Raw genomic sequence first — 72,089 nt, forward strand, 5'->3', positions numbered from 1 at the left:
TATTAAAAAACGCCATAACAGTTTTTTTTTGTATTATGTGCTTGCTCAAGAAAGGCATTCCCAGTTAAATGTTAGATGTTCAGTTGCAACTCAGGTAGCTCTTACTGTTACATTTTCAAGACAAAAATACTTGCTGCTTATAGACTTTTGTTGCTTATAATTTAATTTAGACAAAATGTAAATTTTTGCAGGTCACCAGACGGCACCACAATTTAAAATCTCCCATCTCTTTGGACATTTTTTTTAAGCAAAAGACACACATTGCAGTGAAAGCATTCATTCTTGAGAAGAGATGTTTTATGATTCAGCAGTTTTGAGCAAAGATGCCTAAACCATGGCCACCTTTGATTTGGCCTGCCATGCCATATTGCAAGAGTGAGTCACAAATAGAGAATTAAAAGAAAAGTTTAAACGTTTATAAATGTAGTAGAAAGTTTGCCCTCCTCTGATCTAAATCAGTGATTTTAATTATAACAAGTATGACCACTACGTGGCATTAGAGAGACTAGAGAGCGCTTTGTGTAGGATTGGAAACCTCGTGTTTTCTCGCGATACGTGATTGACTACTGCTGCAGAATTCAAACTAGCCGTTTGAAACAAAGTACGCGACCAAGAAAGCGGTTGGGGCAGTTCGTTCTTCAGAAATAGGGTTGCCATCGCCAACTTTTAAACCTTAAGGTAAAATTTTTTAGACATGTATTTTGTTATGTAGCTGTGAATTAAATGTGACATTATAAAACTTTCTTATTACCAGTGCCACGCGATGGTTTTGATCGAAGTTTGCAGTTAGCGCGACGTAACAAATTAATGCGATAACGCTAGTGACAAAAAAACAAACAAACATTAGATTATGTCTTCCTTTACTCACCCTCATGCTGTTCCTGACCTATTTGACATAATTTCTTAAATGAAAAACTAAAGGAGAATCACTGTTACTATGTGGACAAAGATGCAATGAAAGTGAATGGTGCCTGACAGGGCTGGACTGGGGCAAACATTTTAAAGAAACACACACACACACACACACACACACACACACACATATGAGAGAGACAAAAAGTGTACACATTCCTCTACGTTACACAGGTAAATGACCACATATATTCTCTCTGCTTTTAGATGTCAGCTCTAGAGGATGAGGTGAAAGTGTTGCGGCGCAAGGTGCAGGAAGGAGAAGAGGCTCTTCAGAGGGCTGGGCAGTATGGACTTCAACTCTTGGATGACAAAATGGATCTGCACAACAAATTGGAGGAACAACGGATTGAGATGTCCAATGTCATTGAGGTACTGACCCAGCGTTTGATGTCCACCGTATGATAATTGACAGTACTGTTTATCAGTTAATGATTCCTTAAATGTGCTAAAATATAACTTTTACAGTGTTCTCTAATTGCAGGCCCTGGAACAAGAGAAATACTCTTTACAAAGGGAAGCTGAGTTAAAGGCCCGGATGCTGGAGAGTCTGCGATCAGAATTTGATCTTGTCAAAAGCCAACAGAAACATCAAATGGAGCAGCAACAAACTCTGCTGGAGAGGAACCATGCACTTGAGCTCAGTGATTTAAAGAATAAGGTCAGTATATTTGCAGTATTCATCCTCAAAAGTAGCAGGTTTTATTTTCTTATAATATATAAAGCAGAAGTTGCCATTGGATTCATTCATCTTCAATGTTTTTAAATCATTAAAATTCAAGTATGTGACTTTTTTTATGTTAAAATAATTTCTCACAATTGGATAAAGGGGCGAGTGAGCGGGAAATCTGAAAACTATTTTAAATTTTACATTTGCCGACACTACTAGTAGCAAAAAACTTACACACTTTTTGGGCTAAAGCATAAATAAAAAGTAATATCTCATATCTTTCTTTGTAGTTGGAAAAAATTAAGACAGATTTAGAGGAGGCTCAACTTGCTGGGAAGCAGATGAGACACAAGTTGGACCAGCAGTCTGAAACACTAAACACCAAAACTGAAGAACTTCGTGTCCTTACAGAACGTGCACATGAAACAATGTCCTCAGAGATTCTTGAGCTGCAAATGCAGAATATGGATATGGAATCAGCAATGGTAAAGTACCTTCTTAAAAATCTTTATTATTAATGGAAGAACATGGTTTCATAGAAATTAGGAATGTCAGTGTGCACTTGGTGCTGAAGCATGACCTTGTGTTGCAGGCGACTCTGGGGCAGGAGCTTCAGGAGGCACGATACAAAGAAGAACAATTACATTTTGCCAACACCACCCTCCAAAGACAACTAGAAAGACTCACAGAAGAGAAGGAAGAGAGAGAGAAAGAGGCAGTGTCCTGCTACAATGCTTTGGAGGCATGTCTATAAGCATTTTCAAGTAAACATTTTAGGAAGAAAAAAAAATGTATTTACACCATGATAAAAAAAATACAGTAATATTATGAAATATTACAATTTAAAATAACTTTTTGTATTTTAATATATTTCAAAATGTAGTTTATTCCTGTGAAGGTCAAAGCTACGTTTTTCAGCAGCCTTTATTTCAGTCATTAGTGTCACATGATGGTTCAGAAATAATTTTTATATGTTAATTTGGTCCTGATTAATTTTTTTTTTTTACTGTTATCACAGTTGGTGGCAATTGTGCTGCTTGATATTTTTGTGGAAACTGATAATTTTTTTTTATTTTTATTTTTTTTTTATTTTAAGGATTGTTTGATAAATAGAAAGTTGGAAAAACATGGAATTCTGGTGCAGTGATAATCGTAATCAAGTCAAAGATCTTTTTTTTTAAAGATCTAAAAAAATTAATAAAATTACATTATTTGTTCTACTCAATGTAGAAAGCTCGTGAAGCCAACCAAGACCTTCAAATCCAGCTGGAACAGGTGTTGCAGCAGGCACAAGATCCAAACAGCAAAGGCAATTCTTTATTTTCTGAGGTACATCATTAAGCGTTACTTCTACTACTTGGCTTTATGATATTTATGTCTGCTAAGAGATTTCATTATAACTCAAGCTTAATTTTGAGAGCATCTGAATAACATTTTATAATACCTATGCAATACATTTTTTTGGTTAAAAAAGGCAGTAAACTAGTAAAATTACTATAAAACTGTTAATATATAGAAATGGTCATTACTAAATGTTTCATGAGGTAAAACTTAAATTCCTTCGTGCCATGACACAAAATATTTGGATTTGCACAGTTAGAAGACAAGAGAGCAGAGATGGAGCGGCAGCTGAACAGCATGAAACGGCAGCATGAGTCTCTACAAAAGCAGCACGTTCTCACTAAGCAACATATGCACCGCATGAAGGTAAATAATGTTTTATGAGAATTTTTTTACGCTTTAATAAAATTTTCTCACAAAATAGTTTTTCTTGTGTCTGCTGTTTTAGATGCAGATAGCCACACTTATGCAGCTCCAGGGCAACAGGGCCGACCCAGCACAGCTTGAACGATTGCAATTCATGTTATCTGAAAAGAACAATGAGATAGAAAGCCTGACAAATAAAATAAAACAAATAAATAAAAAAAATTACAGCATTACAAATAAAAAGTCCAACAAAAAAATCAAATATATTACAAACAACAAATAAAAATTCAACAACCAAATCAACCAACAGATGACTGTAAAAGACCAGCATCCACCTGCCCCCTTTAAAGAAGGCGAACTTATGGATGAGACTTATTACACAGACCTATTAAAAATGCAACTTTCGAATTCAAAGTAAGTGTTTTCTCATTAATTATACTTACTTTTCTCTATAACTCATAAAAACAAAAATCAAATATAATATTAAAGTAAATATGAAGAGAAACTGGAAACTGAAAGACGAGTTGTCCATGGCAAGAATGAAGGCTCTCTCTGAAAGTCAGAGAGTGTTGGAGTTGGAGAGGAAACTCTATGGCACAGAGCAAGCACTAAAACAAAGACACAGTGACAATATGAGGCTCCAAGTCAAGCTGGAAGAACTAAAGATGAAATATACACCTAATGGTATTTTTTTTCTCCATCTCTGAACTTTAGTTTTCTACATAAACCAGTTTGGTGTGTAACAAAGTGCAACAGTCAGGTTCCGAAAGTAAAAATTCCTTTCGTTTTCTCGAGAGGAGAATTGATTTTTAGCAATAACTTAAGAGACTTACTGACTTTGTTAAAAGTCTTTAAGAGTGACCTACTGTGATCTACAAGGATGTTAATCATTGGTATGATTATGCAAAGAACTTTGCTGGTTAGCTGGTTGATTTGGTTCATGAACTCTTTAATGAAGACTTTCCTATAAAAGATGTATAAGAAAGGCCACTGAAAAAGTGGGCGGGTACTTTTGCACTCTATTGGATAATTCATCTTTGTGCTGCAATTATATGCTGGTAATAAATGTACCATTATGTATTCAGAGGTGAACAAAGCACAAGTACAGAAACGCCGCCGGGAGAAGTTTCCTGTACCTGTTCCAGAGGAAAAATCAGCACCTAGCAAAGAGGAAACTGCAACCATGGACACTGAGCCAAGCAAGGGCTCTAGTGAAAATACAGAGGAAAAAAACATTAGTCATCCCGTTGAGAAGCCGGTTGTGATCCCCCTGCAGTCTGCACAACCCACAGAACCCAACCCGGTCATGTCCCGTGAAAACAAGTCTGTCCGAATCTCTGAGGATCCCCCAGTCTGCATTCCTGATGCGCCCAGGTCAGTGCCAACCTCTGCATGCCAACCCTTCTCCTTTCTGCTGCGCTGTGTCAACTTTACAGTCTTTGTCATCTTCCTCTTCCTGGGTTTTATGAAAACACTCACTCCTCGACCGTCACTTCCCGCTCTACCACTGCCTCTCAGGAACCCTGTAGCTCGAAGGAGCTTCTTTTGACATTTAATGACTACACTATGTGAAGATGAACTGTTAAAGGACTGTTAAAACATTGTGGAATGTAGCCTGATATTTGAGTAATATAAACTTCAACTGTCAGAACACTCCTACCACAACATTAAAATTTTAACTATCAAAAAAACAATCCACAATTAATTAAAAAAAAACTCATTTACACAAAATCAAAACAATTAAAAACAATTAACTTGATGCTGGTTTATGACATTTACATTTTAGCACTTTAGGTCTGTATTTTGAACCACCACAAACTGAATGATTTGCCTGTAGGTCTCCTGTAAGTGACTCCAATAGCAAGAATGAGGATCAAACTCATCAAAGCAGTGACGAGGAGGAGAACTGGAGAACTGAAAGGAAGAGGAAAAAGTACCAACAACCCACTCATGTTAACTCAGAAAAAACGATGGCAAACGAGTGTGCTCAACAGTAGTTTGGCTAACGTAAAATGTGAATCCTTTATCATTATTTTTCATAGTTAAAAAAAAGATATTGTGTGTGTATGTATTTTACAAGCACACAATTTACAAAACAATTTACCTCTATACATTTATACCTACAACATTCAAACAACCTCTTACTTTTAAACATTCATCTCAACTTTATAATATAGTTAAATATTTGAGCCTGTTTAAATAAAATAAAAATAAAAAACTGAACTAATCCAGCCTTAGTAATTCATTAACTTTTTGTTTTCAACTTGTGTACCTGTTATTTCTCAGTTTTATAACCGCTTACAAACATGCATGATTGTTTGAACAGTGTATAAGCCATTGTGTTATTGTATATTGAGTACAGTATTGCCATTTTATAATCATAAGTTCTGCTTCAGCAGTATTTGTGCAAATGGTTAGTTCATATAACCGTTAGTTATTACTATAGCCTTATTGTTGATTTAAAAAATAATTATTTGAGATCTTGGAAAAGGAAAAAATAAAGTTTTTGTAGGTCTTTGTTGCTTGTATAATCCACATATACGTAATTAAGAGGAAGTTAACATTACATGTATAGCCGTGTCCTATTTTAAAAACGTAATGTTAAAATGTATAAAATACATTTTATGTTTAATAATAAAAAGCGGTCAGTTCAACCTTTGATTGCGTCATGAAAAGGTGCATCTTTAGCCAATCATCGCGACTAGAAAGAATGACGTTTTTCGAAAACACACACTTGCAGTTGTCTGATTGGTTTACGTATTCTGTCAGGATGGACTGCGGAAATACACGTGGTTTCTAGTTGTTTCTTTCTGGTTGGTGGTGACGTTCAACTCATGCTTAAACAAAACATATTTTGATATTTTTACCGTCGAACGGGCAAATCCGAAATGAGTTGATTTAGTAACCTTGCATCGCCAACGTTTTTAGAATGGATTTTCCGTACAGCTGGTCTCTTGGGCATGGATGACGTGTGATTGTTTATCGAATTATTTTTCAGGATTTATCTGCGCGCATATTGCGATTTTTTTTTGTTTGTTTTTTCGTTCAAGATGATGACTAGACGTATAATGCAAAAGAAGTGGAGACTTGGATTGTCAATCGCCCTCTGGCTTGTCAGTGTTCATCTCATATGTGCCCACAATGAGAAGGTGAGATCTGCTGTTGCACATCTTAGTATTTCTTTTATTGCAACACTTTAATAACACTATCATTTTTGGCCACTCAGTCACCAACAGCCCTGTCTATCAAAGAAGGCTCTGATGATCATAGCAAGGGTGAAGAGACACTATTAGAGGAGGAGGATTCTGAAGATTTGGAGGTGTTTAGACCTACAGACAAGTGGCAAACTCTCAAACCAGGTGTGTTTATTCCCATGCTGACTGTTGTGTCCTTAAATAAATTGATGATTAACAGATCAATTCCTTATTTGTCTAATTCAATTTAGGTCAAGCAGTTCCAGCAGGCTCTCATGTCAGATTGAATCTTCAGACGGGCCAAAGAGAGGTCAAGATGGGAGAGGAAGAAGTTCTCAAATAAAATACATATATAAAAAAGTAAATCAATCTAACAATGTAGTAATCTAAAATAAATATGTGTATCACATAGCTTGTTATGCATAATTTTCCACTGTGGAGCAGGCAAGGGATGATGAACGTTCACAGCCCCTCATTCACAGCTGAGGAGTTGAAAGAGGCTTTGAAAAAGTTTAAAAAAGGAATTGATGATCCTGAGGACTCAAAACAAGTATGTTCATTTTATTGTATCACTAGCCATTTTCCTTTGTTATTTGAGATTTTTAATCAAGATGTTTGATTATAGGATGAGAGTGCAGTGAGGGCTCAATTTCGCCCCATTGAAGAGCTTAAAAAAGACATGGAGGCACTCGACATGCTTGTGGAAACAGATGTTCAAGTTATGAGGAGGCTTTTAAACCAATTTAATAATACCAACAGCACAACTGAGGAAAAGATCACAGCTCTTCTTGACTTGGAGTACCTTGTGCACCAGGTCAAGCCTTAATTATGATTATGAAACAAAATGTCTTTGAAATACAGTTCACTGTTTCTCAAAGTCATTGAATCCCTTTTATAGGTAGATAATGCCCAGAATTTGGTGTCCATGGGAGAAATGCAACTGGTTATAAAGGCTTTAAACAGTACAGACATTCATCTCAAGAAGAGTGCTGCGTTTGTTCTTGGATCTGCTGTTTCAAGGTAAGTGGTATCTCCTTAATCAAAACTGCTACTTACATGTGATTTAAAGTGTGGTCACATTTACTGTTGTTCAGTGAATTTTTGTGGGCAAAATCCAGAAATTTCATTAGAAATCCCTTCAATCATCATCTACATTTCCATACAAATCCATCAACGAAAGCACATACAAAATAACGCAATCCATTGTCATCTGCATTTTTCTAGTAATCCATCAGTGCAAGTTGAGGCAATAGAAGGCGGTGCGTTACAGAAACTGTTGACATTGCTTGCCACTAAGCGACCAACATCAGTAAAGAAAAAGGTATGACCAAGCAGAAACCTATGGCATTATGCTGTTATTATTTATTAATGTCGTTGAATGCATCATTAACTGTTGACATTCTGATTTAACACAGGTGTTATTTGCTGTGGCTTCACTCCTGCGTCACTTCCCATTTGCACAAAGTCACTTTTTGAAACTTGGTGGTGTGCAGGTGCTTAACGAACCGTTTCAAACACCAGGGACAGAACCCCTGCACGTGAGAATCATCACAGTTCTCTATGATATGATCACTGAAAAGGTTAATATTAGTTTACAAATTTAAACCTTGCTACGCCATTCAGAACAGCAGAACATTGGTAATAATAATAATAATAGAATTTCTGAAGGGTCATGTGACACTGAAAACTGGAGTAATGGCTGCTGAAAATTCAGCTTTGCCATCAAGAAATAAAATCTATATTAAAATGTTTCAAATATTATTTTAAAAATCTAATAATAACATAATAAACATTTACATTTTGAAAGGTAAAACATGTTTGAAATTGAAGTCAGTTTTTAATTTCACAATTTATACTGTATTTAATTTACTCAATGTTCAAAGTCACTTTGTGTTGTAGGAGTTGATATCACAGGTGGGAATGGACATTATACCAGATTCGTCTCATCAGGAACGTTTGCGACAGTATGCTGAAGTCTCCCTCCTGCCTGTGTTGGTGGAGCAGGGCTGGTGCAGCCTTGTGCCTGAGCTTTTAGTGTCACCTGAGCATGACTGCAGAGAGAAGGCTCTGCGCACTCTGCTTGCCATGATGGCTCAATGTCAGACTCAATATAAACAGAATCCCGCATTGACAGCCTCTCTTAGTGAACTGCAAATACAGTACCAAGAACTGGTGCTCACGGAGCAGGATGTAGGAGAGCAGGACGGTTATTTTGCGGAGATCCTGGCACTTGTGGACTCTATGGTGGTTAAAATGCGACAGGTATAAATTGGTACTGCTGCTGCTTTCTTGGAACACAGTGAACTAATAAAATAATTGAGTTGTTAATGATGGATTTGTCTGGTTGCTCCATTAAGACAGTGGCATGCAAATTAATTTCTTCACCATGCTATTAACAATTGAAAAAAGCCCTATAGATGAAGTATAATTTTAATAACAAATCAGAAAAAATAAACCAAACTTTTTACAGCTGTAGTGCTAGAATTTTTGATAATTTTCACATAATTAGACGAGCAAGTAATGATCATTTAAAATGTGTTCACCACAAATAAGGACAACTTCTAAACATATTTGCACTAAACATTTTAGAAGTGTTCACTTGTGGGACGTTTACACAGAAAACATCTTTATCAGGTTTCTACTGTATATTACGTTTTTATTTACTTTAAATCAGCTTTTTAACATTATAATTATAATCAGATGATTATAACATAAGGATAGTTTTATCACCCCCAATATTTTTTACTTTATGGCCCTCAAAAAATGTCTAAATTAAATGCATTTCAGAAAACAAAAACATTTATAACAGAAAATATATGTTCAAGTCAGTGTATGTATACATTGAATTGTTAATGTATTTTTGAATGATTGAAACAAAAAGAAATCAGATATTCACCCATATACTGAAAATATTATTTTAAGTATGTTTAGCTTTCTGAAGATTCTGTAGTTTTTTTTTTTTTTTTTTTTCTGGCCCAGAAAAATAAACAAATAAATAAATTCTTACTACAAAATCCTGCTGTTGTCCTTTTCAGGACAGAGCCGTAGTAATTATGTAGAAGGAAGAAAAAAATCCATTATAAATATGTTTTATTTGAAATTAAAGTTCTTATTTATTAATACAATAGAGCTCTTAAATGCTTAACTGTTTTATTGCCTGAAATTACATGTTGACAAAGCGATGTCTGAAAAAGTTCAAATAGCATATGTCATTATATGATACTGATTAATCATTAATCAGAGAAAATCATTAGTAGTTGCTGTAGTATCTAAATGGAAAGCCATTTTGGATGCCATAGATGTAACAGCAGTGATTTCAGGAGGTCTCACACACTCCTACGTGCTTCAGGCTGACATTCTTGTCACGATACCTAAACAGAGAAGACCGGTTAGAAGAGGTACAAATACTTTGAATTGCTGTCAAAAATGTTGACTATGCCTTGTGCTTTTTTAAATAATGATGTCCTCATCATGAAAACATGTTTACTAAACCTTGGGAGGTTTGTACGTAATTGATTTAAAACTGACATCTGGGCTTAGCCTGAGATTTCTCACATCTGTTGCATCAGCCTTCTCAAAATGTTGAATTAACATTGCACAAATGTTCAGCTCACTTACTTGTTCTCCCAGTGTAGCATGCACTCATTGGAGTATGTGACTCCATCATCTCCACACACTGGATTGTACTCACGAGTACATCCAAAATCAGGAACATTGTTGTCCTATTAAGAAGATACCAGAAAGATTACCAAAATAAAATCAAATATCATGACACTTTACCTCCATTTTACTTGATTATACGCTACAGTTTTGGGTCAGTAAATTTTAATTTTAAAGAAATTAAAAATTTTAAGCAAGGGAGCATTAAATTAAACATAAAAAGTGACAGTAAAAAAAACATTTATAATGTTACAAAAGATTTCTATTTTAAAATAAATGCTAAATTATAATCTTTAAAGAATCCTGAAAACAATGTGACAGTTTCCACAAAAACGTTTTTAAAATAAATAAATGTTTCTTGAGCACCAATTCAGCATGATTTCTGAAGGAACATGAGACACTAAATACTGGACTATGGCAATATTATGATTTCTACTGTATTTTTGTTCAAATAAATGTAAACTTGGTGAGCATAAAAGACATTTCAAAAACATTAAAAATCTGAAATAGTTACTGCAACATCTGGTAATTTTAAAATGACTGCTTTTACTTTAACTTACCTCGCTCTGTTGTGTTTCTGCCACTGTGGAAATAGTATTGAAAAAATGTATATTATTATGAGAAATAAACCAGTAAAGGCACTAGTTTTTCCCTGTTGAAATTCCAGACAAGACTAGATAAAAAAAAAAAAAAAAAAAAGTGGCTAAGCAAGTTTTGTACTTTCTATTTAACCTATTGTATGTTTCGCTTGAATAGCAGGTACTTTATGTATTTGTGCTCCTCTCTTTTTTTCCTTTCAACCTTTTGTTATCATATTTGTCATTTCAAAAACAATGAACGTCCTTGAGTTTAATGTTCTTGAGTGTATTTGCTTAGATTAAAGGGATATATTTTCCTTCAATACTTCAGGATAGGTTGTGGTCAGAGAATCAGGCTGGATAAAGGATAACTAACCCTATGTCAACATTTCATCTTTTGGATTCTGGCTTGTTTCTGTCCATATTTTCTCTTTCTTTAAAAAAAAAAAAACAGCAATAGTCTGGCTCACTAAGCAGTATCCCAGTTCTCATCAGTGTCACATGTCAGCTATCATGGATCTCTACAACATGGACCCATTCCAAAATATCACAAAATGGGTCCGTCTGGGACAGTGAATAATGGCTCTATAAAGAACAAAAGTTTCCTTTTCTGAGCTGTAACCTTATCAAGTGTGGATTTTCAGGAAAGCAAACGATGTAAAATTCACCATCCATATGTTAAAGAAACATTGTGTATCTCAAACATGACACTTATTATGACACATCAGTGTCACATGATGTTTGTTAAACAACAGTAGTAACCTGAGTAAGTATAAATCTGGATCTGGTTTTAATTAAGATAATTATTACACAATATTTACATTTCATTGTATTTATGTACCAAAAAAATGCCAATTTTGATACTTACCAGAGAGGTATATAGCTTTTAAGATTACCAACACTCCTACAAACACAATCGTCACTTTAGTCGAGAGAATTGAAACTCAGAAACTCTACATTTGTATCTTTGTATCCATAGTTATATAGCTATAAAACTAACAAGATTACCAACACTCCTCCCTCCCTCTCTTTGTTTTTGCCTACCCAGAAAGAACCTGACTGGTGACATTCATGCAATGGCCCAAAAACAATGACTAAGGGCATTTGGGACTAAGGTCATTTGTTTGTGGTTTTTAGATTAGAAAAGTATTCGTCAACAAAGTGCATCCTGCTTCTCACAATTTATCCTTACTTTTTAATAAATAGAAATAGCAAGAGAAAGCCGTACTTACAAGCATAAAGTCCCCCTTGTCCACGAGAGGAGCAAAGCTGGATAATCGGGTCTAAATAATGGTCTTTTTTTACAAACATGATGTCTAACTTCATCAAATCGCAAAATGCTTGTTGCAGAAAATAATGGCTCGTTACCTGTAATGGTTTACATGGTAAGTAAATGCCTCGTTTTCAAAATCTGCATGGGCTTCACATATGCAGTAATTTGCTTATTTGCTATATTTTGCTATCAGTTTGGGATGCTTTTGTTTTTTTTGAATGTGTTTTTTGTAGAGAGTTGTGGTAAGTAAAAAAAAAACAGATTAGACTAGGAAAAAAAACTATTATACAGCAATGATGAATTAAATTGATGAAAAATGACAGTAGAGACATTTATAATAAATGTATAGTAAATGCTAAATGTATATAAAATGCTATATTTCAAACTTATATTAATCAAATAATATTAAAAATATTATAAAAAATATTAACAACATTGATAATAAGAAGAAATGTTTCTTGAGGGCCAATTTAGAATGATTTCTGAAGAATATTGTGACACTGAAGATTGCAGTAATAAGTGCCTAAAATCAGCTTTGCCATCACAGGAATACATTTAAAAATAGATTTTAATAGAAATGTATTGCAATACTACTACTTTTTTTTTTTTTTTTTTTTAACGTTTTTACTGGCTTCACAGCCTCCTATCAGTTTGGGATGCTTTTGTCTTCTGAATGTTTTTTTTTTTTTTTTTTTTTTTCTTTTCTTATAGTGAGTTATGATAAGTAAATTTTATGTTGTCCATCTTGTCATGAAACATTCCATCAAGAGATTAGGTAATAACTCATCAGTTTGATGAGTAGTCAAACAGAACTAAAACTATAATTAAGAGTGACATGTGCAATAACTTGACTGAGAGAAACCTTCAAAGAGATATTTCATTCAAAATCATTTACTCACTCTTATGTTGTCGCAAACCTTTATGACTGCTTTCTCTTTGAAGACCATTATGAGTAACCATTATTACTTTAATGGAATATTTTGTTCCATACAAGAAAGCGAATGGTGACCGAGAATGTCATTCTGTCTTAAAATCTCGTTTTGTGTTCTGGAAGAAAGGCGGTCATACAGGGGTGAAAAATCATGAGGGTGAGCACATGACGACTAAATGCACTTTTCCGGTGAATTATGCTATACCTTATTATTGGCAGGATCTCACTAGGTGGCATCAGTGAACCATAAAGCGCAGGTCATCGACGCGCGTGACCGTGCACAGTCATCGCGAGACGTGTAAATATTGAACATATTAAATCTGTGCGAACTATTTATATGGTGACAGAGAAACAAATATAAAATAAATCCTGTGAGGAAATATCCCACAAATTGCTCTGATAAGATAACAGAAATGTAAGACCGTGACAGTTCAGTCATGTATTAATATTATGGTATGCAGACTACATTTTTAATAATTATGGTGTCATAGTCCTTGAGTATAAATATATAATCTTAATTTAAAAGAACATAAGTAGGGCACTGACTTCACAATAAACATCCCCAAATTCCCCTGCGCGTTCCCGAAGTCCCGCTGACGTCACGCGCGAACCCCTCCCCTGCCCGCGGCGGCGCGCTTTAGCGAGGTCTCGCTCCTCTCTTCAGATCAGCAGAATCTGTTCATCTCGAGACGGACAAGATGGCGAAGTGAGTGGGTTGCGCTTTGAAAAGAAAGCAGCGACTCACACAATTCCTTCAACGTTAAAACGTCGGTTGCCTTGATGTACAGTCGAATAAGCTGGAAAGCGCGTCTTTAAGAAGAAAAGTCGCCCCTCAAAGCGAGGTGATTTGAAGAGAGCGTCGAGGACACCGACTCCTCAGTGTCCTTTCAGGCTAAGCTGCTAGTCAGCTATTCGGGGAATTGCTCAAGAGAAAAAAAACGGCCTCAACCTCAGGGGAAATAGTGTTGCTTTTTACTTAAATGTCGAGACAACTATTCTCCTCTTGAAACCAATGTCCGTTATTATCCCAATTTCGTCGTTGTGAGTTGTTAAGGACACTGCTAGTGAGGAAGAGCCGCTTTTAGGCTAGCTAGCATTGTTTCTACTGGACTGAAGAAGAAAGAGAAAAACCTCACCCGTTCACACAGTTTCAGAGTACTTCTCGGATTTTAGGACATGGCCAGCAGCAGTGGCTCTAAAGCCGAGTTCATAGTCGGTGGGAAATACAAGCTCGTTCGGAAAATCGGATCTGGATCCTTTGGCGACATTTATTTGGCAATCAACATCACAAATGGAGAGGTAACGTTAAAGATGAAATGTGTGTTTAATTAATGTGCTGAATGACTGGGCTAAGACGATTGAGGGGTTTATACATAGGTCCAGCTCATCAGATCTGATAACCAGGACACTATTCGTATAGTCATCGAAAAATAGACGTTAGTTCACGCAGCCTTGAAAGTTTACTATATTGGAATATTTGTGTGACTTACGTGTTACTATTTGGGGGAGATCAATCAACGACGTTAATGCAAATTTGAATAGGAATAGATGTTAATCTAATATCCAGTATCTTTTTAACGATCTATATGTAACGCTAGCAGATAAATAATGATCTTAATTTTGAATATTTTCAGGAGGTAGCTGTGAAATTGGAATCACAGAAAGCCAGACACCCTCAACTTCTGTATGAAAGCAAGTTGTACAAAATTCTCCAGGGAGGAGTCGGAATCCCACACATCAGGTGAGTAACGTTACAGATGTCTGATTATTATACGGGAAATTATAATGGATTTTGACTAGATGGGGTAACGTTAGCTGGACTAGTTTGAGCTGGATTATAGATTAGCGTGAGATCGAAAGCAACGGGTCGAGTACAAAGTACACGTCAACTACGCGTAATACTTCTCTTAGTAGATCATCCATTTATTATATACATGTATGAGAATGTGATGATCTAATATATAACGTTATATATGATTTTACACTTATGGTAGAGTCGACATGCTAACTAGCCCGTTCCTTCATATGAGCTGCGTAAATGAACAGCGTTTTTAAACGTCTTTAAACACGTTACGTGTTCTCTATGATATAGTTTAAGGTACTGTAATGAATTGGGTTTGATCACAAAGTGTGTGTTTCTGTGTTGCTGAGTAATGAGCGAGTGGGAAATGGCCGCTGCTCTTTTGTTGTGTTTGTTCAACATGTCCTCCCTCTCGATCAGAAAATGGCGGATGAGGGAAAACAAGTTTCAGGGCCTAACGTTAGTGAGACTGCTGCTCTCTTCTCAAGGTGACTGAGCCATTCGAGCGCTGCTATTCGTGTCAAAACATCTTTAAAGAGGCGTTTGTTTTATTATATAATCTGTAATTGTATAGAAAGGCTAACTATTGACAAGGTAGCTTTCAATAACTGATTCTATATGCACATTTCAATAAAACGTAGTTGCTGTTTTGGTTTCACACGGAAAAGGTAGAGGTTGTCACGTATGTTTTTTGATTTGCATGTTATCATGGAATGTAAACGTCATACGTTTAACATTCTGATTGTAGAGTGGTCTACTGGTTAAAGTATTGGTGGTTAAATTAGAGTAAAGACTTGTATTTGCTAGTTACTTATGCTGTTATGTTTGTAGTGTCTTTAGAAAAATAGTTATTGATGTTGCGCAGTGCAGTATGTACCAATTTTAACCCTTATCCTGGGATATTTATTTGCCTTGGGTGGTGTGTGTGACTTTGTGTGAAAACCTAAACCATTTTTATCTAAAAGTTTCATGGTAATTTGATGTTAGAAGGTTGCAACCCCAAACATTTACATGCTATATTCATAGCAGAAATTAAAAATAAAAGCAATATTTCAAATGTTTGAGTTTAATTAACCTGATTATGTGATAGATAAGTCTTTATCTGCTTTCAGATTAATTTTTTTATGAACCTCCACTCTTGGCTGTATCTACTTGTAATACTTTGGTGTGTGTGTATATATTAGGGATGTGCGCGATGACTAATTTGACTGTCGTTTAAACTGAAGTTTTGTATCCGACTAGTCTTAATGCAAGAAACCCCCAAAAGTTGGTAAGAAAAAAAAAAAACGTTGTGCGTGCGTGTATATAATAGCCTACATTTGAAATACTTTATCTATGAATCACACTGACAAATCCCTCAATGATTTCCGCTAAAAATAGGTCACAATTATGCCATACCCTTTCTTGCCTTGCTTTATCATCTTTTAATTTAAGGCGGTCATTAAAAAAAATAAAATAGAGGAGAACGCACTCAATGTCAGCCGATGCTTATTTATTCAAATCAGCTGGGGAAGTTCAGAACAATGAAAAAATCAATCAATAGCCTGACAGAATTCTTCATCTTCATATTACGTTATTACGCCAAGATATTAAAACACATGATGAAAACAGTAGGAATTTTATCAAGGAATAGCATTAAAATGGCTTTTAAAAACATACTTCGTCATGTAGGCTATATAATCTAAAAACAAAACGAACAAAAAGAAAGAGCGGACCAGAGGCGATAAGGGTTTCCATCCAAAGTTGCAAATTTAACTTGTGCGCAAAATTGGAATATCACATAAAATATTTGCGAACAAGCACTGTTTCCATCCAACGTATCAAAGAGAACAAAATCGTCACTTCCTGTTTAACTGGCACTAAATATCAGTAAGAAAATGAGGAGAACTGAATATAATAATTTTCATATATGATAAATTACTTGCGCGTCAGAGCGAGCAGACGAAACACAATAAATGATGACATTACTTTCGGAGGCGGATGCATGCTGCTGTTTGGGAACGCAGTCGTGTAAGACATTGTACAGAAATACTTTGATGACAGACTTTGCTCAGGCATTTCAGAACAACCATAACAACATTTCAGATGCTGTGGAATGAGATCAGTCTGCTGCTAGTCAAGTTATCCCGCCTCATAGCGCAGTCAAATATCTTTTTTTATATGCGCTTTGAGGAGTTTATTCGCAAAATGCATTTCCATCTCCCATTATCTCCCAATTTCGGAAAGCGCCTGGACATTCACACAAAACTTTTTTCATTTTCTTCTAATTCAAAATAATCCCACACCTTGCTTGTCTTTTGCGTGGTCACTTTTGAGCTCGCCACAACTGACACGAAGAAAACTCATGGGAGACATGAGATAAAAATGTAGTTTACGTCCTGAAACACTTTTAAAAATGTTTTATTTTTCAAATGTTTTATTTTAAATTGTTATTTCAAATGTTTTAAATGTAACAATGGGAATTTGATAGTAACATAAAATGAGGTAATTTAAATAATCAAGTTTTTTTTTCTGTCGTGTAATCGACTGTTGTTTTCAGTGTCAACTAGTAGGAGCCGTACCCTTTAGTCGACTAGACCTGCACATCTCTAGTATGTGTTAAAAATTAACTTACTTTTTAACTTAACTTACTGCAGATGTAAAATCGATAAGAGAGATAAATTTTTTTTTTACGTATAATTCAGTGTTTCCCCAAAGGTCCAAAATATGCTTGTGGTAGTTACGACATGTGACAGACAACAAATAAAGGGATCTTTAACACTATTTTGATTAAGTGAAAATCAAGTTGTTTCTATTAATATGTTTACATTAACATTAAATGAATTGGCAATTATGAGTTGCATGACCAACTTGTGCCTAACCTGCATAGCGAAATGTTATGTCCTTGCGTGAGATTCCAGATTGCGTGTATTTTAGTTGAAATGCCTGGAATTTGCCTGCGAAATTTCACCAGACAGTGGTAAATGTGATGCGCCAAATTTCATCCAACATTTCAAACCAAATTGCTTGCTCTAAACAGTTTCTTTTCCTAAAGTCACCATAAATGCTTCTTTAGCAATGATTTTTATTGCTCATTAGTGGCTCATTTCATTGTAGGTCATAATATATATTTTAGTAAACTAATCCAGTTATTAGAAGGTTTTCCTAGGTTATATTAATATAAATAAGAAGGCCTTTGCCATCAATGAACTGCCATTACAGATAGCATTAGGGTGTCCATTTCTATGGCATCTCATGCTGACAGCAGCTTGGCTGATTAGAAATCTGAACTCTTAGACCATAGCTAGTTACTTAACCCTGTGCAGTTAAGAGTTGGGTAACCCCTGTCATGGATGGATGGATTTACCAAACACTTTAAGGACAAGTCCAGGTGCAGCCATTAGTTATAACTAAAAAGTATATCATATTAAACTCCTTTCTGAACTCAACTGCTTTTAAGCTAAGTGTAATTTAGGTTCTACACAATGACTGGATTGAATGCAGAAAAAACACGTTATTTACTACCTACTTGATGACCTTTTTTTGTGAAAAAAAACTGGTTGTGAATTTTTCATTGTGTGCCACTTTGGCTTGAACTTGTTTTTAGTGAATGAATTAAAGTTTCCAGTAAAAAAGGATGCATTAAAGTACTGGTTTCAGTTGCTGGTTACTAGAGCTGGGAAAACCTGCCATACAAGATCTCCCTCCCCCACACTCCCTGAAACCACTCACTGCCTTTGCTTATGAAAGAAAAGAGCTTTGTGTGCTCTTCAAAGTCTTTTATGTAAGCTCAATCACAGCAAATTGTCTACTCGCATTATTTAAAAATGTATATACTTTTACACCAACACCTCTGTGATTAAATACAAGGCAGTTTAATAAAGTTAACATGTTCAGGCAAACTGCACTGTTTTGTTCAGCATTCCCCTTAGTTTTGCTTTGAAAAGAGGAAATGAGTGTCCCACAAAGAGGCCTGTAGTTTCCGTAAGCAAGAGATTGCAGTTGATATGAACTTCTGTAAGCATTGTGAGTGTGAGTATGTTTGTAAAACGTGAGTTTTTTTTTTTTTTTTTTTTTTTTTGGATTGAATTCATGGTAGGCCTATACATTTACATTAGTTTAAAATGTTAACAACTTTGCGCTCTATTATTTTCTGACTCTCTGTGGTCATTAAACATCCCAGGATGTCCTTCGAAAAAGAATAGGAGTCTAACCTGGCCAAATTTGCCCTTTGGCCTCTGACCATCATGGCCTTCTAACAGTCCCCATATTCTGATTGACTTCATCACTCTGTCTCCTCTCCACCAATAAGCTGGTGTGTGGTGAGCGTTCTGGTGCACTATGTCTGCCTTCGCATCATCCAGGTGGATGCTGCACACTGGTGGTGGATGTAGAGATTCCCCCCTCACAATGTAAAGTGCTTTGAGTGCTTAGAAAACTATATAAATGAAAGGAATTATTCTTATTATTTCTGCTGGTGGTTTTGTATTCTAGGATGTCGCTAATAGGGAAGTGCGATATTGATAAAAAATCTCAATATTTTCTTGGAATTTATTGATAACAATAATTAGAGTATTTTGCTGAGTTTGTTATTGTGCTGGTACTTTAAGGACTGTGGACAGCAGACTCCTAAATTTTTTAATATTCTTCATATTCTGTGTGGTGGTCAGTTCACATGGATAGAAATTCGTATTTTCCAATAAGTTTAAATTAGTATTTACCTTTTAATGGGCCTTTTTACCTTCTATAAAGCCATTTTTTTTTAAAAGTGTGCTTCATCTTTTGAGTAAAATTCTTACATTAAATCAGTGAATTAGAATAAGACATTTTGATTGTTAGCAAGAAAATGAAATCGCTATCAATAAAATTCATCTTTGCATTGTAGAGGAAATAGAAGTTGCATCTGAATTGGCGTTTAGATGTATACTGTTTAGTGGAGATCATGAATGCTTAATCTGCAGTTACAAATGCGTGAATAATGTTTTGATATTAAACATAAAACATTGAATACTGTTATTCAAAATTATCTGAATAATAATAAAAAACTTTAAATGTGAAATTAAAACCACCAGTAGGTGGCAGCAAGTCACAGTCAATGCGACTGAACCGAATCATTTAAACAGTTGATTCATTCAGGAACGAAAACACCGTCAGCGTTTTTTTTTTTTTTAAACATTCAAGCATTGTAAACCATTTGCTTGCATTTGGAGCTTGCGTGCACTCATTCAAAGCGTGCACAGAAAGCCGCGTTTCGGACAATGCGCGTACACAGAATTGATTCCTCTTTCACGTATCCTTGCTTCTGAATGAACCCATACACACAAAAGTATCTCAGAATAATTGTCTCCGCAAGTATTCTCGTAAACACAGTCGGTTAGGTCTTAAGTGAACATATACAGTGGAGAAAGAAATCCATTAGTGTTCCATTAGTGCCACCTGCTGTCAGAGAGTGACATTTGCATCTCATTCACAAAGCTAAAATCAGATCATTCTGTTTTTGCTACAATTTTTTTAAATTATACAATATTTAGCATCTTTTTTGGATAGTAATTCAAATGGTTGCTTCTGATTTTAAATGGAGCACAGACAAAGCCTTTGTTTATATGAAAAGATTTCTTTTAGTTGTATAATTTTTTTTAATTGAATTGGGATTTGTTTTAAAATTTCAAGTTAGTTTTAACACTGCAGTTTCACAAAGAAATATGTAGCATTTTGGCTGAGAAATAATAAAAGGACACCTTTTCATTTAAAATTTGTCTTAAATCTCATTTTGTAAAAAATAAATGTATAAATAAATCGTAAGAGAATTGTATGGTGTAATCTGTATTGTGAATTTTTATATTGTATAAAATCGTTACACCTGTGCTACTAGTTTTTGCTGATCTTGCTGACTTGTCTACAGTAAAGTTCAGCCGATGTCTTTTTTTTTTTTCGGGCTAGTAAAATTAATTTTGGGCTACCAAAACCTGAAGAATGCCTTCCCGAAGGGCTACCAGGGATTTTCAATTATGATATTATTGCAGACGATGTGTATATATTGCACACCCCTAGTCACTAAGACTTACGCAATTGTCGAATTTACATGAAAAGGCCCAAAACTAAATATCCACAAAAGAGTTTCACTTTTTATATCAGCTTTTGCAATGGATGTGATTTGCTTCTGCAATATAACCGTCACAAGGATTAGGAGCCAGTTTGTGGTTCAAAATAAAATATGAACTAACAAACACAAATCTACTGCTGCACCTTTCTGGCACACATGAACACTAGTCTGCTGCTGCACCTTGTCTCCACAATACCTCTTTGTTTAGGAGACTTTCCAGCATGATGGTTGCTTGGCGACTGCTGTAGCAATGTGTTCACTAAATGTGCAACTCTTTTGAACCTCCACCTGCTAAGTTGTGTATCTGAGTCCTGGTTGTCGAAGTTGCAATATTTGTTAGAGCCACTTGGTTGATTTTGTACATAGCATAAACATACTCCATACCCCATACTCTACTTTTTTTTTTTTTTTTGGTCCTGAAGGGGGTCATCCGCTCTGGAAAAATGTCTAAAGTGGTTGGTTAAAGACAAGTCTAACACGGGTTATATAGTTGTTACTGCTGACTCTAAACGCAGTCATGTCATCAAGCTGGATATATTGGATGCCATTGCCGGCAGGGTGTGCCTTGTAACTCCGACACTTCCTTAACTGATAAGATTCATGCTTTAATGGCTCAATATAACTTAGGCAAGGCAAGTTTATTTATATAGCACATTTCATACACAATGGTGATTCAAAATGCTTTACATAAAAGAAAATAATAATAAAAAAAATAATCACAACAAACGGTTAGTCAATTATGCTCAATTTTAATAGATTTAATTCATCAATCATGTGATGCTGTTTTTCAGGTGGTATGGCCAAGAAAAGGACTATAATGTTCTAGTGATGGACCTGCTGGGGCCAAGTCTGGAGGATCTCTTTAACTTCTGTTCCCGCAGATTCACAATGAAAACTGTCCTAATGCTTGCAGATCAGGTAATGAATGGTTAATTCAGGCTTTTAATATCAAACATTGAATGGTCCCATGGCACCATCTTAACCTGGTTGTTTTGCTCCTACAGATGATCAGCAGAATCGAGTATGTGCACACAAAAAATTTCATCCACAGAGATATCAAGCCAGACAACTTTTTAATGGGTATTGGCCGTCACTGTAATAAGGTAAAACCACACCACTCCCCACTTTAAAAAGAGAATAAATTAAAAAATTTAAAAAAAGACATAAAAGTAACATACAGGATTCGAAGAATAAGACTGCAGATCACTGAGGTTTCCTGTTACATTGAGACTTTCTCATGGACAAACACTGGCTCGAGAACCTGTGATGGTTCTGTTTGATGTTGCTCTGCTGATTCGGGGTGGTTGAGTTCTACAAGAATGTTTGGTGGGTAATCAAAAGAGCAGATAATTAAACCCGCACTGAGTCCTTAGACACAATGTTTACAGCTTAACTTGGCAATGGTTTGAGAACACCTCACGGTTTGGCTGTGGACATATGTGGACATGGATTGTATGTCTTTCATTCCTCAAATGGAACTTGCATGATATGTGACTTGTGGTTGTGTTTTTTTATTTGTTTATTTTTTATTTCTCCCAAAGACCAATCAAACATCTAAGCACTTTTCAATCTCTCATATCCAACTATTCAAATGATTTGTATTTTGTTTCAGATAACTCATAATTTTGAGCCCCTTAATACAGACAACATTCAGAAAATCAAAAAAAACAAAAATTAAAGCACAATGTGCAAGCAAAATACAATGACTTACAAGTACAAGCTCTGATGGTCGTCTAACAGTTCAGATCAGTTTCCACTACAAATTCTGGTACTTTTTAGTACTTCAGTGAAGCCTGTATTACCATTTTTGGCAGTGCTGTCTGGAATAAATGTTTACCATTGTGTGTCTGTGTGAATGCCAGCCTCAAGCTTTAATTTTGATACATACACATGAAATTGTCACCTTTTTCACTAAAACTATGGAAGCACACGCTCTGCTTTTGAAGCTTACAACACAAAACCCACAAACAAAACAAAGTCAAAAATAACAATTAACTCAAACTCAGCCGACGGGAAGATCTGATTTAGCTATTGCTTTGCAAACACACTCTCATTTGGCGGGGAATCAAAAGGCCTGTTCTTTTGCATTATTCACTGCTCTCTGCTTACATCTCTCATACGATCACCACTCTTGATCCAGCCCCCAGCAAAACCTTTTTCAAGATTAACTATCTTAACTTGGCGAAAGAGTAAAGCATGTGGATCTCTTGAACAAGAATGGTGCAGACCAACAGGTGACATCAGTTCCACACAGGAGTCAGTCTAAAAATGGATGCAGTACAAAATCCATAGAAAAACCTAAATTCAATGACTAATATACTACATCAACTTAAAGTTCACATACTTTGTCAAGACATACATTCACCTCGCACAATACCCCAAGTCTGACATTCTCCTCGCACAATCCCCCACTCTTCTGTCACATTGCAGATAACCATACTCAGCTCCGCACCATTGTTAACTAATAGCTTGTTTTGTTGCTTTACCCTGGGCTGCTATATTGAAATCTCCAATGTCACTTCCACCGAAGTTGTCCCATCTTGTCTTTTGTAACTAAATCTGTTTTTGCAATAACATGCAGGTTAAGTCATGCACCTCTTGAACTGCATGCTTTTTTGTTTTTGTTCTGCAGAGCTTCATCCCTACCTGATTTGGCCTTTCCACACGCCAAAGTATTCTAGCCTCTTCCTTACTGTAGGTGGTCAAATGATATGTCAAATACGAAATGCAATATTTATTCTTCACAGGACTTTTAAAGGGGTGGCGCTGAGTTTTGGTTGGTTGCATTTGTTCTCAAAGCTTCTCACGCCTAATTTTAAAAACAAGTGCCCATTGTAGTGAATGGCCTTTAAAGTTTGCCCTTCTTAACGCTAGTTGTGCCGTTTGTCTCGTCCGCTTCGTGCTGAGGTGGGCTAAGCTGTTAAATACCATATGGCACAGCTATTGTTAAATCCTGTTAAATAGTGTTAAACAAATGTTTATGGATAAAGCCTTGGCAAAGTCAAAAAAGAGAATCAGGCTTTGGAACAATTAGTATAGATGAAATGAAGATCACTGGGTTGGGTGGCTAGAGGTGCCATGTACAGTTTGCCTCTATGGCTCGAGAACAGATGAGGCAAGTGGGCCCTGCATTATATGGTCTAAAAAAACAACAACTATCAGCTAGTATCTGATCCTGAGCTTATGGGAATACGTCTGCCATTAGCAGAGCCTCCTCTGAGTTTGAGCTAGGACGCTTGCTGGTGGATGAAGGATTGCCTTAGGCTTTCTCTTCCCCTCCCTCTGCTCCTCCTCGCGTTCTTTTTCTGAGCCTTGGTGTTGCCTGTCTGCGCTGGCCGTGTGCGGTTGTCAGCAATACTGTTTGATGCACTGCACCCTCTATTGTCTGTTCAGTGTTTAGAATCTCCAGTGGGGAAGAGGAAAAGAAGCTTGGCTGTTAGTTCTTCTCAGGACCCATCTTTCTCAGGATTAAACCAGGTCTGAAACCACAACCACCTCCTAATAATCGCCCAAAATTCTTTTAAACCATACACACATACTATTTTGGAGTTCTTTTTCCTATTTAATTTTGATTTTCAACAATAACCATTAACGTTTGTTGGCATTAAACCAGACACACATGCTAAACAGAACTAGAGATTTAACTCCTAATCCAGATTTAAACTATCCCTGAACAAGCTGCTGAATGACCTCAAACCTAGTCAGATCTAAAATGATTGTTCTCAGTCCTAGTCAGTTCTAAAATTATTCTTTCATAACATGATTTTCACTTGTCTTTTTTTTTTTTTTTTTTTTTTTTCTTGATTTTCGAAGCTAGAATTGGCATATTTGGTGTAAGAGAATTAACGGTTTTCTATTAAAAGAGTTATTGCAGTTAGAAAAAGCCTACTGTAATTTGTAATCAAGTACTTTTTGACAGAATAATTTGATTGGCCAAGTTTCACTGCATTGAGTGCTTGTTCTTGTTGCAGAACACATCTTTCAGTTTATCAGCAGCACTTTGTGGTACCAAAGCTTGTTTTCTTGAACTGGCAAACGTTGGAACATGCTATCAGAATGTTGCTAGCCTGCAACCAATTGCACAAGCCATGTGGAAATTGTGGCCTGGTATTAACAGGGTTGACCTTTTGAAAACTGGTCTTCAAAAATGATTGAATGTTCTTGTTGTCTTGATGTGCTCATCTTTATTTAAATGTGAAGTTTAGATAAAATTAGATATAACATTTGGTACTCAGCTCCTGGAGTCAAAGATTGTTGGCATCACAGCTATTTGTAGTCATCTTCAGAGCACTGTCAGGAAGTTAAAATGGCAAAATATTAAATGTATGCGTGGGTTTTTACACTGATGGCCAAGTACTTGCACCTCCGGCAATTTCAGAGGAGAATGGTTTGAAAATGTTTTTGAAAATGTTTAAATCAGTTTGGCCAGAAAACCACTTCTTATTTAATGCTTCCTCTTTATCGTTAAAGATTGTGGGTTCTTGATACTTTGCCCGGCTCACACTGAGCGAGTTTGGCCACGATTTGGTCCTCTGAGACAAATTTTGAAAATCCTAAAAGATTCCTATAATCCTAGGCTAAAATCTGTAGTCTTTGCTGGTTTGACATGTTCACCGATAGCCGATTAATGGCTGGTAAGGTCATATTTTACCTCTAACGAAATTCTGGCAGTGTCAGAAGATTTGGAGCACAGACCTGCAGTGTGACTTCTCCTACGACGAACGTCAAACTGTCTTCGTTTTTCAGGACAAGCCATGATCAGAATGAATGCTAGAGATTTCTTCTAACCGCATAAACTCCGGCACACTCATCTTCTGTTCATGGAATTCATATGATACGTTGCCTTTGCTATGATTAACACCAGTTGCGCCGCTGTTTTCATGTGGGTGTGTAGTGCTGCTTGCACTATTCTTCTTAAATACGCTGGTATTGCCGCCATTCATATACTTTAAATGATGGCCAACATTACAGCTCCATGTGCAGTGCAGCTCGCAGTCACTGAACGTATATGAGTTGATAATGTAGAACTTTTCTTGAAGAAAAGAATAGAAGTTTTCTTGCTCATACCCGCTTTTAACGTGTCTTGACTGTCGTACAGTCTGACATTAATGACAACTGAGATCCCACAGTGTGACCTGATCATGTTCGTACAGTCTGACAAGTACAATCCTAAAGGACTTTTAAAAATCGCGCAGTGTGAGCCCAGCTTAAACTGTTTTCCATTGCTGGGAGGTGCTCTTTGAGGCATCTTCGCTTAAGTGTGTTGTTTTCCAGGTTTTTAAACTTTTTATTTATTTATGTATTTTACACACAATTTAACAAGTTGCTGAATTGGGTATATCATAATAAATCAAAATTTGTTTCTAGTAAGATTTGGTTGTAGCACTTTCTTCTGACTTGACCTCTAATAGAAGTGGAACTGCATGGTTGGTGTAACTAATTGTCTTGACAAGAGGAAATATGTTTCAAATCCCTGGTTGAGCTAAGCAAACAGTGGCACGGCTGAGTGAATACTTTACAATATGGCTGCTGCCTCAGTGAAAAACCAGTTGGTTGAGGCTCTCTCGCTGGGCTGCGTCCTGTAGGTGTATGTGGGACAGGATCTGAGTGGCTTTCCACTAATGAGAATATTTCAGTCAATGACAGGCTCTTAAAGCTGACTCTTACATCTCTGCTTGGATAAATGGTGTGTTTCCTTTCCCAGTAAGCTTCATTTGCGTTGTAGACTCTGACCCCATCGCTTCATTGATTACAGCCGCTGATGTATTGTTTTTGTTCTGAGGTCCAGGTAATAGGTCAGACAGCTCACAGGAGGAAGTTGGAAGAAAATTAAAAAATGAATTTGTGAACTTGTAAAAATACACAAAAAAAAATTGTTTAAAGTCAGTTCTAAAAATGAAATGTCTGTGTTTGTGCTTCTCTTTTCAATTTATTTGTATAGTTGTTCCTCATCGACTTTGGTCTGGCCAAGAAATACCGAGACAACAGGACACGACAGCACATACCGTACAGAGAAGACAAAAATCTCACAGGCACAGCTCGCTATGCCAGCATCAACGCACACTTGGGCATCGAGCAGAGGTGACCACTTTGGCACAGAATATTTATGAAATTTTTGCTTGTGCTGCAATCGGTTACAAATTTTAGTCAAATTATTCTGATAATAGTATTTGTAATGGTTTAAAAGAAACTATTTTGACAAATAGAAGGTACAAAGGAAAAATATTTTTTTAGAAATGGAAATATTTTTGAAATGTATGAAATACCTATGTCGCTTTATTTAATGTATACTTGCAGAATAATTCATTTCTTTAAAAAAATCTTACTAAGCACTTAGCTCTCTGAAGTCTTTTACAATAACAAGCAGCATCATAAATTCATGATCGAGACATTTTGTGATCTTAAGTGATTGATGGACTGTGCTTGCTTGCCCCTTTACCAAAGGAGTGGCATGTCGTGTCAGCGAGTTAATTTAGGGATGGTTTACGCAATCACACCTGCTCCTATTCTATGCACTACTTTAGCGTTTTAGATTATTTTATTATTTAAGATCTGCCCTCAAACTTGTTTAAAAGCCTTCTTACTTGATTTTTAATCTTTTATTTCATCTTAACAGTCGTCGAGATGACATGGAGTCGCTAGGATACGTGCTGATGTACTTCAACAGAACCAGCCTGCCATGGCAGGGACTGAAGGTAAGAAGTACAGATAATGCAGGTGTTTATTTATAAAGCTGGATTTTAGATGGGATTGTGCAGCATGTGTGAGACAGGTTTGTTGAATGTACTTGTTTCTTAGACACTGATATATAGTTTTTAAGTGATATATTAAAGGTTCATTTTGAAAAGCATGCCAATAGCTTTTCTACACTGTGGTTTGAATGCAGGTTTTATTAAGTATGGATGTTGGCTGCCGTTATGTAATTACTGCAGAATACTGCTCAATGTCACTGGATATTTTCATCTTTCTTTCTTACTGTGGAGGGAAGAACCAAAAAAGAATAAAGTTAAAATTGCTAGGCAGCATGAAACAGGCCAACAGGTGGTGCCTAAAAAAGTGCTGTAAATCTTCTTTCAGCTGGGTTATTTATGGCCTCCAGCACTGTGGGATTGCACACTGATGGACAGCCAGTACCAGATCATAGTGTACAATGTTTTCATTTTTGCCCACAGGCTGCCACAAAGAAACAGAAGTATGAGAAGATTAGTGAGAAAAAGATGTCAACCCCTGTCGAGGTCTTGTGTAAGGTATGTGAAATTCTACATCCTCACAGCAAAGCTTTTCAAAAGTCTGCACTCATACATCGTATGCGTGTGCATGCTACAAAACCTCTGTTCAGTTTAGAGGTTGTGATGCTACAATTCTCAGGTTCCATGAAAATTGTCATCTACAGAACATTCAATACTGCTAAAAAGACTAACTGTATATCAAAATGACTAGAGATGCACCGATTGCCATTTTCTTGGCCGATTCCGATTTTTTTATTTTATTTTTTTTCTAAGTGTGACCTGTCTATGCCGATTTTTGCCGATTCCACTTTTCTTCCTTAAAACTGTAATTGACAGTGCTCTATGACTAGAAAAGAGATATAAATAACAATTAAAGGGGTCATGTGATGTTGCTAAAAAGAACATTATTTTGTGTATTTGGTATAATGAAATGTTTATGCGGTTTAAGGCTCAAAAAACACATTTTCCACATACTGTACAATATTGTTTCCCCTCTATACCCTGCCTTCGTGAAAAGTGTCATTTTTTTTTTACAAAGCTCATCTCTCTGAAAAGCGAGGTGTGCTCTGATTGGCCAGCTATCCAGTGCGTTGTGTTTTTACACGTTGCATTGCATCACGATGCGTAAACACAAAACCATGTCTGCATTTGTTATCGGAGACATCTGAATATTTGGGTTAAACAGTTCTGGAACAGTGTTGTAAATAAAACTTAACTACTGATTTCTAGTTGAGTCCTCTTTTGGAAGGCTAAACAAAGTATTTACATTTTCACAACAAAACAGTGTCATTGACATGACGCTGGTGGCAACAGCGAGAATCAAAGGTTATGCCTTTCTTTGAGTGAAAATTTGGGCGACATTATGCAAATCTTCCCACATCGTGACATAGACGTGGGGGTGTTTAAACGAGGCGTTTTAGGAACTTTTATAAAGAATATCTCTTTGTATTTGGGACTTTAGTCTTTGCAACTTTACAGATCTTCTTTATGCACCAAGAGTTTGTAACACTCCAAAGAAAAAGGAAAATTTGAAATCGTATCATATGACCCCTTTAACTGAAAAGGATTTGCTGTAATAGATGTCATTTCACACTGTTTCTTAAATTGTCATTTTTTTTCCCCCTTATTAACCTTATTAAAGTTGTCATCTTTCACCTCAAATTCTTACATTGTTCCAATTAATTCAGTTAGAATAATATGAAACTGTAGAGCTGTTACCATTCAAATTAAATCAGTATCAACAAACTCCATCTTTCCACTGCAGGAAACACAGATGCTGCATCTGAAGTGGCATTAGATGTATTTACACAGACTGTTTGGTGAGGCTAAGGTGCCATAAATGCATTTACACTGCAAAATTTTGAATTTTATAAGATTGTTTTAAACATTTTTTTAAACATACAAATAAGAAATGTTGGGAAATATGTAATGACAGTTTTAAATTAAACCAAACCAGTAAGTTGCGGCAAATGACTGTTTGAATGATTGAGTCATTTAGTCCTTTATTCCAGTGGTTCTCCAACTATTTACAGCTACGTACCCCCTGGGACATTTAACATTCTTCTTTCCCCCTCTCATCCACTTAGACCGCAGTCGCACCTTTTCTGTTAAAGGACAATATTTGCCCCCTTAAATTGATTTACAGGTGCATTTTATACCTTTTATAGAGGCAAATATTTTCTATCCTTATTAATTGTATGTCATGTTTTGTCTCATTTTTAACATTCCATTAAGTGTATTATTAATATAACAAATAAAGCAATAAATGATGGCAAATCGAAGTGATACTTGTAGATTTTAAAATAAAAACTGCCAATAGGTGGCGGCAAGTCACAGTCAATTAGCCAGGCGTTGCATCATTCATTCATTCAGTAACGAAGCAAAATGCTGTAGTTATGAAAGGGTTATTAATCACTGACTCTCCAAATCGTTCAAAGCCGTAGATTTGTTCACTAATGAAACACCGCTGATGTTGCTTGGAGACGCACACCAGATGAAACGGATTTCGTTGTTGCAAAATAAAACAAACATGACAATACACTGTTAAAAATGTAGGCTACATTTAAAATGTAAAATGTTCACTTAATATTGTCTTTTTTTGTTGACCTGTTGTAAAAATTAATGGCACATTTGCCATCATTTGGATATTCAGGAAAATTTGCATTCTTGCTCGTATCTTAAACATGAAAACAATAACACGCACAGAGTGTGTCTGTATTGAAGAGTTTAAATCGATCTCAGTCTGTTTCGATATTTGTTTTTCATGCTATTAAGTGAATATCTACTTTAAAGATACATTGAACAGCTGTGCAGTTTGCTTAAGCATATTCAACGGGCACCCTATCACATTCACGCTGCTTGTGTGGATGCAGTCAGTTTTGACCGCAAAAGATGAGGTAAGCTGATTGGATATCATGTATTTGACCAAATACGGCACTCCCGTTTTCCTGTTTTTACATTAAAAGTGGCATTTTAATTGTCAGAAATGCATGTTTGGTTTTAATGTTACTTTAAGTTGGGGTAGAATAAAATGAATGCCAAAACTCAGAATTTTGTTCACACACCCCCTGCCGTCATCTCCCGTACTCTCAGGGGTATGCGTACCCCAGTTTGAGAACCACTTCTTTATTCAATAGAAACATTTGATTCAATCAGAAACAAGGCAAGTGACTACTGTCTTAATGAATGGGTTACTGAAACTGACTCACTTGATCTGTTCAAAAACGTGGATTCCTTCAGTAATGAAACACCACTGTGTTGCTTGGAGACACAAAACAGTTCTGCTTTGGCTTTCATTGGAACTATTTTCATCAAAAAAACATCATAAAAAACAAACAATATCTAAAATAAAATGCAATTAACTTAATTTTATCTTCTAATTAAACTAACCACAAATAAATAAAATTACACTGCTGTCGTGTTGAAACATTTTGGTAGTGCAATGTTGCGTACCTAAATCATATATTATTTTTTTTTTATTATTATCGCAATATGCATCTATAATTTTGTGTGCTGTTGCGCTCATTTGTTTTGATTTCTGCACGAGTCTCTCTCACACACTCACTCAGGCTGTGCGATACTCATCAGGCATGACAAATACATTATCAGTCACAGTAGGTGTGACGTCAAAATAGACTGGCTCAGAATTGACAGACTGACTTTCTCACTGGACTCACCGGTTCAGGCCAGACATCCAGAAAACCAACAAATCCATATCCCTTCCATTTCTATCAAACCGAACCTAAATATGACGCTTGACCATTTTTGCATAGCTTTTGTGTGTGTGTTTTAAGAATATAAATGTTTACATTTTGTTTGTCAGCAAATTATGTACAAACATCCAGTTGCTTAAAAGAAACTCCCATCCTATGTCTGTCATTCACCACTCTTTTCTGTTCTAGCCTACTTGACTGTAATTTCAGACAGCTTTTTTCCTGCTAGCAGTGCTGGCTAATAATAATAATAGGATTCATTATAATAGGATTTTTTTTTTTTTCCTCCTAAGAAATAGCTGGTCAGGCTGACATGACATTTATGGAGCTTGGTAAGTTTCTTTCATAATATGCATTTTACTTTTTCTCCAGGGGTTCCCAGCAGAATTTGCCATGTACCTGAACTACTGTCGTGGGTTGCGGTTTGAAGAGGCACCTGACTACATGTACCTGCGTCAGCTTTTCCGCATTCTTTTCAGGTGCCTGACAATTTCTTGCATTGCCTCAACACTCCTAACTGGGCCAGAACAGAGACAATCCCTAGTCACAACTGAGGTCATTTTTTCAAGTAGAAAGTCTTGCCAGTTGTGGACTCCTCTTGATTATTTCTTTACTTGTAAATTCATTTGGTTTCTATGGGTATACTTACTCCCACTTGATCACTTCCAGGACTCTGAACCACCAGTATGACTACACATTTGACTGGACCATGCTGAAGCAGAAAGCAGCACAGCAAGCAGCCTCCTCAGGGGGACAGGGGCAACAGGCACAAACCCCCACAGGCAAGCAAACTGACAAACCCAAGAGTAACTTGAAAGGTTAGTAGCAAACAGCCAAGCGACGTTTTCAGCACAAAAACAGAGACACCAATTGCTTACATTTGTAAAAACAAAAGTGGATTTGGAACATTCGCTCCACAAAACATTCATGAAATGCAAAGAAACGGTGTTAGTTCAAGGATGCACCCCACTCCAAAAAAAAAATTATTCAATTGGTATGTCTTTCAAAAGCAAAGACGTCCTTGGGAAATTTGACTACTAACTTTGTACCAAAAAATGTACATTCTTCTCTGGGACGAAGGGTTGACTTCATAATCATTTCTGTGAATGTCAGATAACCATCACTCAAATTAACCCCTTTCTATAAATGGGATGCTCTGTTTGACAGTTTTCTCCCAATCATTGTTCCTGGATCTAACACTTCTTAGTCTTGATTATAATGGTCTCTTCAATACAAACATGGAAACGTGGGAGTGATTTCTAACCACAGACTAACCAAGACCATGTCATTTACACATCTCATTGACTCTTACTTTACTTTTCTATGTGTTTGGTGTTGAGGGAACTGTAATATTGTTCTATGTTCATGTGATGACTCAACAGTGATGTTTTTTGTGATTCTAGTTGTGGATCTGCTTTCCAGCAAAAGGTATAGCCCATTCTAGGTATATGGACTTGGAGTTGAGAGTGTATTTTATTTTGTATTTTTTTTCCATCCATCATATTATGTTTCCTAAGGCAGAACTGTTGGCGACTTAAAATTGATGTTAACGAACATATTGAGTCTGTTTCACACTACATTAGCGATAAGTAGTTCTGGTCAGATGATGTAGGCTTTAATGTAGTCTAAATCTGTTGTGCATCTAATGCAGAGTAGGCTTGACACTTGGAAGGGCGCAGTTAAGTGGAAAAGATGCTGTAACTCTTCCACTGCCATGTCCTTCAGTGCCCTATTAAAGTTGGACTACAGAAGTTTTCAATTTGGGTGTTTCTCATTATTAATGGTATACATCTCAGTGGTTTTAAACATCTGTATCATTCTACCTAGTAGTTGCCTTTGGCGCTTAAACTAGTCCTGATTAAACTACTTGATAATGTCTGCAGGTAGGCCTGTCGCAATAATCAATATATCGACTTATCGCACAATATTTGTACGTGACCTCAATCACTTTTGGTGACGCAATATATTGCCCATTATATTTACATAAATAATAATGTCCCCATGTTTTTTGCTTTTCACTTGTGCCTGTCTCTTTTGCAGCTTCTCGTACATAAGGTGGTGTAGCCGGTGCTAGTTAAAATAAAAAAAAAATGCTTCTATAAACAGTTTCATCTGCAGATATGTCCTTGTTTAGGGATCTGTGCCGTTGTGCATACAGACATCTGACTGATAAGTAGGGATTGTGTTTTTCAGCAGTACAGTGCACACTTAATTTACAGAGAAAAGATGGAAAAACCCCTATACAAGTTATTTGTGAATTGTTCTTTTTTTCTACTTTGCACTTTTTGTTATATAATGTTTATTTACTATTTATTCAAGTTTTTTAAGGTATCTAATATTTTGACTTAATTTCCATCTTAAATAGAAGTTTTGTGTTCATTTGAAAGTGTGTAGGCCTTCTTGCATTATTGATTTGTATTCAGTAAAGAAACGGTCTTGAAGACTTCGAGAATTTTGCTTTTAAGGTGTTGAAACGGGTGTAAAATAGGCCTTCTTGCATTATTTCTGGGGCTATAGTGAGAGGTTTGTAGTGAAAATACTGAAAAGTTATCGACCGGCCTATCTGGGGATCGGATTTATACATAGCCTTGGGTCAGGTTGGGAAATATTCCAGAATAGATTTAGAAATTTCTGAGAGTTATTTTTAAAGCTGTGTTCATGCTGCAATCTATATTAAAAATGACAGGAAAGTTATCGTGACGGGCCTAAATCTGCAGGATTTAATAAAGGGATAGCCTTTTCTGTAGGTTGTGCAGATATCTATTCCAGAATAGATTTTAGAGTCATTTCTGAGTTTCTTTCAGTCTGTGCTACTTAAAGCGTGTTCTTTGTACACACAACATGCTGTAAATCATCTATATAATAAAGGGCATGAATGGCAGAGATAAATATTAAGTTATAGTGTTCCTTTAAGATCCCAAATAGCCACAGCCAAGAATTTAAGTGGTGACTCTCAGGAGTGTTTGAGCTTAAAAGAAATCCCAAACACCCACAACCAATAAATAATAACTTTTTTCTCCAGGAGTCTATGACGTTAATACATGGCCGTGGATTTTAGAGTTACCAATAGATTCGCAACTTTTTTTTGCAACAATGATTCTGGAGCTTGCTGCTTTTATTGTGAATCCCATCAGCATACTTTCAAGTGCACTGTCAGACATTTAATTTTCTTCTCTATCCCCTGGACTGTTAAAAAAGGAAGAAAAAAACTGATCTAAGAAAAGAATCAACTGATGAAAAGCAGGAAGACTGTTATACACTGAAGGTTCATCCTGAATTAAGGCAGAGAATAACTGATGTTAAAAGTGGCTGGACTAAGAATAGCATTTGCTGATGAGGTGGTATTGGCCTAATCCTTTGTGCACACTGTTTTAGTTTGATTGCACCCCATCCCCCTTCAAAAGCCAGGATGCACCATGTACCTTGCTTAGAAATATGATTGTAACACTTGGATTGCGATAATTCCATCCGTTCCAAGTTTATGCTTCTTACAGGCTCGAGAAATGGAGTACTGTCCCTTTAAGATCCCTTTGGCTGAATAGCAGCAGCCAAGAATTTAAGTGGTGACACTCAGGAGTGTTTGAGCTTGAAAGAACTTTATTTGCAGGGGATTGTTGGTTTCTTGGTTACTGGTGCAACTTTGTTAGTTCTGCAACAACGAAAGCCTGGAGCTTGTGCTGCCATATTATTGTGAGATTTGTCCTGAAAGTGCTGCGTCAGCATACTTCCTCACGTTCAATGAATGGAGACTTGTCAAGCATTTAATTTTCTTCTCTTCCCCTCGTTCTCAAATGTTCTATTAGTGTCTATAGAAATGTCAAGGCTGCAGTAGCTAAATGTAACTGTACTCTGCAAGTAGTAGCAGCTTGAACCTAACAATCAGGTTACTTGGCAACTGGTTTGAATCATCTGTCCATTGTGGATTACTTCTAAATGACACAAGCAGTGACATGAATGGGCGACAACTTGGCTTTTGAATCTAAAAATACTTTTGTCATCTTTCTGTAGCTTCTAAAAGCCTAAATATGATTTTTACATGAGGAAACCAAGTAAATATTACGTTTCCCAAGCATGATCAATTTAATTCATTTTTCAAAAGAGTAATGTTGAAACTGCAGTCTTAAAACAACTCTTTAGATTTTATTCCCTGTCCATATTATCCTGTTTGATTTTGAGCACTGTTTGCCTGAGGCAAAAGCACATTGATTTTTAGAAGCAGACCACAGTTGAGAGTGCTGCAATGGAAACATTTCAACCTGCGTCACAGGTCTGTCAGGGTTTTTTTATGTTCAGGATTGTGATTGCACATGACTTGAAACTCCCTGTGAGGTTAGCAATTACACTTTCAAATCGAATCTGTACCCATCGTTTTTTCAAAGTTAGTTTAATTCACATTAACTTAAAGGGATAGTTCACCTTAAAATTAAAATGGTCATTTATTCTCCATCATGTCATTTCAAACCTGTGTGACTGACTTCTGTGAAACACTGATATATTTCTTAAAATATCTATTTAACTACCCAACACTTTGGATATGTTTGTTATTAAAAAAATTAAAATCATCCTTTTTTTTTTTTTTTTTTTTTTTTTTTTTTGCCCTTACATTTGAAATTTAACTGGCTTCCAGTTTTGTATCCTAATATTCTTCAAAACAAGTCATAGAGGTTTGGAAGTACACTATTTGAATTTTTGGATGAGCTATCCTTTTAAATGGTAGTTTTTAGATGGATATTGCACTGCTTTTTAAGGCTGATAGCATCATCTGTTATCTGTTTTAGTTAATCATGTCATGCCCTCTCATTTAGTCTTTACATTTAGTTTGACATGAAGGATTCTTGTGGCTGATCATTAAGCAGATTAGTTTAATAAGTCATCAATCAACAAAAGTTTAATAAATAAACTACGTGCGTCAGTCATGGTTAGGGCAAGTCTTAGCTGCCCCAAAACCCCTTCAGTGCTTACGCAGTCGTGAGCTAAATGGTAAGCCTGGACTGTTGTAATGAAGACTTTATCCCCTCTGAGCCCCCACGTGTTTGATGACACAAATGTTTTTCTGAGATTCTCTGCAGCAAGTCTCGACTTTACCGCAGAGAGGGACTTGATGACTTTGCACTTCCTCTCTTCCAGGACTGAATAATGCTTTGACTGGGTTGGCCGCATTGATTACAGTAGCTCAACCCCATTCAGATCTGTGCCACTAACTCTTAACCCTCTCCTCTCTATCTATCTGTCTCCCTGTCTTGCAGGTTTCTAAGCATTAAGACAATGTAATGAAGCAGAGCAGAGTGGTCGTAGCAGGATTTGCCTTCCAATCACACCCCGGCATCTAGGATCAAATTCACCAGAACCTGCCAGGCACTGTGGGCAACCTTTTTCCTGTTAAAGAACTTTTGTTCCATATACTATATATGTAATTGGTATATATAGATAAGATGCTCTGCATATATCTATATATTGGTATGTATATACTATATCCACACAGAGAGAAGGCTTGGTTTGGAGTTGGAAGCTGTAGCCTTTTCTATTGTCCTGTCCCTAAAGACTTTCGCCCCCTCCTTCTTTGAAATGGAAAACTGTAGAAAATGGGGATATAATTGTGCACATGCCAATATTTTCCCGAGTTTTCTCCTTCAGGAAAGCTGTTTGGGGTCCTTCCTGAATTCTCAGTTGCCCATCAGAGCAGTTTTGGCCCCCATTTCCCTTCTCATCGTCCTCTCGTCACAAAGCGTGGCACGAACCCAGACACACTTCTGTCAGAATGGAGACATCTGAGACACATTTTTGTCCTTTAATATTTTTTTTTCTTCCTTTCCTCAAGCAAAATGATGCATCTGAGATTAAATGTTTTTTGTTTCTTTGTTTCAAATGTATCCGAATAATTAAAAAGGCAAACATTGGGCTTTGTTTTTCATTTCTAAAAAGGTAATTACGATTATGCCTGCTGATATGTGCTAGAAAGCTTCTAATGTGAAGATTAAAAAAAAAATAAACATTCTAGTGACTGCTAGGTTTCTCTTTAGAACGCTGCATTAACTATATTGTACTTGGTATTCTAAAGTCTAAAAAAATAAAAGAATAAACACCACAGAAGCATATTCATTACAAATTAGGCATCACTCTGAACTAAACCTGTATGTTAATTGCTTAGATGAAAATTGTATGCATATGATCTGGGTTTTTTTCTCTTGGAAAAAATGTTCATGATGACTGAGAAAGTAACCATTCGTATGATTAATTGCTATGATAGGCTTAATGTTCTGTTATTGAGAGGAAAAATGTGCTCACTTCACCCTTCCATTACCATTTTTATATGCATATATGTACCTTTTTTTTTTCCAGGAAAATACTTTGTTTTTTTTTTTTTTTGTTTTTTTTTAATTTTATAGATTCTTTCCCTGTATTGAATCAATCGTTTTGGGGAAAGTGTTTTTTTTTTGTTTTTCGTTTTTTTGCTTCTTCCTGTGGTGAAGCAGATCCTCGTGTAAAATATCTCTGGGACATTCTCTCTGCAACAATTTTTTGCTGCTGTGTGGTAGCGGTCTTTAAACTCATATACTTTACTTTTTCTTTTCTATATATTTATTGGTCTTATGCATGTTGGAGGGTTTCTTTTCTATATAGTTTTGGGTCTTGTGAGGCAAGGTCAATTTAATTTTCCTTGTTTTTCCTCAGCCTTTAGCCATGACACATGCACAACAGTATAACTTGGCGGTCTGTTTTTTTTTTTTTTCTTTTTTTTTTTTGTTCCTTGCCTCCAAACTGTCCCTCAGAACCAGCTTTAAGTACTTTACAGCTGGACATTCTATAAAAGTGTAATTTATTCCCTTTTAGCATGTCAGAATAAATTAAAATGTCTTCTCAGAAATGCTGTCCAGTCTCTGTAATTTTACAAAAATGCAAATAACTTGGATTACTGATAGATTTCCCCCCTCCCTTTCCATTTGTTCAGGTATCTGTCTCTAGTTTGCACATTTATTGTTGAAGTGCCACACAACCAGGCATCAAACTTTTGTTTTTGAAACTGAAAATTCAAATGAAATGCTTTAAAAATGAGGAGGCAAAATGATTGGTTTTCATAAAAATGTAAAGCTTTGATGTTTTTGTCTCAAGTGTTTAAAGGGACATCTTTATGGAAATGATCTCAAGATATTGCTGTAATCAGGAAAGCAGTTCTTGTGGGGATGGTGGGTAGTTCTAGGTGCTCGTGGTGTTTTAAATTAACAGGATTTATATCTGTAAATATTAAAATGGCTTAAAATGGCAAGTGTGGAAATTGATTAATGTTCTTATTGACAAACCACAGAAATGGCTGCTTCAGTTTCCTAAAACATGCTTCTAAAATATTCAGCACTGGATTATTAATGGTTTTGTGTTACGAATTATAAAGTTAAAAAAATATATATATGTTGCTTATTGAGTCATCTGTGGGTGTTTCAGATCAAAGCATAATCATAACTTGACTTAAGTAAATGACAAAGTGGTTTAAAATGTGCTGAGAATAGTCAAAAAGAACAAAACAAGAAAATGATCAAAGGGGGGAACATGCGTGGAAGGGGGGAGGGGAATGGAGTTCAGATCAACACGTGCACAAAACAGCTGCTGCCTCATGGGGAGGGAAGTAAGAAGGCCCATAGAACAAACCTGTTCAACAAAACCACCAGTATGTGTAGTCTAAACCCAAACCGTAAACCGAACTGCCTTACATGATCATACACGAATTTGTATTCTGCAAATGTTTAATACTTAATTTAAACACTTTATTTGTATAGCCTATGGTGTATTATTCAAAGACGGCCTTCATTCATAAAGTATGAATGACTTGTTGCCCAATGAAGGCTCTTCTGAAGGCCTCTCTTCCCTTTATGGAGGTGGAGTCATGACACACCTCACGCGTCACGTGACCGCAGCCAGTACAGACGTAGCGGTGTAATCAATGCTACACACTTTAATCTCTCCTAATGTTCCTCAATATCCCACTGTGAACGCATCATGAAATCACCGTTTAAAAAGTTTTTTTTTTCTTTTTTTACTTGCATTGAATGTACCTAAATAAAATCTTTCAGAAATTTACATTTGGGGAGGGGCAAACGCTGCTTTGAAGGAAAGAAATTCAATACAGTTTTTTGTATATATATATATATATATATATTAGATATAGAACAATAAAATGGTTAAAAAGTACACGACAATGATTACTTACATTAAGCAATTTTATTGCACTAAATATGTTACAGAATTTTTTAACATTACTTATTTTTCATATGTGAAAAAACTAATAGTTTTTCTGATGCATCGTGCACCTCCGGTGCAAATAACTTGGACTCTGTATTTAGGGTAACAACAAAATTGCTACATTCATATAGAGCTTATTCAAACTTTTTAAGATTTGGAAAATAATAATAATGTCTGAATGTATATGTAAGCGTCTGAAGATTTGAAAATGTCTGCGTGTCATGAGGGGAATTTACATCAGACTTAATCTCATCCAAACATCAGATTAATCTCTCTTCTGAGAACTACTGGATGAACTGGGAGTGCTCAGTCCATATACAGAAAGACACGCGGCTCCTGTAGGGCACACCCTAATAATAAACACTCGTGCTTTTTAGTGACCGAGAATGACACACATTAAACCAATACAAGATTCATTTTTGTTTATTCTGGATTTTTGTTGATTTGTTAAAAGAAACATTTCTTCAAAACGTCACATTGTTGATATTTTCATGAGGGACACAATAATGCAAAACTGTTAATATTTTACACCATATGTTTATAAATTTGGCTCATACACCCAACTGCGACAGCTCAGAATATAGGCTATATATATATAATATGCTTATCCCGTCAATGCCTCAGGCAACGACGTAACACATACTAGTTCCTCCCTAGTCAAACTTGTGCCCCCCTTGTGGCATTAATGAGGCACTGCACCGGTTTCGATGAGCCTTTGTGACACACAGACAGCTTCAGGAAAAGATCACATTTCGTCCTGTTGTTTGAGCGTCAGCTGGTGGTCTGGGTTCAGTAATTGTATAAGGGGTAAATGAAAGTCAATCCATCTGAAATAATATCAGTGTGTTGTAATGCAGAGCTATCCGACTGAGGGGATTGTGTTGCAGGTACCCTCAGAAAACACAGTATTCAAAACAACAGAAAAAACAGAATAATACACAAAATTAACAATACAAAACACCAGAGCAAACAGTGTAATACACTTCTTTCACCTTAGGCTATACAGTTATTTAGTTAATTCACACAAAACTGAAGAAAGAGCCATTTTGGCAGACAAAATGGTAATCTTTGTAACGAAATAAAGAACAGGGTGTCCAAATATTTAATTAGTGTGTCTCATGAAACTGTAATGAAAAGTACGAGGCACCTTGACACGTTCAGACACACCCGGCACGGCAGAGCTCTGGAAATGCCCCCAGCATGTGGTGTCATTCACCGTCTCACACATTTCTGACACACCCTATCTTAAACTGACATCTCAAAACGCACACATAAACAGTCTTTCATCACCATCAATCATAATCATAGACTCCATCAGAGGACAATGCTGAATGAACGAGTGAGTGAGTGTGAATTATTCATGCTAAAGGATTAGCCACTCCTCATACATAAAATGAAAGGCCCATGATAGTCCCTAGCCTAGGCTTGCTTAATAACCCTAAGAATGGACCAGACTATCAAGTTTTTTTTAGTTCACTTTTCATGACTGTGGTTAATCCGTGTAATTTTCATAATGACATACTATTTAAATTCCAGAATCTCTGCAGTGACTATTAGGCCCACTACTGAGATGTTGTCGTAAAATTAACTAAAATGGTCAATAGTGAAACCAGCTAAATAACACAGCTTATAGAGCACTCAAAAGACATTTGACTGGTTGTCAAAAGTCTTTTGAGTGAGTGACGTGTTGGTAAAAGAAAAGGACCAGATTGTCTTTACATAGTAGAGATGAGGTCATTCTCTCAGTCTCTCCTGTGACTTTTACTTTTTTGGAATGTTACAGATCAACGTTCCTAGTATGTTGCATTTTGAAAAATTAAAATGCAGTTAAAAGAACGCTTAGGAACATACTAACCTATAAATAACATTGACTTAATATTATGGAAACTGGAATTTTCTTAATGTTCCTACGGTGTTGAAAAGTTAAAAGACTGTTGCTGGAACATTATGCTAACCTTAAAGTAACATTCTAATAACATTATGGAAACTAGATCTTTTTTAATGTTCCTAGAATGTTGAGAAAGACTGATGCAAGGACATTATGTTAACCTTATAACAATGATCCACTAATACTAAGCAAACTGGGTTTCCCACAACCAAAATGTAATGTTTGGAAAACAATTTTAGGATGTAAATGTGTTTGCTGGGCAATTGGTTGCTGATTAATTGCCTAATAACCTTTTTTTTTTTTTTTTTTTTGTGATGTGTTACTAAATACACACACAGAGCACTCAATACTGCTTGTCTTACCCAGCGCATGGCAGACAGTGTGGCAAATCACAGGAATTCTCACTCCAAATGGAGTGGCAGTGTGTGGTCTTGGTTTAACAGATGGCGAAAGATATTTGGCCTTAGGAACATTGGCATTTGAATGAGAAAAATGGAGGGAACAGGAAGAACACACCTTGACATGCCCTTTGTGCCATGATCAGATGAATCAGTTTGTGTTTGTGTGTCACATTTCTACGGCATTACGAGCCATAAAAGTCTCTCCACCCTGATCTCTTCCTCTGCATCATATGTGCATGTCTGAGCCAGAATGGAGAGATTTGTATTACTTAGGTCAGAGTTTGTACTAGCATTTACACAAAACTATATAAAAACACATCACAGTGTTTTATACAAAAAAAAAACACATAAAAAAAAAAAAAAACCACACCCAAAAATTCCCACAACAACATTAAAAAATTTATTATTAAATTTAGCCATTCCATTTAAATCATGTCTAAACATGTTACTACACTCAGCTAAACTTAGATTTACTGAGCTATACTTGATGCTGATCACAATAATCATTTATGAAACAGGATTTTTTATTATTCCTCTAATGCTCTTTAGTCACGTGTACTGGCCATTTGAGATTTCCAGCTTGTTTGAGCAGAGAATCATGACTCAGACTTTTATTGCTAAACTGCAATCCACAAACAGAAGACCTTAGCAGCATGTTTACAGGACATTTTCACTTTTGTATAACTGTATATATAAGTAACACTGCTCCAAATAATTGTATGTATTCAGTTGTTATATTAATAGCAAATATACCAAACCAGTTCACTATATTGGGCCAAAAGGAAACAACATAAAGGCATATAAGAAGAAGAAGAAGAAGAAAAAAAATCATATGCATATCTCTTTTAGTTTTTTGACCTCTGGCCTGTCTTTTGTTGTTTCTGATTATGTAGCTGTGGTTTACGCATATGTGCTACAACCCAAAATAACACAGATGTAGAAAAATGGAGAAAAGTTTGATTCAGCCTTGAAGCTACATATTCTATCCTGTCACTTATTTACCATCTTGTCGTCTGAGGCACACACAGCTGTCTTTGTATCAGTGTCTCTGCCAATGTGGATTCAGAGCCTCAGAATCAGAGCTGGATTCCACCAGGCAGCTGTTGGGCTGAACATGACACAGTACAACTCAACTCAGCACAGATCCTCTGCCATTCCCTTCCCCCTCTTCGCATGTAAGCAAACCATATCAACATTTATGCAACTAATGTCTCTCAGGAGACCTTGATAGGACTCACAAGAGTGAGAGTTGTTTTGAATGACAATCGCTTTACAGTTTCTTGTTTACTATTACTTTAAAAAAAAATTATGTAATTGCATTCGATCTTTGTCCAAATGTGTGGATCTTTTTCTCCCACACTGCTGTCACACATTTCAGTGGCAGCATGGGTGAACAATAAAGGAAATCTCACATAAATGTATGAGCATCTACCGCCCACTTAATCCTGAATGACTCACTGCACATATGTGCCTGAGCATCTGTATACAGGCACTCGCTCAAATCTGAGTATACAGCAGTATAATAAAACAATATCAAAAATTAAGTATTTAATGAATGATCTCTCTGCAGATGATTATCTGTTCAAATTTTCTTTCTTGTTCACATTTACATGCACTCAGATGGAGGGTTACCATATATTTTATTATAGCAGGTCTGATGTGATAACTGTATCTTACAGAAAAATATGTAAAAAAAAAAAAAAAAAAAAATGTAAATCGGTCCAGTCACACTTTTGTAAAATTCCTGTAACCTAAACCACCACGTGTTGGCTGCTGTTTCCTTTTGAACCGCCTTACAATGCAAACTGCGCCCCCCTGTGGACAGAGTTTGATGTTCTGTACATTTTCATTAATAGGTGTCAGAACATCCCTTTTAAATGAATAAACAATAACCACACTTTTAGATGATAAACAATAGTTTTATTGAAACATTGTTGAAGAGGTTCATGTATTTATTATTTTTAAGTGATCAATTTAAAATATTTATATTTAAATCTGTAAAGTATTCATAATAGAATAGACAATATCTTTATCTTTAAAAATATAATTCTATACTTGCAATATAATTATTCAAAGTTAGGGGCAGAAATATATTCTCTTATTCAGCAAATACACATTAAATTGATCAAAAGCAACAGTAAGTATATTTATAATGTAACAAAAGATTTCCGTTTCAAGTAAATGCTGTTCTTTTGAACTTTTTATTAATCAAAAATCCTGAAAAAAATATCACCATTTCAGAAAAATATTAAGTGGCACAACTGTTTTCAACATTTATAATAAGAAATGTTTATTTAGCACCAAAACAGCATATTAGAATGATTTTAATTCAATAAATGTAGCATTGGAGAGCATTAAAAAAAAAAAAAAAAAAAAAAAAAAAAAAACGAAAAAAAAAAAACTTGACGACCCCAAACTTTTAAATTGTAGTGTATATGGCAATACATGTTAAAATGGAGTGTAACCACTGATCATAGTAATAGATGATAAAATAAAGGAAGTAAAGCTAAAATATAATTTGATAAATTCAGTTGTCCAGCCCCACCCCCAAGAACAGTATTTCCAGGAATCCCCCTTATGATTGCCCAAGGGATTCCTGGGAAAACTGGACCCCGGGAATGGGGAAATGATGGAATTCATTGAGCCAGAAGACTAGCAACAATAAAAGTACATTTAATCTTAGAATTACCAACACCTGGTCTACCAAATAATACTAAGGTTAAACAATAATGCTTAATCTACTACTAAATATAAATGAGCATTTTTATTAAATAGAAATCTCAAATTTGTAATGTTAAAATCAAGATATCTTGTGTTCAGTCTATTGGCAGGCAGTGCCCTTCCTCCCGAGCTACAGTGCTTCATCTCAGACTCCCAGTTGACCAGAGATGCAGCACTGCACCTTGGGCCTGAGGACTGTAGCGGGGATGAATCATGCATGACTCCTTTTGTGTTTTCCATCTTACCATCTTTGATCAACATGGACTACAACCTAATACATACCAATTACTACATTTTAACCCACACACACCCATACAAACAACCAGATATTAAAATCAATTCCTCAGTTTGTCCCCGAGCCAGCCGGTCTGACCTGCAGCTATTAAACCTAAAGATCAGGAGAAGAAGATGAATATTCAATTACACATGGATAGATGGTATTTATTTAGCATTTTATCTCTTTTTAGACTGATGAAATTCATATGATTGTTGGATTTGTTAGGCCCAAGTTGATGGGATGTTTGAGGGGGAAGTGTTGTGGGTGTACAGGAAATGGCTTTGACCTACATGCCCAGATCTCCCTACAAACCTCTCAGCTTTTCCTTCCCAGTTCTCTCACCCTTCTAATGCAGTCTTGATCCATTCATTATGCTTTGGAATGCCAACCAGGATAACGGGAAGCCTTTATTTAGTGATTCAGACACAAATAAGCTTGCCAGCCTGACAGCGGGATATTTAGCATGAGCTCTTGCCTCTGAAAGTGGCCGTCACCCAAGAAAAACCTTGGCGCTGCGGGACTCCAATCCACTGAATTAACAACTGCACGCTTGCTCCGACTTCCAGCTCATTTCTGCCCCCAGCAGTATACGGCACAGACTAGCTCTGCTAGATCGGTGGTTACAGAACAGGATGTTTATTCCTGCAGTGGACATCTGTGCTCAAGTTGAAAGGCAACATCAATGCAGCCGTCTGCTGTAGTGCCCCTGAGTCACTCCAGTCAGTGTACCGCAGAATGCGAAGCCATACCCCTTTCTACACAACTACTTCCTCTGTCTCAATCAGACCGGTCCGCAGGGAACCCAGGTTCAACGGGACGTCCTTTCTCATCCTATAACATCTCAACCGAACAGAGGTGGTTAAACAGGCTGATTTGACACATATTCAAGAAGCAGGATGTCTGAAAAATTTATAAACCTGTCAGAATTCAGCCCAGTATGTAGTTTTATCTTCTCAAAGTAGCAGATGACATGGTTTAAATATTTTTTAAAAGAGTCTGAACCCTTCCCAATCATCTGATAAAACCACACTGGCATCTACATAGCAGAAAATCCTCGCTTCAGTGCCGTGAGCTCTCTGAATGTTCTGCCGTCTGACAATGTGGTGTGTGAAAACCACAAAATGCTACTCTATAGCACCCAGAGGTGAGCTCATTCTCACAGACAGGCAACTCTTTGCGCTCTTTCTATATATTTTGTGGATCGTTTTCACTTCTCCATCCAGGAAGCGGCTGTGATTATGCAGGACCATTCACTCACTCTGACACAGCTCTCTAATGGCTTTTCCAGCAGTGCTGTGGTTTATGGAGAGAGATGAGGGCAGCAGGCATTAACAGACAGATATGCAGCTTATCCACAAGGTACTGTTCACAGTTTACAGTAAAATCCTTTGGAAAAGCACTCAAGGGCTCGTTTGACAAGAACGTCTGGCTCCACTTTGTTGCTGTTTATAGACTGAAATGAAGCACGGTGACCTATTTCTGAGTACAACAAAGGAAAAACTTCCACTAAGTATTCCTTTTAAGTATATTATATAGACGCCTGTTTCCGTTTCAGAGTACATGTTAATTATGAGGTGAAGTTTAAGAAAATAAGAAATAGATATGAGATAGGAATCTACATATCTCTACGTTGTGAGATATGAAGTCACAAGTCAAATTATGAGCTATAAAGTCACAATTGTCAAATATAAATTAATAAAATATGTAATTGTGAGATATAGTCACATTTCTGAGATGTAAAATAATATGCATATAAAAGATATAAAGCCACACTGTCAGTTATAGTCACAACTACAAGATGTAAAGTAAAGTTGTGAGACATAAGGTCCATAAATCTCAGACATTTTCACAATTACAAGATGTAAAATATTGAAACATAAAATTTACATTCATAGATGACAAACTGCAAGATTTACAGTCAAATTGTAAGAAATAGTCATAATTATGAGATATAAACACTGTCAGTCACAAGTGCAAGATTTAAAAGTGAAATTGTGAGATACCCAAATGTGAGATACTGTAACAATTATGAGATATAAAATTTACTTTTTTGAGATATAAAGTCACATTGCGAAATATAAACGCACAACTGCGAGATTTAAAATCAAATTGTGAGACAGAATTTTGCAATTATATTTGTTGTTGTTATTATTATTGTATTTCTATATTATTATTATTATATTTTACGCAGAAACTGAAAGTGGAAACAGGCAACCATAACATTAAAATAAATCTCAAGGATATGGAAGGGAATACAGTATGTTATCACCTGAAGCATGTTGTGTCAACTGTCCATGTTGTGTTTCCCCCCTGCAGACTCTGTAATGAGAGATAAAGAAACAAAAACACAAACATAAATTCCTGCTAATTCTAAGATTGCTAATTCTAACATCTCAGTGTCATGTGCAACAATGCTGTGGAATAGCTCAGCCAAGAGATAAAATATCAGTGATTTTCCACACATTTCTCAGTTGACTTTGTGTGAAAAGACTTTATCAACAATTATCCTTATAGGGTTTCAGAATGCCCCAGGCGGCTTTGATAAGGAGGCTAAGAATCCCAACAAATCCCTCTTAATTGAATTTGTGGAGTATCAAATTGGCTACAAAGCAGAAAGGCTCTTCCAAAAAAAAAAAAAAAAAAAAAAAAAAAAAAAAAAATTGGGGGAAAAGTGGAGAAACAACATGAAAATTCCTAAGTCTTTTTTTGAGTCTTTTCCAACAAGTGAAAGCTTTAGGTTGTCTCGTATCCCCCTTCTGGAATCTCCCTCAGCCCATATAAGGAATTCTGAAGGGATTTTATTTTAGGATAATGGAAAATGTAGCTGCGCTCTCGATAAACATTCACTCTTTCAGCCTCTTACGGCCAGTGATTGTGGAAGCAGATAGTTTGTCACTGCTCCGTGTGCCCTCCCCCCGTCGCTCTCCGCCGCACTGCCTGCATACATTCCCTTTTCTAGTCACAGTCAGCGGGAGGCTGACGTAAAAGGCAAAGGGGAGCTGAAGGTGTAGAAGAAGCCAGAAAACTTAGTGGCAATCATGGCTTTGAGGTGACTTTTGAGTATGTGTAGCCGAGGCCTTCGGTCTCATATTTAAAAGCTGTGAATATCCTTTCTGTGAGATATTATGGAGCCGGATATCTCAGTTATTATTCCATGTGAGGGAAAACCCAACAAACACATCCTCCCAGGCTCCCAGGCTCTACACTTATGGAGAAACTCATACTGAACTACTGCCTAATATGTGAGCCCCAATAATAAACATCACATCCTGTTGGTTTAAACCCTAGTTCCCAGGCTCTGTCCTGCTTGGGAGTTAAATTTGTCTTACAATGGGAATAGACTGTTATCCCATGTACCACATGTCCTTTTTTTTGTAAAGATACTTTCTCAAAATCGCCCAAAGTATGTTCATTGTTATTTTAAGCATGACGTGCAAAGAATGTCTCAAATTTCTTGTCATGCTGTGTTATACGAGGCAGTTCTGGTGGTTTGGCTGTATGCTGAGGTGAACCTCACACACCTCCACTCACACCAGATAGCCTTCAGTTTCTACAAACACTGATACACACACATAGTCTGGCCATTTAGGAGGAAGTCTACAGTCCTGATCTGAAGATTGGCTAAGTGTTACCAGCTTCACACACTTCGCAGCATGCTAGCTGTTTTTTTTTTTTTTTTTTTTTTTTTGCAATAGTTCAAAAAACAAACCATTCCATAAAAAAGGGGAATGTGTCAAGACTATGTTTTTTTAAAAAGTTCAGTTTGAAAGTAACTTACTAATAGTGTACACATCTTTAATATTATTTTAGTTAGCTAAATATATTTTTGTTAACTGAAATAAAAATACAAGCTAATATATTTGTAAAAAATAAAAATAAAGAATTCGCATGACTCCAAAAATAACTAAAATATATTACTTTTAGGTTCAGTTTCTAATTCTGTGTATAATAGACATTTCTAAACCTTTAAAACCTGCACTGATTAAACATGAAACGGGGAAAACATCTCTTTCTTTCAATCTCTCTCTTTCTCTTTTTAACATTATATGATAATTTATAGTTAACCAAATAACCAAGTTTTAGCACCATAGTTTTGCTTTTTTTTTCTTTAAAATAAATATATCAGAGGCAGATTTTTCAAAACCAGTTCTAAGAAAAGATATTAGTCATCTGGTGGCATTTAATCTGGCAAAAAGAAGTAAGATAGAGACAAATACCTTGGCAGCTACTGAAGAATTTTAAGTAAAATAAAAATGAATATAAAATAAATGTAAATAAAAACTGAACCGAAACTGAAACAAAAAACTGAAGAACTAACCATAATTAAAAGATAAAAAATAAAATATGACAATACATGAAACTCAAAGGTATACAACAGTGAAACCATGCAGTGAGAGCAGAGTGAATCATAGGGGTGATGGAAATGGCATGTGATCTGTGTAAACGTGTGTATGTGATCAGGAGAGAGAGAGGAGGGATACAGTGAAGGAGCGAAAGAGAGAGTTATGACAGTGACAGGCCAGACTAGTGCCAAAGTGCTCACCTCCACAGATGAGGCAGATGCTGTGTTTACACAGACACAGACTCCAGCTTGATAATGGAGAGCACGAGCATGCCTAAACATTGCCTTTTATGGTTCCCTCTCATTTCTCCCCATCTCCTTAAATCATCACGACAGGAAACGTGAAGGAGGGGAGGGAGGAGGGAGGAGGGAGGACACCCCGCCTGTTACCTCTCTCTGCTCTGTCTAGCTCTTGAAGCTAATCTCTCTTCTGAAGATTAGGTATCAATCAAAAAATAAAAACAAATAAATAGCCGTTATCTTTTAGATTCTTTTGGGAAACATATGTAATTCACAAGGATGCATTGTTAACGCACATATTTACATATATATATTGTTAACGCATATATATTATAGTGTATTACTGGAATAATAATTTGTGAGGGCGCATAGTTGGCACACACCTTGTAGAGTTTTACTGAGAACTGATTCTGGCCATAAGGTTTTCAGTAGAAGTAAATACAACCCCTTTTTATGCCATGACTGCTGTGATCAGAAATAATTTCATATACACTGTAAAAAAAAAAAAAAAAAAACATGTGCAGCTATACCAATAAATAAACACCACAAAAAATAAATATAACACTAAATAACCACCATAAGGATAGCTCACAAAATAAAATAAAATAAAATAAATGGAAAAAATAACATAATAAAAATAAATAATAAAATAAAAAGAAAAAAAAAAAATAAAAAAAAAAAAAAACAATATGATTCATCAAGTAATTACTTCTAACAACATTTTTTTCATCATTTTAATGTGATATATAACTGGGATTTCTGGGACTTTTTTTTTTAACTGTTTGAATAAAATAAAATCCAATGTGATGTGTCATTTAGGGACTTTTTTTTTTAACTGTAAATAATAAAGTGACTACTTAAAAACGTTAATTTTTTATATAAATTTCCAGTAAACTACCAGTTAAGTCTAGATTTCTTTTTTCATATTAGATAAAGTAATTTACAGTTAAAGTTGTGTCTAAGACAAACAATTCTCACATGACATATAGCCTGATCCATTCATTTTCCTGATTCCTTCACCAACAAACACACTACTCCAAGATACATTGTTGTGCCTGATGCCTTCACCTACAAACTTTCTCTGCTAAGATATGTTATTCTCATATGCCACATCTTTCTTCAACAAAAGTGAAATATTCATAAGACAAGGTTAAAAGGAAACATTTGCATTTGACAAAGAGATATGAGATCATTAACATTTCTCAGGTACATCTAAACATCATAAAAACCAACATCCCCTTTTACAAGCCAAAGTACCAGCAGGAGCGCTTTACGGCCCAAAAAGGAACTGACAAACCCCTAAAGCATTCCACAAGTAATTGGAATGTGGAGTGGTGTATATGTGGAAAAATACTCCCAGACAGACAGAACAGCGCTCTCTATCAGCACCTGAAAGCTTAACCGGGGGGTCCCTTGTGAGTTTTTAGGGGGCCTGAGGCTGTGTGGACCCTTATGAGTGGGTGGACATGGGCTTTGGGTAGTCCCTGCTAAGCACCTAACCCCCCTTCTTTCCCTTTTCCCACTGTTCATGTGAAAGTGACCCTGGGAACTGGGGTCCCCAGGGGCTCGGGGAGGGGAGCAAGTGATGCGAGGGACAGGCCAAAACACCAAGGCCACCACAGGGTCATGTGAAAGCACTCTGCTGTGATGGCTGCCAGACTTTTGACTCCTCAGAAAATAAATAATGCACTTCCTTTCCCTCCCTCACTGTCTCCAACTCAATAACCCTCTATCTAATCTGTCCATCTGTCCATCAACACACATATGTTCATCCATCCAGAATAATAATGATATTTTGGACTATAAGACTTTGAGAGTTACAGGATTATGGGCAGCACGGGCAACAATAAGGTGAACAAATGTGAATACAAAGGAATTTTTCATAGCTAATGAGGAATTGTTGGTGCTTTTTCCAATTGTGGGCTACAATAAATAGATATATGTGTATTATATATTGTATTGTTTTATTTTATTTTTTGATATATTATTAATATTCTGTATTTTGTACAAATAATACATTATGGAGAGAGTGTGTGTGTTAACATATATCTATAATTGGAACATTTATTTCATTTTTACTATAAAATACATATCATCAATCATTTGTAATATATTTATTATTCATTTCAAGATTTTAATAAGTATTATATATGATTACATATACTGAATTTTATTGCATATTTCATTTCAGCTTTGGCAATATGAAACATCACACAAACATTTTTGGTCAGATGGGTTGTCTAGACGGTTATTAGAGTTACTGGTTTGAAATCACAAAAAAGTCACAACTTTTCTTAAAGTTATACCAAGATGGGCCATAACTGTTCTTTTAAGTTACTGGAACAAACTTTTAGTCCTTCTGCGATGTGTTCAAGTGGTAGATTAACATGTCTTTTACTTTATATGGGCATGCTAAGATTCAGCTCGAGTGTGTTGGAATGTATGTGTGTGTGCTAAGATGTAGCTCGAATGTGTGTGTATGTATGTGTGTGTGTGTGTGTGTGTGTGTGAAAGACACAAAGTGTGTTTCAGTAGGTCGCTGGAGTGGCATCCCTGGACTAGGAAAGTTAAACGCTGACCTGAGCCTACCAACAGCTGGCCACATCTGCTTGCTATCCTCCTTCTTCGCTTTCACTCCCCCCCCACCGCCCCCGCATCTGATATCTGCAGCAGGGTCTTTCCAGAAACAAAGGACGGGAGGAACGGAGGAGAGAGTGTGGGGGATGGAGGTCTGCCCCTCATTTCTCTCGCTCTAACAATTTCATTAGACACTGCCGCTGAGAAAATTGGTAAACTTTCTAATGTGCTTATTGACAGGAAACAAGGGGACACATTCCAACACATGGTGGAAATTTGGTGTAGTCTAAGAACTTAGTGAGACATTGCCTTCAGAAAGCAGTAGATTTTAGTCGTTTTTCTTTAAACATTAACAATATTTGCCAAATAATGCACATGAAATGTAGTAAAACTACAGTGATAGAATTTCAAATCTGACTTGAGTTTTTGGATTATATCAATTTATCATCTGATTTTCAAGTTCAAAGTCAAGTTCAAAGGCCAGTTAATCAGCACCCGGATCACATTCCCCAATGAAGCTTTCTATATTATGCTCTGTGAGGACAATTCACATTTCGCCCCACTATCCCCAGGTGAACTCTCCTGTTACACTCCCTTGCACACACTCAACCTGCAGCACACAATGCAAGTCATCTGCGATTCATCAATACCATTTGAAAACATAAAACAAGGTTTTCATGAGTAATTCCACCCTGTCTTAATCAGAGGACTTTGATTGAGCTTAGATTCACAAGTACACTCCTACAGGAAAGCCACATTTGATTATTGTTTCCTAGCACCCACTGTATCAGCAGAGTGTTTTTAGCCAGCTGGATCAGCTCAGTGTCACCCAGCTGTCAAAGCCTGGTTCTGTATGTTTCAGTATCTCATGAGCAACATGAGCAATGACCCACCAACAAATTAAGTTGCTGTGCAAGGTACATTTAACTTCACAAACTGAGTCGGATGTTTAGAATAAGATGAGATAGACTTACCTCAGTCTGCGTCTTGAAGAAGAAGGATCGTTCACACTGGTCCTGGCCCGATTTGGTTGGGTGGGAGTGTGCTGGGTGTTTGGTGTCGGTCGGGATGGGTAGAGATGCAGAGAGGGGGTCCCCGCTCTGTTCCCATGGACGCTGTGCGCTCCACCGTCTGAAGGGGGTTCCCGGAGTGTGGCTCCTTTTTGAAGCATGGCCGGCTTGGGGAGCAAAGACTTTTCTTTTACCTTATATGAAGCAAGGGGCCGGCTTACTATCAGAGCGGCACGTCAGGGAAAACCTCCCGAGCTCCCTGATTGGCTGGTGTAAGAGCCCCCGTGACCCCGAGCTGTGACCCACGGTGTGTGAGGATGAGAAGAGACGGGGAAGGAGGGCTCAGGCTAGGGGGCTGGGCCCGCCGTCTCAGCCTAAGGAAGGCACATTTGACAATTTTCATATTTCTTCTAAATTTGGAGATTTCTGCCCGTGCTGGAGTCTTGGCCGGCCTCTCTGAGAGTCCATGTGGAAACCATTAACAACAGAGGGCTCCTTGCAATTCCTGATTGGGAACACACGGGCTCTGCACAGACAGTTATTTAAGATAATACCTTCCTCACAAAAGCACTGCGCTTCCCCATATGGGAAAGCATTTGCTTACAGAATGCTGGGAATCATATACAAGTCACAGTTAGAAAAGAGTTATAGAAGGGGTAAGAAAAAAGAGAGAAAGAAGTTTGTTTATTTGCCTCAAGGAGGCAGAATCTCAGTTGGGCTCAAAAACTAGGTCTTCACACAAAGACGTTCTCTGTTGGCTGCTGTTCAAACTGTAACCAGATAAAACGTCACAATAAATTTGGAAAAATGGGAATATCAAGCCAAAATTTAAACATTATATCACAGTGTACAAAAAGCCAGAGCAAGTTGTCATACTTTTTACTCTGTTGATTACTTTACACACCCTAAAATCAAGGCTATAAAAACACTATTGGACATTTCAATGGTTATTCCACAGGAAAATAATTTAAATCAGCTAATTTAACTTATCATGCCCCAATAGCAGGACATGTTATACACCAGTGTCGGTTTATTATTTTCACGTGTTTACCAAATACAAAATAAAGTTTCTTTACAGGCATCAATGGTTCCATCAAGAACCTTTTAACAAACATGGCACCTTTTCAAAAGGTTATTTACAGTGGAAAAAGTTTTTTTTTTTTTTTTTAGATTATTGCAATGTTCTTCACATTAAGTAAAAAGTGGGTATTTTTTGGAACGGTTCACTGAAAGGTTCATCTATGGCATCACTGCAAAAACCTCTCTTAGTAACAGAAAAAATTATTTTGATATTGTAATTTTAGTTTGGAGGACAGAATTCATGTATATATATATTTTTCCCTAAATATCCTATTTGTGAAATAGATAGTTTGAAGCCAACATACAAAACCACTGCTAGAGCAACACATATTTAGTCTTTTGACTCAAAACCTACTGAGACAGAACCCTTATCCCGGGCTCCTCCGTACATCTAAAAAAAATTAGATGAAGCTGCTGTATGTTTTGCTTTCATGAAACAAAAATGAATAGCAGTGAAATGTTCATCTTCAGGATGACGGACACTGTGTTTAACAGGCCTAGGGAAAACTGTTATCTAATAATATAATATGGCTCTGGAGATCATCATTACACTGACCAATTGCAACCCAAACCGTTTGCTAATGAAATCACACACCCACATGGATAAACTGGAATCTGAGTGTGTTACTGATTAATCTATTAGCCAATTAGTGTTTTTCTGTGGAGGTTTTCAGATGTCCAGATTTGATATTCTTTAAGTGTGTTTTTGTATTTATTTAATTGTAATGTAATACTCAGTGTTGTCTTACATATGCTGACCCCTTTCTAATTCTGAGAATGTACATATTAGCAGCAGACCTTCACAAACCAGACATTCATTCACACCGCATCTCGGCATCAATGGACCAAGACATCTGCTGAGAGGAGAGATAAGAGCGATTATAAAGGAAAGCAAGACAAAGCCTTGACCTTGGGCTGTGCTCGCCGCCAGATGAATTTTCCTCTTGGACACGTCGAGCCAAGGAGGTCAAAGAGGCAGATTGGAAATGGCTAAAGAGAGAGCGAGGGGGTGGTGAGGTCTGTCTGTGAAATGTCCATCACGGTTAGACCCCATTCTCACCCTCATCCATAAAGGAGCCTGCAAAAGACTAATGTTTAGAGGGGCTGTCTCCTCCAGACCCATGCTCTGGAAAGACTAAATTTAGACAGGAGTGAATTGGAGAAGCATGACAACACGATGTCAGTGTGAGCCATTGTTCGGTGAGTCTTTCATTAGCTTCAGCGAGTGGCAGAAGAGGTCGCCCCCTAGCTCTCACCGAGAAGTCTTAAAAAGGCAATGTTTGGGGAAGATTCTCTGTTTACATCTGGAGAAACAGGGGCTTTTAAAAACAGCAGCCAACCCGTGGCTCGTGGCTTGGCAGCCCTGAGTGTTAATGGCCTGGCTGATGAGTTCTTTTCCTCCAAATAGAGAGCGTCATACAAGTGGAGCGTAGCAGTGTATTTTCCCTCTTTGCTAGATTTATTTATTTGCTAAGTTTTATTCTCTTTATGGTGTCAAAATGATGATGTATATAGCTGAAAAAAAAAACAAAGTATTGCAGAAGCGAAGTTGTTTTTAATTGCAAAAATAAAGTATGTTGTAAACAAAATGGAAAGAATTGTAAAACTTTTTTTTGTGTGTAGCAATTACTTTGCAGTATCTATTTTTATGTCAATAAATTCAAAAGTACATTTTAAAATATCAAACCTGGCTGTCTGAAAAGATTTTTAGAAAAACATAAAATAATGAAGAGTGAATAAAAATTAAATAAATAAAAATAAAAATTTTGTGCAATTAAATACAGCTTTTTTTTTTTTATAGTACTTTATCTTTTTGCTACTAAATCCATAATTTTAACTCCATACCTATATATATATTAAATGTGTATATACAGTGTGTGTGTGTGTATATATATATATATACAAAGATATATATATATATATATATATATATATATATATATATATATATATATATACTGTATACTGGAACAAATAAATTTTGAGAAAAGTTTCTGTTTTGAAGCTGTTTTCCACCACAGACTTTGACCCCAAACAGCAAAGAACAGAACAGTGTGTTTAGGTCTAGTGATAGATGACACACTGAGACTCGTAAACAGCTCAAAGATGAACACAATCTGCAAGACTGTTTACATTAATGTGTATTTCTGGGGGCCTTTGCTTGGGTTAACAAACTGTGACGGACTGATTCTGAACTTTTAAGTTAACAATACAGGTAACATCTTGAAACCATTGCAAAAGCTGGAAATTCTGAGACCAATTTTACAGTCCATTTCCATGAAAAATATCATACTGGTGTCTTTAATTATTGGACCTTGCTAAGGCAAGAGGTTCAGCATGTGACTCATCCCGAACCATTTGTTATACAAAATAATATGATTTTGCCTGGTGGGCAATATACATTCAGAAGTTTGGGGTCAGACTTTTTAGCAACCACCAATTGATTATATAATTATATTATATTATATAAATTAATTTGTATAAAATTATCCCTAAGTAATCGCAAAAGGCAGTGAGATTTCAGTGGCAAGCAACTCAATCTCGTTTCTCAAAAAGCATCCTTTTATCAGGAGAGATGGCACAGAGCCCACTGCAAACATAAAAATCTCAGCTGGGTCAGATGAACCAATCTGCAGAGGATACAGCAGGTCATTGACTCAAAATAGATAAAGAGGACAAGTCTCTATCATTATATGTACATTTATTTTTGTATCCTCTAATGCTTGCGTGGCAATTTATGAAAGCTAGTGCATTAGCAGTGACCTAGAAATAACAAAAAGGGCACTGAAGAGCATCCCAGGAAAATAACATTTCAAATCTACACTTCCATTTGCCAATAATTTAAAGAAAGTTACTTACTGTGACTGGCTTATGGACATTTCTATCAAGTCCATTAACCTTCCTTAAGTCAAGCTAAATGTTAGAAATGCATGTTTATCACATGAGAGTCATATCCTGGCGCTGTCCTCTGAATGACCTCTCTGTACGGCAGGAATACCTTGCAGTAGATCACCGCTCCTTGGCCATACTCATATGACAGACATTGGATTATCTCTACACGCTCAAGATTCATTTGCTTTACCTTCACATGCCCTGAAGGAAGACAGCCAGCCAAGGTGTCTAATTTAACTGGCCTGTCACATTTGGTTGTACTTACGTCCACCAGAGCAGGTTCAGCACATCCTTTAGCACGTAGTCAGGGAGGTAAATGACAAAAGCCATGCGTGCACACATGGCAGGATGTATCAGCAAATGGAGAACAATAGATTCCCAGTGCCTGACAGCTGGAGCTGTGCTCAGTGTTTGATGGAGACCAGTGGGGTGTTCTCATTCTTTACATGTAGTCCTGCAGCACTGTTTACACTACATCTGATACTAATGGATCTTATGGGTTTCCATGTGCAGTGGGTTCAGAAGTCTTGAAAATACATTTACCTATACATTTCTTTTAACTTTTTACAAATATTTCTTAATACAATTTAATTAAATGTTGGGTTTTTGATACAGAGCTTTCTGACCCTGCATTGAATAAAATTGACAAGGTAGGACATAAATAAAATAATCTGACATCACATCATCAACCCAACCTAATAAAATAAAACTAATACAATACTTTTAACAACAATCAAATAAAAAAATGGAAATAGAAGAAAATAAATAGTTAAATAAAACTTCATATAAAAAAAAAGTAAACTGGCAGAAAGGAACAGAAGTGTTCACAACCATTTCATATTAACATCATATAATGTTAATGCAACTGGCAGAAAGGAACAGAAGTGTTCACAACCATTTCTGAAACTCCAATGACTTTTCCAGTTGTTCATAATTTACTGGATAATATATTTACACAAAAAAATAATTTAACATACAATCTAAAAACTACCAAAATTAAATACAAAAAAATTAACTAAAATACACAATTCTTTTCCAGATCTTAAAAACACACACATAAAATTTCCAGGTCTGGAAATCACACATTTAAAATGAGCCAAATACAAAGAGAGTAGCTTGGGGGGTTGAATTAAAATAAGATTTTATATTCTTCTACTGTGTGTACACCAGTCAGATAATGTAAGTATGTAAAATCTGTATGTAAAATTGCATCATGTTTTACAGCTTTTAGAGGTTTCTAAGACACTAAAAATTTTTATGGAAGCTATTTAAAGCACATTATCACATTGAAATGTTATTTACAAGCAGTTGTCAGGAGATGAGTAAAAGTCAGATTCAGCATACTTCAGTGTTTTTTTGAGCTGTTGAAAAGGGCTTTGGGTCTCTCAGGCCCTATCAGAACACAAGTGTTAAGTATCGCTTCATTTATGTCATTACTTTCATTTTAAATGACTCAAATCCTTAAAAAAATCTGCATTTCCTGATTTCAATGAAAATGAAAGCTTTTTATTGTGGTCTGACCTTTATCCCACTGTACATTTACAACTTGCCTTTATTTACATAAGACTAGCTTAGCTACACTTCCCTTTTCTCTGAAAACTATCTGCAAACACATAAATAATAAAAATCTCACATCTTAGAAGATTTTTCTCCTCATAATAATTCTACTACTAACAACACAACAACATGCATCAACAACTATGTTTGTTGTCCTCCCTTTGAGAATGCATTACGTCACCAACCACTTGCATCTTTTGCCCTTAACCGAGGAAGGAGATCTCCTTGGAGTTTAATTAGCTGTAATGCTACAAAGCATGAAAAAAAAAAAAAAAGAAAACTAGACAATAAATACACAGAATATCAAAAAACACAAAGTAAAAAAACAACACTAAATTAAAATCAAGCCTACCAGCTGCAATCCATGCACAGATGATCGATGTCAGTCACAGAGTTTAAAAATGACTCTCTTGTCTGAAGCAACCACTTTTTTTTTTTTTAACAAGATATAATAGAGTGTATGGTATAGATTAAGTGGCTTTGGGGTGGGGATCTCAAAGAGAGGAAATGATGTTTACATGAACTGTGAACAACAACAAGACACAACTCAAAGCGCAAGCTGACAAAAGTAAAAGTGCAGTTCCAGACAGGAGATTAATTTAGATAAAATATAAATTTAGATGGTGCTTTATAAATTAAAAATTGACTTGGATGATTATACATTTAAAAACAAAACATTTGAGGATTTAGATATATACAAATAAGTAATTATATGTTGTATGAGAATATAAGATGACTTACCTGATTATGTTGCAATGTGTCATAGCATTCTTCAGCTGCAATTTCTGTTTCCATGGTAACAGCGAACTCTCTGATAGGTGAATCTGTCTTTAGGATAATGGATCTAGTTCTATAGTGTACAAAAGTGTCTATCCACTTTTTCAGCGGTCTTGGTTCCAGAATTATTTTTCCTATTTATTTTTCCCCTAGGGATTTTTTTAAAGAGTCTTTCTTAAAGAGTTATAAGCTATGCTACAAACCAACCAGCAACAAAGGTTAATCACAATATTACAAAAAGACAAAGTTTAACAAGAATAGTTTTAATGAGCAAAAGAACTACAAACCTATTGAGTATTTCGAAAGACAATCAAAATAAAAATGATGGAAAAATATAAAACTATTGATTAAAAGATGTTGATTATATAGGAAACATAAATACACAATTTTTTTTTGCAAAATGAAAATACAAAAACATATATTGGCACCTGTAGGGATCAACTGTAGAGATCATGGTTGATTGGTTAATAGATTATAATAAAAAAATCAGGTTCAAACCACACTCTTGTGTTTACTTCCTTGCACGTTTGGCTCAAGACAGCTGAAACCGATTAACATGTTGTGCCCTACAAGAAAAAGTCTATTTTACCACTGAGATTTATAGCTCTTGGTGAAACTGACTGGATTTTATTTGGAAATATTGCAGGTTTGGCGAGCCCCCTCAGACAGGAACTGAGTACAGGAGGGGTTCTGCTCCAACCACAAATCTCTCCTCTTCCTGCTTATACAGTGTTAAGCGACAAATGACCTGAAACATTAAACATCTTTGAGCTGTCAGTGACACATTGTGAACAATATGACAAGACTAAATCCAGAATGGGTCATTTACAACAGCTAAGTGTGGAGACAAACTCCCCTCTCTTGCCTTGTTAGTAATATAACTTAACATCAATTGAGAAACTGACTACTTTGCTCACATAATTAGACACATGCAGCTCTGTAAAAATAACTTTATAAAGGGGACTATAATTGCTCACTAATTAGACACTGCTGCTACTGTAACTTTCATAATAACTTTATAAAGGGGCTGTGTAAAAAGATGCAGGAGTTGACTTAATAAGAAAAATTGCTGAGGGACAGTAATTGTTGACATGAACAACACAGCACACTGCGAATAATTTGCTTAATTTGTGTCCGAAAGATGAACAGAGGTCTTTACAGGTTTGGAACGACATGAGGGTGTAGAATTAATGACAGAACATTTCCAAATCCCTTTAAAACATGTTAAAGTTAATATCAAGCAAAACCACAGTGGACTGAGTGAATGATTCAGTGATTCAATCAAAAATTATTATATTATCAGTTGACTGGGTGATTCAATGAATCATTTATCTGCGTTTTTTAACAAATGGACTGAGTGAATGATTCAGTGATTCAATCAACAAGTTGTAAGTGCTGTGATGTAGCAAGGGTTTTATAATAAATTAGAAAAATAAAAGAAAAATAAGTAGATACAATAAAAAATAACCCTAAATAACTATAGCAACATTAGCCTCCACATTATAAAAAAAAGAACCCTATAGGATTAGAGGAACAATTTTTTTTTCTTTTTAAATAACGATAGCTATATTAGCCTCCACATTAGTGCACTATAATGTTCAAAGTCCTTTTAATATCTTAAGTCTTTGGTTCTGTTTATTATAATTGCCTGCTGCAGTTATGCAGTTATACCTACCATTTTAAGTGCTCACGCTCTTTTTACACTGGATTCTGATTGGCTATCATTGTTTTTATCATTTCTCACACCAAAGCTATAAAGACAAAGAGATTAAAAACTGAAACAAAATAACATTCATACAAAACAAATGAATATATAAAATATAAGAAACATATAATTATAAAAACACAAAAGCTCAAAACTATAAACAAAAAAAAATAATAACTGCAATGCGCGCTTATAATAAACAGAACATTATATATGGTATAAGTAGTGTGTACTTATACCAAGATTAATTATATACTGTATATACACACAATACGAGAAAAACAATAACAGTCATGATAGAATGTCTTAGTGAAATATTTATTCTTTTATATAAACATATAAAACAAATCATTTAAATACAGAACATCTGTACACAAACTTTGTACACAAGTTTCTGTAGTGCTCAGCATGGGTGCCGATTCAATCCATCCAGTTTCTTGGCTTTTAAACATGGCAGAGTGGGTCACCCAGGAAAACACAAAGTAGAGCAGCAAGATGGGGGTTTTCATGCATTAACATGTCCTGGACTCACAATCCTCTTCTAATTGGACTAGTTTCCTGACCATTCATAACAAACGCAAGTTGGTGAATTCTATTCTGCACAAAGCAGCAATTAAAAAAAAACGTTTGTTTAATATAAATCACACGCAATCATCGGCTTGTCAACTAAGCAACTATGTGAAGGATTAGGCAAGGAGGAGAAACAAAATCATCTAGAAATAGTAATGCTGACTCTGTTGTAGGTTATAATGCAAGTTAACAGCACAGGGCCATTTCTGAAGATGCTTCACAATATGAAGAGAGGGAGTTTGTGAGGAAAAGAAGCAAGATGAATAAGGGCTATGCATATCAACAATTTACACTCCTCTCAACATTAAAAACTATTCTACTGAATTAAAAACAAAAATACTGGAAACTATTCTACTGGAGTTCCATAAAAATTCGGTTTAACTAAGGGGAAAAGTCTAAAAAAAAAAAACATTTGCGCATAAAATACTCTCAGTTTTTCTTTATTCCACAATTCTTTAGCTCTGTGAAGAGCAAAAAGAGGAAAACGAGCTACACTTATTCACCGATTCTGCCACATTCCTTTCATGGGACCTTTCAAGAAACATTCAATCTCTTCACCAGGTTCTGACTCACAGCACCGTTAATAATGAAATAACACACAAGCCAACTTCTGGAGAAAAGATGAGAGAAAAACAAAAATAAAATAAGACTTATTAAAACAAAGTTCCCTCAAAAGGTATGTGCAAAAAAAAAAAAAAAAAAAAAAACAAACAAGTGATTTCAAAAGAAAAATCTCACAACAACAACAACTACATATCCAACAAAAACAAAAAAACTTCCAATAACAACATCTCCATCAACACAAAAAACCAAACAAGTGATTTCATATGCCACCTGTCATGGCTCTGCATGTCTTTTCCCACGTGTGCAACTGCAGCAACAAAAACAACTGCTGACACCATCACCCCTCTTTACAGTAAGTGTGCTGCCGCTCCTTGGAAGGGCTGCCATTCATCCTTCATGTAATGAACACAATCAAAGCAGCCTGGTGACACCAATACTCTACAGTTCATTAGTCTAGAATGAACTCACAAAAAGACAATGGCTGATTGAAAGCGATCACTCTCCGTTTCAAGTCAACTCAGAGATAAAGGCAACTGGAAAGGACTTAGTATTCCACACTGAAGCTGCGTTTAAGATGCCTCTCTGTTCTTATACAGAGGTGGTCAGAGCCTGGCAGAGAGTTGAAGAGCTCTCCACACTACTCTCTAGCAACTCCAGGCCCACCGGCTGAGCAACGATTGTTCTAGATGTAGTCGTCATCCACCGGTTCCCCCCGAACGTCGCAGTAGTGGATGAAGACAACCACCACACGCTGGAAAACACCCCTACGTGTCTGCCGTCGCTCCGAGATCTCCTCACCGATGGTCTCCATGCAGATGTCAGCCGAGAGCTGTCCCTTACGCCGTGGCGCATAGATAGTGGCTGACAGAAAGGAACATTTCAAAGAGTGAGCGAGAGCAACTGGTGTATATAAAAAAAAAAAAAAAAAAAAAAAAAAAAAAAATTTAACCAAGCTCAAAAAATGATATATTTATAAAAAAACATATAATTGTCTAACCAAATATCAATTGTGCTATAGTTATGATGCATCTGTATTTGAATATTAACACCTGAACTTTGTAATACCATCATCAACACTTGTGCTATAGTTATGATGCATCTGTATTTGAATATTAACACCTGAACTTTGTAATTCCATAATGGACAGTGTTTTACTTACTACTTTCATCATCCTCAAAGTCATATCGGGCAAAACTGTTGGGCTCTGCTGTGCGTAACGAGCGAAGCCACGGGAAATCTGTGATCATCGAATACGGCGCCCCATCTACTACTCCTAAAGCACAGGGAGTGTGGGAAAGATTGAATGCTGTTACTTTTTTATTCCTTTAAAACTGGGGATCTTGTAAACATTTATGGGCAGCTTCGACATTATGGGAGTCTGCAACTTTTCTCACCCATTAAGATGATTAATTTTGTGGAAGGGATTTGGGAAATGTAAATGCAACTGTAAATTTCTCTCTCCTCTCTCTCACACATACTATAACTGTGTTTCCAGAGGAAGTGAGGGGAACTTGGGGTTAGTCTCGAAGGACCCTGATCTATTTCCTCTCACCCTCTAAAGTGTAGATGTCTCGGCCCCAGGGATAGCTGGGATACTTCTTTACATCCTCTTCCGTCCGCGTGGCCTCCGGAAAGAATTCATACTTGATGAGTTCTTGTGAAAGGATAAAAACACAGCTTGTGAGTTTTTGGGTCTACCATGATACGAAAAAAAAACAAATTTGACATTACAGCATTATAAAGACACTAAAACGCTAACCAATGCTTTTATTATTGTAAGAATCAACAGGCCAGTTTTCAGCATTATAAAGACACTAAAACGCTAACCAATGCTTTTATTCTTGGTGTATATCAGAATCTGTTAAAATGAAAACATAATCATTAATAACCAATGCTTTTATTCTTGGTGTATATCAGAATCTGTTAAAATGGAAATATTCTTATTACTGATGCATTTTTGTGAGTACTGTATTATGGGTAATGTAGTCCACTTACTGACTAATGTTGGCAATGGTGTCCATCCAGCTACGTACACGCACTTTGTTCCTGACATTGGGTGGGTTGCTGAACTCATGGATAATAGCAATATGGTATGGATACGGACCACTGAAGAGCTTTTTCTCCAGAGCTAGAGAATCAATCTGGATGTTGAAAAGAACATGACTGTAACATATTGTTCTTTAAATACCTCAAATAACATTTAAAGGGCTCAAAAACAAAGCTGTAATGTAACTAAATATTAAGCAATTATTAATGCAAATTACACATTTGCTGGAAAATAGCTGGGCATGATGCAAAACATCAATGATTTCTTCATTCAAGATGATTATATTACAAACAAATCAAAAAAAATTCAAACAATCAAAACCATATCAAAACCATACCAACATAATCCATCATATTATAATGTTATTTTATATTACATATCACTTAAAACCAATAAAATCCAATAATGTCCAATAAAATCATAAAAATCTAAGTGTTTAGGTTTGCAAAGTATATATATATATACACACACACACAAGCATTCAAAAGTTTGGGGTCAGTAAGATTTTTTTAAGATTTTTGAGGAAGTCTCTTATGCTAGACAAGGTTGCATGTATTTGATGAAATACACTCATACACACACACACACCACACATTCTCTTAGAGCAATGTTCTTTCCTGACAAGTTAAAATAACTGTTACTTTGCTGAATAGAACGTTCAAAAGAATAGCACTTATTTAAAAATTAAATGTTCTTTCCTGACACTTCTAAACAATTTAATGCAGCCGTGCTGAATAAAAGTATTAATTTTAGAATCACAATAATTTAACAACAATATCCAATATATCTCAATAATCTAAATGTATAAGTTTGCAAAGCATAAAAATGTATGCACATGAATAATGAATATAAAATGCTGTTAAAATGCAGCAAACTTTCTCACACTGGCCCTGGGCCACCCTTGCTGTTGAGCCTTGTCTTAATCATGGGTTAGAAAAGCTACATTTATAAACACATTTCTATACTTTATTGAAACTTTAACTTAATCAATCAATAACTCAAACAATATACACAACACAAAAAAAAAACAACACAACATAAACAAACCCATTGATTGTAGCTGCCAAGGCAACCTCAGCTGACCTGCTGCATAGGCCTCATGTAGATGATACGGTTTCTCTCCGGCGGCATCCGTAAAATCTGGTCAAGCACCTGCTCCATTTCCAACTTCTTACATTGTGCGTAATCAAAACGGTTTACTATGGGGGCACTTTCAACCACCAAGTGTTTCAGCACCCTACAGCGTGTTGCGGGGGAAAAAAGATCAAATTACACATTAGGATGTGATACGGTTTGACTCATGTCAGTGTGTTCTGCTATGAACTCACCATGGACAAACATCATTTTGGGGCACTCCTTAAGGACCAGGTCTGTGATGCCACAGTTTGTAAGTGTAATTCCTACCAGGTTTTTAGATTTAAGGCTGAGCACCTGTATGATGTGAAAAATAATTGTGATCAGTAAGAAAATGCACTAAAAAAACATTTAGTTGAGTGAAACAAGACCATGAACAAGAACAAGACACCTGCACATGGTCGTCTTCAGTCACAGGGTCACTGGTGCTGGTGGACTTGTCTGCCATACGTTTCCTCTTAACCACAACCCGAGGCTTCGCTTTGGGTAGTTCTGGATACACCAAGAGGTGATGAGAAATCAAATGGAAGTCTTACTGTTGGTCAAATTTATCTTTATGTTAAATCTCATTTAACTATCTGACTGTCATAGGGAAAAAAATAACATACAATGGGCAACAAAGCAATATAGATTATTGCTTAAAAAAAAATTACTCATTCATAAATTGAAGATAGCTACTTCACCCACAAAAACACAAACAAGAGCTATGAGGGATGTCGAGATTCTCAGTGCTCATCAACACAGATTTCAGTCTGTTTTAGCACAAGAGTCTGATGAACCACTTTTATGTGGTTTTGAGTCCCTTTTGAAACTTGAAGCTCGCCTCATGCAGTTAAATAAATAATAAAAGAACATTTCACCCCAAAATAAAAATTCTATTAATTATAATTTAAATTTAATTTCAAAAGTATATGCGTTCATAAATACACTCCAATTCAAAAGTAAAAAATAAATAAATAATAACTGTATTTATTTATTTATTTTTTTTTTTTTTACTTTTTATTCATTAAAGAATCCTACTAAGAGATATTAAACAGCACAATTTTCCACACTAATAATAATAAGAAATGTTTCTTGATCACCAAATCAACATATTAGAGTCTGAAGGATGTCATGTGACACCAAAGACTGGAGTAATAGCTGTTAAAAATTCAGCTTTGACATCACAGGAAAACATACTATTTATAAAATATGTATACATTAAATTTGAAAACAGTTATTTTAAACTGTAATAATTTTTCCACTATATTACTGTTTTTAATGTATTTTTGTAGCCTTGGTGAGCATAAGAGACTTTCAAAAGCATTAAAAAAAATCTTACCAACTCCATACTTTTGAACTGCAGTATGCAATGTAAGCATTATAAAGTATGTAATTTGTAATATTCAATATACCAAGTCAAGACAAAATAGTCACCTTATACTTCACACTCAAAATACAACACTTAACAATGTGTCTTTCTAATTAGGACCTGAAAAAGGTTTAGAGATTGCATCTACACTTATGAGACAGTCTACAACATCAGTGGTTTTATGCATGCATGCATTCATCAGAAAAAGTCTAATTTCCTACATGTGTTATTCTTCTCAGCACTGTAGGTTCTCTAGGAGTCAAAAATGGGGGTGGCACTTTATCCAAATGTCATGAACACAAGGAAATATAATGCACTATAATTGCCAATATAGACTAGCAGTGACGTAACAAAAAAACCCACAATTCCTACACAACCTTTCCATTCTACCAACAAACAACACACCACCAGAAACACCACTTTCCCAACTGTCCCTTTTTTCCATTTCTCAATTGACTCTCTGACATCCCACTGTGAAGAACCTCTGCTCTCGTCTTACCTGACTCACACACCAGGGGCACAGAGGAAAGTCTGCTGCGGGCACGAGTGACCGGTCTCCTAGGACACTCATCTGTAGGGCTTCTGTGTGATGATGCTTGCTGGTGGCCTGCAGTCCTCTCACTTTGCCCCTCAGATGAGCCCTGAGTCCTGGGTGGAGCATCGAAGTGCCTATCCTCCATCTCCTCTCCTCCTGCTCTCTGCTCTGAGTTGTGACATTCTGATCTATGGTTGTCTCCTCCCACTGGCAGGCTGTGGCCACCACGAGTTCTATTTTCAGAGCCGGGATGAGACCTGCTGCACGTGCAGCGAGTCCTCACCATGTCATCCTCCCCTCTACCCGCCCCACCCTGGTCATCCTGATTGGCCGATTCCTCCCTCCAGCGGATGGAGCAAACACAACTGCCGGCAGCGTATCCTGAAGTAGACCCTGGTCCACTGTTTCTGTCTCTGGACCCATGGTCAGCCGTCTCAGTGGCCGCCTTCATGTCAGCCTTGATCTGCTCGCTGGTCACCTGGCAACCTTTCTCACAGCTGAGCTCCTGAGGTTGCGGTCCACGTCTACGCAGTGGAGTTTTCCCTTTACCTGCCAAAATACAGCACAACAATCATATCGGCATCAAACCGTACCAGCCATCAGGTTTGCTCTCTTCCAGTGCAGTCATGTGGAAAATATTTCAGAATTTATATGGCCCCAAAAATGTGTGAATAATCTTGGACACTTTAGTACGAATGAAACATATGATTTAAATAATAAAGTCTGAACAGTAGTGTATATTGATTAAAAATATGACATAATTTATTGCACTTATGTTCACACAGATTAAGTTCAAGAAATTAATACTTTTATTTAGCAATAGGACACAATTAATTGATCAAATAGGATGTTAAAGACACCAAAGTGATAAACATTTATAATGACAAAGGTGATGGAATTTTAAACATGAACTAACATCCTGAACCAAATCATTAACTATCAACCCATGCAGAAGATTTAAAATGTGAACTACCATGTGGAGTAACAGCTGTACTGCTCTTCCCCTGGGCTTCTGTCTCAGGATACTGGCCTTGAGAGCGGCCAGCAGCCGGCGTCCTGATTGGACTATACTCATCCTCACTGTCCGAGTCTGAAACCACCACCGACTGCTTCTTCACTGCCGTTTGAACTCCACTAGGTCCTGAATTAAATCACACAAAAAAAGAAATATTGGTAATGGCTACTCATCAGGTGTATTCAATCTGTTTGCATTGTTTGCAAGGTTACTTCAGACCTGCTTGTTCTTCATCCTGTTCAAGTGAAGGATTAGTAGTCTGGCTAGAACCCTGGGTCTCTTCCTCTGGATTGGAAGCCACAAGAACCGGCTCAGGCTCAATGTTGTCTGCCACCATGCCCTCAACATCAGGAATCTCTGATTGAAGTCAAGAAGAAAAGTCAACACAAAGCTTTCAGCAACCGAACAACTGTTAAACACTAGATGTGCACAACCGTTCAAAAGTATGTGGTCGGTAAGATTTTGGTAATTGTTTTTTAAAGTAGTCTTTTGTGTGCACCAAGGCTGCATTGATTTGCATCTATTTGAATATCCACTGCCCGTCCAAAAAAAAAGTCACCACCTGGATTTAACTAAGCAAATATTTAAGATCCACCCATTGGATAATTAATGCATGGGTGATTATGTTATGTGCCCAAAGAATGCGTTCAGCTGACTACCTGAATATACTGAATGACCAGGTTATTTCATCAAGTAATTTTTTCTTCCCTGATGGCACGGCATATTCCAAGATGACAATGCCAGGATTCATCGGGCTCAAATTGTGAGGGAGTGGTTCAGTGAGCACGCAACATCATTTTCACACATGGATTGGCCACCACAGAGTCCAGAGTCAGACCTTTACCCCAATGAGAATCTTTGGGATGTGCTGGAGAAGACTTTGCGCAGCAGTCTGACTCTCCCATCATCAATACAAGATCCTGGCGAAAAATTTATGCAACTCTGGACGGGAATAAATATTGTGACATTGCAGAAGCTTATCGAAATGATGTTACAGTGAATGCATGCCATAATCAAAGCTAAAGGCAGTCCAACGAAATATTAGTGTGTGTGACTTTTTTTGGACAGGCAGTGTATTTTATAATATCATTTAATTCCTGTGATGGCAAAGCTGAATTTTCAGCAGCCAGCCTTAACTTTCTGACCCCAAACTGAATAGTAATGTATATACGTACCCTCTGGTCTATGGTGGTGCTGATGAGGCACGTTTTCAGCCTGTTCGTTGTTGTTATTTGGTGGAATGTTTGCATCGTTATTGTTCTGGTGATTGTTGTTGTTATTGTTATCATTATCATTGTTGGAATTCTGATTGCTGACCAGGGCAGATGAAACTCCGATACCTGTGCCTGCACTGAGTCCGACACGGGCACAGCCCTGAGGTAAACAAATAACGTTAACATGCTTCACAACATTTCATCTCCTATACTCCATATTCTATTTTTTTTTTCATTTATATTGTAACTTCTTTACTGTTCAAAAGTACACATATTGTGATTACTGTACATATTGTGGTGAGGTTTATATCAGAGTAAAGGCCCTGAACTGTCTGCTTACCTCAAATGGTAAAGAAATCTAAGTGATGGTGTCTAGGTAACAAATGAATATCACTCCGTCTGTTTTATGGGACGACAGCTCACCTTGGGAGGTTCACGAAACATCTGGTCCAGAGAGATGAATTCCAGGCTGGGAAGCATCTCAATGAACTGACTGAAGGACTCCAGCTTGATAGCATGACAGCGCACTAGAGTGAGGTCCACCAAGCGACTCCAGCGTGAGTGGTCTTTAACAAACAAAAACCAACTCATCATATCAAAAAAAAAAAACAATAAAAAAAAAAAACAATACAATCAACTGTCAGATTTCCAGATGATGCTGATAGAAATGGTACGTTTAAAAAAAGAAAAGTACCATCTTAAACCATCATCAGGAAATACATAAATAAATGAAGATGGATCCATTACCTGTGATCCAGTTGTGTGGATTGTGAAGATGTGGACAGTTATAAATGACCAGATACTTGATGGAGGTAAACACCTCATTAACAGCCTTCATTCCGATGTCTGTGATGATTCCAGGATTCTCAATTACATCAGCAAGACCGTATTTGACTAACTCAGCATGGCCCATGTTACCTGTGTAAAACATGTTTGATTGCAGGTACATGAAGGGTTAGTTCACCCAAAACTGTGCTCAACTTAATTTTGTTCCAAACCCATAAGAACATCATTAATCTTTGAAACACAACTCAAGATTTACAAGATACATCTTCCTCCATTAAAAGTCTGTTTAACCAAAACCATGACATCATATAAAATGAATCAATATGAATCAGTTTTATCCAAGTCTTCTGAAGAGACATAAACACTAATCAACACATTCATAGAGCAGGTTAAATATGCTAAACACATACTCAAATGTGCTTGCATGTCACGTAAATGAACAGAAATCTCTCAGGTTAGAAATCTCTCAGGTTTCTTTAAAAAATATGTTTTGAAGATGAACAAAAGGTTTGGAATAAGATGAGGGTGAGTAATTAATGACAGACATTTTATAACAACGACTTACACTGCAACAGAAATTCATCAACATAACAATATCCAAGGTGCAAAGTCTCAAACTGGGGGAACTCCAGTTCAGCCATCTTCAATGCGGAGAACACCCCATCTTTGGTTAAGGAAGGCTGGATGCGAACTTCATGCAACCTGGACAACCAGAGACAATTCTGTCAACATCTATAGGAATCAGGATAAGTTAATTATGATCTTTAAACTTTTAAACACAGATTTACCTGCGAGCAGCAGTAATGATGAGGTAGCCCAGATCCACTTCAAGTGCATTTTTACAGGCACCAAATACAATTGTGTGCAAATTACGGAACCCTCCTACAAGAAACCGTGCACCACTGCATACTTTTTTCTTGATCAAAATACGTAAACAAAGTAACAACTGCATACCATTCTCATAATCAAAAAAAAAAAACAAAGTAATATTGGTATTGCATTCGCATAGTCAATGAGAAATAGGTATTGCAAGAAAAACAGGCCAAAAAAACTAAACAAAAAAAGTTTGGCTTAACAATAATATAATATACTGTTCAGCAGTTTTAATATGATTCATATTTATAAAGAGCTGACAAAATGTTCATCTTACCTGACCTCCAGCTATCCTCCACAACATGCTGAATCAGTCCACCCAAAAAGGGCACCCTAACCAGCTCCAGCTGCTCTAGGCTGCGGGCAGAGGCCAGACCGGTCACAAGAGGCACATACTTCAGAGAATTAGTGGGACCGGCACAGTTCCTCATGACGAACGTACGCAAATTCACACAGAGAAAGTCTTTGAAGGGCTGAGGCTTAGTGAGGCGCACCCATTTTAGGTACAGATGCCTGAGCATGGACAGACAGGGGATCTCCGGCACATTAACACCTATAAGAAAGAACGGTTTGTGACAAGACAACCAAGATGATGAAAACGGTTTGCACTGTGGAAGCAATCTGAAACTTACCAACAAGATGGAGGGTCTGGATTTTAGCTGCAGCTGGAATAGTGAGTTTGTTCTCTGAGGGAATAGGAAACGCACCGTTTCGGTTCCTGAACTTCCCTAAAATGTGAACCTGAGGCATGTAGTTCCATATCGCCTCCACCAGCTCCAAATGCGATGTCTCCACACCCTGTAAGTGCAAATATTGTCCTCATTTTCAACCGCAGCTGAAAACAGATTCAAACATTTTTATAAACTAAAACAACAACTATCTCGTATATATCATAGACTCACTATAAGGTTGGGACAGGCCTGTAGAGACTCCAAAACACCAGGAATGCTGAAGGCCTCATAACCTCTGACCCTCCTTCTCTCTAGATAACGTGGATGAAGACCATACAGCTGCTCCAAATCAGGCATCTTCTTCATTAGCATGAGGAAACT

General features: G+C 36.5%; 4 protein-coding genes and 1 long non-coding RNA gene across 13 annotated transcripts in view; 3 read left to right on the forward strand and 2 right to left on the reverse strand.

Moving 5' to 3' along the window:
• Positions 1–511: 511 nt before the first annotated feature.
• Positions 512–5,376, forward strand: spdl1 (spindle apparatus coiled-coil protein 1). The gene is given in 12 exon segments (XM_042770148.1): positions 512–678; positions 1,120–1,284; positions 1,397–1,573; positions 1,873–2,067; positions 2,175–2,324; positions 2,813–2,911; positions 3,179–3,289; positions 3,372–3,510; positions 3,598–3,707; positions 3,790–3,973; positions 4,375–4,663; positions 5,127–5,376. Coding segments are annotated over 11 exon segments (1,779 nt in total). The 5' UTR covers positions 512–678; the 3' UTR covers positions 5,287–5,376.
• Positions 5,377–6,040: 664 nt separating this feature from the next.
• Positions 6,041–8,814, forward strand: sil1 (SIL1 nucleotide exchange factor). Its single transcript, XM_042770149.1, is given in 9 exon segments — positions 6,041–6,438; positions 6,516–6,648; positions 6,735–6,843; positions 6,925–7,033; positions 7,109–7,297; positions 7,382–7,503; positions 7,708–7,804; positions 7,899–8,063; positions 8,383–8,814. Coding segments are annotated over 9 exon segments (1,392 nt in total). The 5' UTR covers positions 6,041–6,339; the 3' UTR covers positions 8,752–8,814.
• Positions 8,815–9,556: 742 nt separating this feature from the next.
• Positions 9,557–11,604, reverse strand: LOC109087939. The gene is made up of 4 exons (XR_006161634.1): positions 11,590–11,604; positions 10,704–10,726; positions 10,102–10,205; positions 9,557–9,854 (listed from the first exon to the last, which is right to left on the reverse strand). It is a non-coding gene; the product is annotated as an uncharacterized LOC109087939 (long non-coding RNA).
• A 1,978-nt stretch (positions 11,605–13,582) lies between these two features.
• On the forward strand, positions 13,583–37,339 carry csnk1a1 (casein kinase 1, alpha 1). Of its 5 annotated transcripts, none has more exons than XM_042770150.1 (11): positions 13,583–14,224; positions 14,560–14,666; positions 21,600–21,726; positions 21,813–21,911; positions 24,202–24,285; positions 26,750–26,889; positions 27,425–27,503; positions 27,981–28,055; positions 31,622–31,728; positions 31,919–32,067; positions 36,496–37,339. In XM_042770150.1, exons 1-11 carry the CDS (start codon positions 14,102–14,104, stop codon positions 36,501–36,503), a joined length of 1,098 nt encoding a protein of 365 aa, XP_042626084.1. In that variant the 5' UTR covers positions 13,583–14,101; the 3' UTR covers positions 36,504–37,339. The 5 variants fall into 5 exon arrangements, with proteins under 5 accessions (XP_042626084.1, XP_042626085.1, XP_042626086.1 ...); XM_042770152.1 differs by having other exon boundaries at positions 13,584–14,224; positions 31,919–32,031; XM_042770151.1 differs by lacking the exon at positions 36,496–37,339 and having other exon boundaries at positions 31,919–32,072.
• Positions 37,340–62,408: 25,069 nt separating this feature from the next.
• Positions 62,409–72,089, reverse strand: part of fbxo38 (F-box protein 38) — an 11,974-nt gene continuing 2,293 nt past the window's right edge. For 4 of the 5 annotated variants that reach the window (XM_042770159.1, XM_042770156.1, XM_042770158.1 and 1 more), the window contains exons 4-21: positions 71,940–72,089; positions 71,670–71,835; positions 71,315–71,590; positions 70,953–71,046; positions 70,730–70,866; positions 70,126–70,296; positions 69,802–69,944; positions 69,340–69,538; positions 68,384–68,521; positions 68,123–68,290; positions 67,114–67,698; positions 65,655–65,755; positions 65,459–65,560; positions 65,213–65,380; positions 64,081–64,223; positions 63,635–63,741; positions 63,242–63,355; positions 62,409–62,943 (exon numbers count right to left, since the gene is read on the reverse strand). The exon at positions 71,940–72,089 is cut by the window's right edge and continues 14 nt beyond it. In XM_042770159.1, the coding sequence (XP_042626093.1) occupies positions 62,765–62,943; positions 63,242–63,355; positions 63,635–63,741; positions 64,081–64,223; positions 65,213–65,380; positions 65,459–65,560; positions 65,655–65,755; positions 67,114–67,698; positions 68,123–68,290; positions 68,384–68,521; positions 69,340–69,538; positions 69,802–69,944; positions 70,126–70,296; positions 70,730–70,866; positions 70,953–71,046; positions 71,315–71,590; positions 71,670–71,835; positions 71,940–72,089 (3,141 nt within the window). In that variant the 3' untranslated portion in view covers positions 62,409–62,764. Of the gene's footprint in view, positions 62,944–63,241; positions 63,356–63,634; positions 63,742–64,079; positions 64,224–65,212; positions 65,381–65,458; positions 65,561–65,654; positions 65,756–67,113; positions 67,699–68,122; positions 68,291–68,383; positions 68,522–69,339; positions 69,539–69,801; positions 69,945–70,125; positions 70,297–70,729; positions 70,867–70,952; positions 71,047–71,314; positions 71,591–71,669; positions 71,836–71,939 lie in introns of all 5 variants that reach the window. The other variant, XM_042770155.1, reaches the window with a different exon arrangement.

This window comes from Cyprinus carpio, chromosome A14 (genome assembly GCF_018340385.1).
Source record: "Cyprinus carpio isolate SPL01 chromosome A14, ASM1834038v1, whole genome shotgun sequence".
Taxonomy (NCBI): domain Eukaryota; kingdom Metazoa; phylum Chordata; class Actinopteri; order Cypriniformes; family Cyprinidae; genus Cyprinus; species Cyprinus carpio.

Bases quoted from the DNA above. Each gene is read 5' to 3' on its own strand.
- csnk1a1 (XM_042770150.1), top strand. From the start codon at position 14,102: ATGGCCAGCAGCAGTGGCTCTAAAGCCGAGTTCATAGTCGGTGGGAAA. The intron at 21,727-21,812 runs GTAATGAATGGT...TTGCTCCTACAG, and splicing joins TCCTAATGCTTGCAGATCAG to ATGATCAGCAGAATCGAGTA. The intron at 26,890-27,424 runs GTGACCACTTTG...TCATCTTAACAG, and splicing joins CACTTGGGCATCGAGCAGAG to TCGTCGAGATGACATGGAGT.